The sequence below is a fragment of the Balaenoptera ricei genome, chromosome 8, assembly GCF_028023285.1.
Source record: "Balaenoptera ricei isolate mBalRic1 chromosome 8, mBalRic1.hap2, whole genome shotgun sequence".
Classification (NCBI taxonomy): Eukaryota; Metazoa; Chordata; class Mammalia; order Artiodactyla; family Balaenopteridae; genus Balaenoptera; species Balaenoptera ricei.
The window spans coordinates 17,755,191-17,827,279 of NC_082646.1; the positions used below are offsets into that span (position 1 = coordinate 17,755,191).

The 72,089-nt window shown below is 41.8% G+C and overlaps 2 protein-coding genes across 2 annotated transcripts in view; both read right to left on the reverse strand.

The window, feature by feature from the left end:
* Nucleotides 1–40,736: 40,736 nt before the first annotated feature.
* Nucleotides 40,737–56,290, reverse strand: LOC132369626 (nicotinamide N-methyltransferase). Its single transcript, XM_059929314.1, has 3 exons — nt 56,137–56,290; nt 54,933–55,140; nt 40,737–41,176 (listed from the first exon to the last, which is right to left on the reverse strand). Exons 1-3 carry the CDS (start codon nt 56,288–56,290, stop codon nt 40,744–40,746), a joined length of 795 nt encoding a protein of 264 aa, XP_059785297.1. The 3' UTR covers nt 40,737–40,743.
* A 13,636-nt stretch (nt 56,291–69,926) lies between these two features.
* The window catches only part of LOC132370404 (nicotinamide N-methyltransferase-like), a 9,026-nt gene continuing 6,863 nt past the window's right edge, over nt 69,927–72,089 (reverse strand). Inside the window, exon 2 of the mRNA XM_059930358.1 lies at nt 69,927–70,181. The gene's annotated coding sequence lies outside the window, so the exon portion shown is untranslated. The remainder of the gene's footprint in view (nt 70,182–72,089) is intronic.

A 72,089-nucleotide genomic window follows, 5' to 3' on the forward strand; every position in this document is an offset into this window, starting at 1 on the left:
TGTGGCTCGTGCTTTGAAAATGCCTGTGGTGGAGGGGGGAGAGGGAGAGTTTGGCTAAATGAAGTCATTTCTAAGAGCAGTAGATAAGAGGGCAGGGCTAGAACAAAGCAGCTGAAAACAATTACATATTTAAATTCCCTTCACCCTGTGTGGCAGGAAAATTTTATTTTATCGCTTTCTCCTCTGACATGTCAAAATACATAAGCTTTTGCGTCCTTAGGGCCTCTGTTCTCCAGTGGAAAAAAATAAGAAGCTGGATAGCCAAGAGGGCATTTTGGTACCAAGTGATGGAGAGGTAGGACATTCAGGAAACAGCTCTGTCGTTCATCTTTCCTCCTTCCGTGGAGCTGACTGCATATGTCATCTGTGCCTGTCTCTCTGCTTAGCTACCCGCATGTTCCATGTTGATACTGCTGCCTCAGTGACTTATTCTGCCCAAAGACCATTACAGTTCTGCGGGCTCCAGAAATGGAGCTGTTCTATGGGGCCGGGGGCTGGGGGTTAGGGAGAAAAAAAAGGAAAACCTGAATCTCTGCATGTTTTGCCACTCTCAGAAAAGAGACTGTCCCTAATTACACAAAATGATAGAGAGCGCAGTTGACAAAAACCACTGCAAATGACCGTTATTTCTCTGAATAACCTAAAAGGATAGGTCACCCTAGCTAATACACTAAGAGCGTACTTTTCTGTATATGCAATTTCCATCCCATTCTCTGAATGCTCGGGTGCTGTGCTGGCTGACACCTGCGCTGAGCAGGGAAAGAGCCTTTTTTGTCTTCCTGTGCAAACTTCTAGCAAGGCATTTGTATATGGGCTCCACGATTTGTTCTAGCAAGTAAGTCATGCATCTGTGGTTGGAAGAAGAAAGATAGTTTTGAGTTAGAAAATGAGGGCTATACAGGCATAAACAGAGCCGTATCCACGTAACAAAATCTAACGAGTTAAGAAGGGGGAGGCATGCACCTCCTTGTACGTGGTTTGCACTCCACGTACAAGATGATCTAGAATTGTCAAGTGTTGGTGTTTCAGCCCTCTTCATTCTAATCTACTGGACAAGCAAGTAAGGATTGCGCTGAAAAGCGGGTCACTGATTGATTTCATTATCATCCTCAGTACAGATGCTTCGCCTGGGCCAAGTTTCTGGATGTGCTACTGGATCAGAACTTGGCTAGAATCAAACAAAAATCCAGTCCTGTTTGTCACAGAAAATGCAGTGGTGGTGAGGGGCTTAAACACCTCACTCTTGTCCTCTTTAGGTCAATGGCTCCGTTTCCAGCAACAGCGGCGGTGGTCAGTGTGGGCTGGCTGCCTCGGGCGAGCCCCCTTTGTCCCTGGGGACACAGGGCCCTGGTGAGGGAGCAACCTCCTCTGTCCCTAGAGAAGGTGCCACAGGAACCACTCTAGGGGTGCAGCTGCTGCTCTCCAGGGTTGCACAGCGGGATCTTTGGGGTGATGTTTGTTACCGGCCAACTCTGTTCAACACACGTATTGAGCATCTGTTATGGGCTAGGAATGGGGAGAGATTAGAACAATAAACATGTTTTTAAGATAGTGTTTCTCAAGTGTCACTCAATATTCTCCCCTGTTAAGCAAGTGACACCTGTTAGTGCCTCCAGGGGAGGTGTCCCACTGAGTGGAGGCTAGTAAAAAGCATAATGACCCCTGCCACTAGGAGCGTTAAGTCCCGGATGCCAACCCACTGCATGGTTTGCAGGTGTCAGGGTCGCCAAGAAAGACACGACTCACACAGGCACTGGATGGAATGATGCTTTATTCACCTAGAGAACAGACAGAGCAAGATCAGGTTCAAGAGTGTGGGTCAGTCTCCCATGGCTGGCAGGTCTCATCCCATAGCAGGGAGATGGTCTGCGTGCACCCCTCTTGTCTGCAGGCAAAGGACCCCGTTGCCTCCCACTAGCAAAAGATATAGCAGTGGGATTAGCCCGGTGCCATATAACACACGTGCGTAGGCAGAACAAAGGAGTACACATCAAGCCCCAGAACAGGGAAAGATTCTCCCAAGCGAGGCCATGAGGACTCCTTATCTCCACATAAGGAAATGTTCCAGGCCCAAGGCACACTCTTATGCAGCCATGCGAGGGTGTAGCAAATTACACATGACTGCCTTTCCCATCATTCCCCCACACCAATGAGTGGTAAGTTGGTGGGCAGGATACATTTGAAAAAGATATTAATTTTTTTCGTAATATAAACAACAGAAAGTGAAGTTCAATGTAGGCTTCCTAGCTGGTGAGGACAGAGGCAGTGATACTCGCGGGGAGTGTTTTATCCAAAGCTGGAAGAGATACTATCTAGTGGAGGAATCTAATAAATAAACCAGTGGAAGACAGACTGAAATCAGGGCAGGAAAGTTCTGCCTCAGGAAAAATATACAATTAATTATCAAGAATGCCTTTTACAATGATTTTTAATAGTAAATTTTCCAACAGTAATACCCATCAGGGAAAAGAAAAGAGAGAAAAATCTGTGCACTATAATACAAATATACGTAATTCTGATGAGTTTAAAAGAGTAACCATGAATCCTCTCTTATTTTTTGTATTTATTTATTTTTTCAGATTCCAGACATTCTCTTTATTATGTGTTTGATCCAGAGGAGAAACTATGTGCAGGAAGCGGGGCTGAGTGGGGAGGGGCCCCCTTGTCTGGGAGCCCCCTGATCACCACCCTCTTTGGGAGCCAAGTCTTGCCCTCCCAGCCCCTCAGAGCACCCTGGCTGTAATCCTCTCTAATTTAGTTTTAAAACACATCTGCAGGGCTTCCCTGGTGGCGCAGTGGTTGAGAATCTGCCTGCCAATGCAGGGGACACGGGTTCGAGCCCTGGTCTGGGAAGATCCCACATGCCGCGGAGCAACTGGGCCTGTGAGCCACAACTACTGAGCCTGCGCGTCTGGAGCCTGTGCTCCGCAACAAGAGAGGCCACGATAGTGAGAGGCCTGCGCACCGCGATGAAGAGTGGCCCCCGCTTGCCACAACTAGAGAAAGCCCTCGCACAGAAACGAAGACCCAACACAGCCAAAAAAAAATAATAATAATAATAAGTAAATAAATAAATAAAATTAAAAAACAAAAAAACAAAAAAAACACATCTGCAATCTCAAAGACTTTATCATTAGTGTCAAATTTCTGGGGAACCCTCACTGAAAGAAAAGAACAAAAATGAGAGGAAAGACATAGCCTATCGACAGTATTTGAGTCCACATTTCTAGTTCCCGTGGTGTCTAGCGCATCCTTGAATCCAGAGATTGTTCCTTGATTCTGTGAACTACCTCAGTATCCTTCCAATATATTCCATTTTGGGCTTAAGCTACTTTTCATTGGGTTTCTTTTCTTTCTTTCAAATAAAAAATCCTGAATAACAACACATCTTTATAGATAAGCCTCTTAATTCTGGGCTGGGAGATAAGACACTCTAATTCTAGTTCTCCTTCCAGTTGTAGATCATTACAAGTCACCCAACCTCTCTGTCAAAGTCTACTGGCTGAGGAGAAGTCCACTTGGTTTCTTACAGATCTATAATCCTGTCATCTGGGAAGCTGTATCTACATACTCAGTTAAGAAATTCTGACATTCTAGGATGGACAATTTAGAGGCCTGTTTGCATAAGGACCTAATGTAGGAGCTTATAAATCTACATTATACTGGGAGAAATTATCAAGAGGACTTTGAGACAGATGGTTAGGCCTTAGAGCACCTGGATTAAGACTTTAAACTATTGAGTTTCTGCTCCATGAATATGCTATATGTCTCCATTTGTTTGGGTCTTCTTTAATTTCTCATTCATGTTTTATAGTTTTCAACAGAGATATTTTGCATGCCTTTTACTACATTTATCCCTGAATATTTTATTTCTTTTTGACACTATTGTAAATGAATTAAAATTTTTCTCAATTATTCGCTGCTAGTACATAGAAATATAATTGATTTTATGTGTTGACCTTGTTATCTTGAGACCTTGTTCAACTTAATGTTTTAGGTCTAGCAATTTTTAAATTTTGAATCCTTAGGACTTCCTACATAAACAATCACGTTGTCTGCAAATAGAGAATGCTTCACTTCTTCTTTTCCAATGTTTGTGTCATTTCTTTCTTCTTCTTGATTTTTTGCACTGGTTAGAACCTCTGGTACAACGTCGAATGGAAGTGGTGAGAGCAGCCATCCTTGCCTTGTTCCCAGTCTTAGTGGGAAAGCTCAGAATTCAGCTAATTTGATATTAGCTGTAAGTTTTTCATAGATGCCTTTCATCAGATTGATGAATTTTCTTTCATTCCCAGTTTTCTAGGAATTTTTTTTATCATAAATGAATGTTGAATTTTGCTAATTGCTTTTTCCTCCATCTACTGAGATGATCATAGTGTGTGTCTACTTTATTCTGTTATCATATTAACAGATTACACTGGATTACACTGATTGATTTCAAATGTTAAACTAACATCAGTATTCCTAGACTGAACCCCACTTTGTCATTATGTATTATCTTTTACATTTATTGCCAGATCTGATTTGTTAATATTTTTGAGGATTTTTGTAAGAGGAATTTTAGTCTTTAGTTTTCTTTTCTTGTAATAAGGGCTACATTTTTGTGAATAAGTAATACAGAAGTGCCTGGGCCTGTGGGGAGGTATATTGAGGTTGGTGTACTTTTTGGTGATTCTCAAATTATACCAGTAGACAATTAATCAGCCCCTCTACTCTGAGACACATTTTATTTGCTTAAACATTGCTATAAAAATACAGCTGGTGGGGGCTTCCCTGGTGGCACAGTGGTTGAGAATCTGCCTGCCAATGCAGGGGACACGGGTTCGAGCCCTGGTCTGGGAAGATCCCACATGCCTCGGAGCGATTAGGCCCGTGAGCCACAATTACTGAGCCTGCGCGTCTGGAGCCTGTGCTCCACAACAAGAGAGGCCGCGATAGTGAGAGGCCCGCGCATCGCGATGAAGAGTGGCCCTCACTCGCCGCAACTAGAGAAAGCCCTCGCACAGAAACGAAGACCCAACACAGCCATAAATAAAATTAATTAATTAATTAATAAAAAAAAAAAAACAGGGAAATTTTTAAAAAGTAAAAAAAAATATATATATATATATAGCTGGTGAAGTGTCTTAGGTGATTTCAATGACTCAACCCAACTGACTGCACAGCAGTTTGATAAATCAGGCATACAAATGTCACTAAATTGGCAAAACAAAAGATTCAGCCAGATGGATAGATGGATGGATAGATAGATAAATAGATAGATAAATGACCCCCCCCCCCATTTTATTATCATTTTCTTGCATTTAGATTTCTAAATGTCAAAATGAGGAAATTCAACTTATTGGGATGGGAAGAGAAAGTTTTGGGTCATCTCAGTAATCCTTATGCAGAGAAGTATCTAAACCATTGGCAAATTCTGGCTGGCAGGTCCTTATTAGTGACAATTCTCGATGGGTTTTTTTTGACAGTTCTTGGTTTAGTTTTCATTTGAGGACCTCCTTTTAAAGGCCACTATCCCACATCACTGTCTTAACTGGGAGGAAAAAAGATACTTACATCTGGCTAAGAACTATCAGAAGGATAAAAACAAATTGATGGAAAAGAGACAAGATAAGTGTCTCACATTGTTTTCAGATGTGAAGACAGTGGGCAGAATATGGCACTAATGTTTAAAAACACATATATTGACAAAACTGACACAAAATCTTTGAAGAGGTCTGCCTCCTAAGACAAAAAGCGACCTCGTCCTTACTTAAGAAGAACAATTTTGAAATCAGAAATATGGACAGAGACATATGTACAAGGCTGGGCTTTGAGAATACAGTTATGATAGCAAATTTTCTAACAGTAGCAGAATTGTTAAATAAATAATTGTAGAGCCATATGATAGGATATAATGCAACCACTGAAAGTCATATTCCTGAAGTATATGCAATGTTATAGGAAGCACACATAAGAAAATGTAACCAAATAATCCAGATACACATACATTCAAATATGGTGGCTCAATGAAAAATAATTAATTAAAAGTAGTCGAATGAACAACCCTCAGATACCAGATATATGCATAGAATAAATGCTGGAAGGGAATTACTAAACTGGTAAGGGAGGCTATCTCCGTGTAGTAAGAAGAATATATGTGATTTGTTTTTCTTCTTAGAGTTTTCTGTACTTTTAAATTCCTTTTTAAAACCTATATTATTTTTCTAATAAGAGAAAATATTTTAAAATAGATTTTTTTAGACTTGGTTTGAGACACGTGTCACATGTCATATATACTACAAGAGAATAATTTTCCACTCGGCTTTCGAGATATACTTGTGAAACAGCCAGGGATGTAAGATCAAGGGATAGCTGTGTTTCAGTACAGACAACTTACTTGGTCTCTTAGTATTTCGGTGATAGTTCCCATGAACTAAGTTTGGTTTTTGAAGGAAGGTTCAAGTAGCCACATCCTAACAGCTTGACCACTCTCATTGCTGGCATGTAGGGCTGCCAACTTCCCCACTCCCAGGCCTCTGAACACTACACGTTCCCCAGTAGCTCTGCACTGTTGGTAGCTTTGTAAGCAGGAAGCTGTGCATGAGACCTGTGCCCCTGATAAATACTGGATACTGTTTTGCACACAGGCCAGGCGTACTCTAGACAATCAGCTCATTTTGAAGCCAGTACATACACATGTTTGATCCTGCTATCTAGACAGTATCTATAAACAGTATCTATACAGGGGTGAGAAAAACACTGGGGGCTCCGCAGTGGAAGACCTGGATGTGAGCATCTGCATGACAATGGGCAAATTCCTAACTGCCCAGGGCCTCACCCAGCTCATCTAGGAGTGAGTAAATTAAATGATCTTTTCCATACCTCAGTGGCAGAATTGTTGTGAATTTCAAGTCTCTGTGTGATATTGACAAACAGATTCTAAATTTTATATGGAAAAACAAAAAACCCAGAATAGCCAACACAACACTGAAGAAGAGCACAGTCAGAGGACTGACACTATGTAATTTCACAACTTACTATAAACGTCAGTAATTAACACAGCGTGTATTGGAGAAAGAATAGACAAGTAGGTCAATGAAACAGAATAGACAGCCCAGAAATAGACTCGCACAAATAAAGGCAACTGATCTTTGACAAAGGAACAAAGTAAATGCCATGGAGAATGGATATCTTTTCAACAAACGGCCCTGGGACAAAATGGGTGTCCACATGCAAAAAAAAAAAAAAAAATAGAATCCTAACACAGACCTCACACCCTACACAAAAATTAACTCAAAATGGATCATAGACCTAAATGTAAGATGAAAAGTTATGAAACTACTAGAAAACAACATAGGAGATGGATTTCCCTGGTTGTCCAGTGGTTAAGGCTCCACGCTTCCACTGCAGGGGGCATGGGTTCAATCCCTGGTCAGGGAACTAAGATCCCATATGCTGTGTGGCCTAGCCAAAAAGAAAAAAATAAAGAAAACAACATAGGAGAAAACTTTAGTGACCTTGAGTTTGGCAACAACTTTTTAGGTACAACAACAGAAGCAGGATCCATGAAACAAAAAAAATGGATAATTTGGACTTCATTAAAACTAAAACTTCTGCTCTGTGAAAGACACTGTTAAGAAAATGAAAGCCTCCAACTAGGATAAAGTATTTGCAAAATGCATATCTGATAAAAGACTGTTATCCAAATTATACAAATAATTCTTAAAATACAACAATAAGAAAACAACTCAATTAAAAATGTGCAAAAGATCTGAATAGACATATCACCAAAGAATACACACAAGTGGCAAATGGCATATGAAAAGATGCTCAACATCATATGTTATTAGGAAATGGCAAATTAAAAAGAACAATGAGATATCACTACACACTTATTAAAATGGCAGAAATCCAAAACACTGACAACAAATGCTGGAGCGTAAGTGGAGCAACAGGAACTTTCACTCATTGCTGGTGGGAGTACAACATGGTACAGCCACTTTGGAAGACAGTTTGGCAGTTTTCTACAAAACTAAACATACTTTTACCATATTATCCCACAGTCATGCTTCCTGGTATTTACCGAAAGGAGTTGAAAACATACGTCCACATAAAAACCTGCACACAAATGTTTACAGCAACTTTATTCGTAATTGCCAAAACTTAGAGGCAACCAAGATGTCTTCCAACAGGTGTATAGATAAACAAATTTGTACATTAATAGACAATAGAATATTAGATAATAGAATATTATTATTAATATTATTAGACAATAGAATATTATTATATATAGACAATAGAATATTATTCAGCGATGAAAAGAAATGAGATATCAAGCCACAAAAAGACAGGGAGAGACTTAAATGCGTATTGCTAAGTGAAAGAAGACAATCTGAAAAGGCTACATACTTTGAGATTCCAACTGCATGATATCCTGGTTCAGGCAAAACTACGGAGACAGTACAAAGATCAGTGGTTGCCAGTGATTAGGAGGGAGGGATGAGTAGGTAGAACACAGGAGAATTTTAGGGCAGTGAAACTATTCTGTATGATACCATAATGAACACATGCCATACACTGGTCAATATCCATAGACTGTACAACACAAAAAGTGATCCTTAATGTAAACTTTGGACTTTAGTTAACAATAGTGTATCAATATTAGCTCATCACTTGTAACAAATATATCACAGTAATGCAAGATGTAATAATAAGGAAAACTGTGTGGGATGGGGGACATAGGGTGCTGTATGGGAACTCTCTGTACTTTCTGCTCAATCTTTTGTAATTGTAGAACTGCTCTCAAAAGTAAAGTCTATTAATTTTTAAAAAGTGTATGTGAAAGCCATTTCGAAGTAAAGCACTATATGAGGATATTTTGGCTGCAAGTAACAGAAGACGTAATTAAAAGTAGCTTAAATCAGTGGTGGTTTATATATCTTTTGATTGTCCATTCCTAACGGTAAAAAAAGTATGAGAATGTACTCAATTTATACAATGAATATGTATTTATTTGTATATGAAGTATATACATTACCCATACCAATGTATTCTGCACATTTTATAAATGTATGCAAAGGTGGAAATTTTAACAATATAAGTAAAAGATATAATAAATAATTTTTTTAAATAATTATATTTTATTACTAGTATTTTTAGCAGGAACACTGTGCTTTATTATTTTTGAAACTTGAAAATATTATTTTGAAATTTGTGAAAACTCAATTTGGATGTCTCATTTTAAGTTGTTTTTTTAATAATTTTTTAAAAATTTATTTATTTAATTTATTTATTTTTGGCTGCGTTGGGTCTTCATTGCTTCGGGCAGGCTTTCTCTAGTTGCAGTGAGTGGGGGCTACTCTTCTTTGTGGCGTGCGGGTTTCTCATTGCGGTGGATTCTCTTGTTGTGGACCATGGGCTCTAGGCACGTGGACTTCAGTAGTTGTGGCTCGTGGGCTCTAGAGCACAGGTTCAGTAGCTGTGGCACAAGAGCTTAGTTGCTCTGCGGCATGTGGGATCTTCCCAGACCAGGGCTCAAACCCGTGTCCCCTGCATTGGCAGGTGGATTCTTAACCACTGAGCCACCAGGGAAGCCCAAGTTGTTTGTTTTTATACTAGATTTTGGTGGCTATCAGTATAGAAAAAGATCCCTCACAGATGATCATAGACGTTCATAACTGGCTGTGCTTTCTAAAGCATGATACCCTATGCCAGTCCGAGACCCAAACTGTGGAACTGGGCAATACATTACCAACTTCCCTAATGAAAGCTATTGTTCTTCTAAACCAACTGGAATTTTAGTTTTAATTTTTAAGAAATGGGTTCGAAACCTATTGAAATGCTCCATTAAAGAAGTTTTTTTTTTTTTAAGATGGTTAACTATGTTCTTATTGGTGATAACACACTGACATAATTTTTATCAACAAAATACATAATAATTTAAACACTTCCAAACATCAATTTTAGAAAATTCTCTCCCAAGGTTTTGTAAAAGTTCTATTATTTAGGGTAATACAATCCTTGAATCCACTTAACAGGGTATGTATAAATTATAGTATGTCACAATATGCTGGAAATAAACAAGCAAACAAAGAAAAAATGGGGAAATCACCGTTCTGTTTTGTCTAACTCCCACTCCTGTCTACAGGGTCGGTCTGCAGACACAGCATCTGACAAATGATGGACTGAATATGGACTGAATAAAGCGACTGATTTCAAACTGTCTATTTTAAATAAGTTTTTTAAAATGTGTGTGCCAAAATGTAAATAGAAATAGATGTCCTATTATTTTCTTCCTTCCATTTCGGAGATGACTAGCTCAAATTATAGGGGATTTATTAACTCCAGTAAGGTTAGAGAGATTCCAAGACGGTTAATTCAATGGCCAAAGGATATCACAAAGACTCAAGTTCTTTTCATTTTAAGGCTCTGCCATTCTCTGTATGGTTTTATTTTTTGTCCTTAATCTGTCCTCTCACGTCTGCAGTATAGAAACTCGAAGCATCCCATCCTCATCCCATAATATTCAAAGGCAGGAAGAAAACGGGTTTCTCCTTGTCTACCTCATTTATGAATGAGAAAACCCTACCCAGAAGCCCCTACCCAGATTTCTCCTCATCTCTCATTGGCCAGATTACATCAAATATTCACGCCTAAACCAATCTCCGGCAAGGAGGATGAGATCATAGACTAATCACGATTCACCTTCTGGGTTCAGAAGAAACCACCCAAAGGAAATAACGATTCTGGTATCAAGAAAGAAAGGGATGCTGTTGAGTAGGGAACCAACAATGGCTGCCACAATGATGCAAATATGATATTATTACAAAGGGAATGCACGTGTTAACAAAGGTGAATAGCACTCAGGTATTGAAGGGAGACTCTTGCTGTATCTTCCATGAAATCATGGAATCATTCTTTTCTTTATTTTTTCTTTCCTTCCTTCCTTCCTTCCTTTCTTCCTTTCTTTCTGTGTGTTCATAAAATACATATACCATGTGAGATGTATGGCTATTTCAAGATAAGCATTTTCAAGGAAGACTCTCCAAACCCTGTCAAATTGCATTTAAAAACTCAAAATATTCTCTTGAAATTAAGTACTATGCTTCCTACATGTCACCAAAAAAACAAAACAAAACCCTAGCCTACTCATGAATTCTGCCATATTTGTTTATGTGTTGTTGATAATCTCATTTATTGATTGCTGTTTGCTGCCAAAGAAAAAAATGTTTAACTAGAAAATACTCTTGTCAGATATTACCAAAGGAAACTGCATTTCTTTTCAACAAATGTGGTCCATGTATAGGTGACCTCAAACTGGGGAAAGTCACCCTCAAAAAGTGATCTCTAACATCATTCTGAGATGTCCTGACAAAAACCCAGATCCAAGGAGAGCCAACAGTATGTTTCCTGAATAATATAGAACACAAAATATAAGCTCCTTGAGTACAGGAATCTTTCTTATCTTTTCCAAAACCATATCAGCAGTGCCTAGAATAGTATCTGATACAAAGAAGCGGCTCAATAAATACTTGCTAAATGAATGGATGCATGAATATAAATGGAATGCAATTGTTAATAATATAAGCACGATTAATCCAATCAATTAATATTTCATAATTATTGGAATTGTTCTATCATTATCAGAAAAATGTAGTTAGTTTTTATAAGAAAGGCAGTTGAGTAGTAAGAATGTGTTAGTGTTCATGTAGTACATTTCAAAGGAGAATGACCATACCTGGTGGGCACAAATTTTCCTACCACTCTTCTTCCTGCAGAGTGGGAATGGCTTCAGTGGGCCTTCGTGGCCTGAATGAAATCCCTCAAGACCATGCAAGCTGTAAACTCTGATTAATTTGCCCACGGAGCAGTCTTTTGACCATTGATATGGGTGTCCAGGTATTCAGTACTGTGAATGGGTTCCTTGGAATTTAGTCATTTTCAGTCACTAGAAAAGTATAGCCACCACTGTAAGTTAATAAATCAGTATTCTGTGGTAGATAAGAAAGATTGTATGAATGCCTAAATCTCTCATTTTCAGGGGAGGGCCAGAAAAGTCCTTCCTGAGGTGCCAGTTAAGAAGGGGAAGGGAGCTATCATGCTCAGGGTTCTGGACTTGTTCACCTCTCAGAATCCTCTTGTGTCTGTCTCAGAACTATACTGTGCAGGTGAGATTTCCAGGACAGCTTCTAAGGCAGCATCCTCAAATTGGTGGCTCCGGATACCTGGTCCCATCCCTGAGTGAGCTTCTGGGTGACAGTTCTCCTATGTGGGGCCCTCAGGCCAGATGAAGTCCAGAAGTCCTAAGTAACCCATAGACAGGGCATTGCTATATCTCAAGCATGAAATAACCCATTTCTTCACTTCCCTCCAAAATCATAGACCCTGGCTACAAATATTATGATCTGTAGCTGTATGAGGAAGATAGGGAATTGTTCTAAACTATCTTAAAGTGGTTTGGGAGTAACGATTACCCTGAAGTTTCCACAAATGATGTGAGGAGCAGAACCTGTGAGTGCAGAGGCCAGGTCCTCACTTCCACTAATTATCTAGTTATGGTGGCACCTGCCCACAGAGCTGGCTTTCTCTGCTGCACCCTGTTTATCAGGTACTGGGACTGCAGCACACCTAAATCTTTTACTGCTTCCATGTAGGAGTGGCTCTGGAATGGATATGTGTGATAAATATCTACAACCTCCCAGAACTCTCCTGGGAAGACACCCAAGGCTTCTTCCTGTGTGCACTGCATCCCGAGGGACCATATGAGTGTGAAATTCTGCCTGCGAAGGTGTAGAATGGGAAAGTCTGGGGTAGAGTCTGAGCCATTGTCTTTGAGGGGATTACAATAGCAGCAAGTTGGGAAAAGTGATGAGAAGCCTGGACCATTGCTTTGAAAAGCACTGAGATGTTCACAACTTAACTTCATCAGTTGCCTGAGGCATGGAATATGGATGTGCTTGTCCCACTTATGGATCCAAGTCTGGTTAAACATTCTCAAACACCCTCTGCCTGGCAAGGTTTTGAAACATCCCCAGGCTCTCCCAGTCAATGCTTGTGATGCACTGTGAGGTATCCTGAAGGCAGTTGCTGGTTCCCAGGATCACTCTTTGGATAAAGCCCTCTCCACTGCATGAGGTGATGGGGCTGGTGCTGGCTCTGGTAGGAATACAGTTCCTATTCCACTGAATCCATCTCAGACTGGAGGTCAGTTGAGTTATGAAGAGTGGCATCTGCTTAGGCCAAGTATAGCAGGAATGGTTGACTAATTAAGGCAAGTCTTCATAGATGGGGATAATTAGCAATGAAATACATCAGGAAAAGGAGGGTCCTAGAGAACGTCTCAAATAGTGTTGGTGGTTGGACACTCACTCTTATTGGCCAGCTTCTTGGGAGCCTGATCAACTCCAGATAAATTGATTGAATGTATTTTGTGAATATCTAGAACTAGGACCATACCTGAATTACTTCTTATGACACCATCAACATCCTGTCCTTTGAAAGTCCGCCTGTGCACCTAATGGCATTCCTGGTTAACAACATTGATATTTCCTATTTTCTTCCTGAAAAATTCTGAAATTTCCTTTGACATCTTAGAACAATATTTTAAGAATGTTATCTTTTGCCAATCTTACATTTATTATTGAAGGGTGCTTGAAAACTGACCTTGGGAGAAGGAAGAAGATCAGCAGTAAAGCCACTAGGCATGGACCCAGCAGAGCAGGAAATAATCAGAAAGCACAGCTGAGAAATTCTCCATGAGCAAAGATAAAAATGCACATAGTATCTCAAAGCTAATAACCCAGGAGGGTAGCTGAGAGAACAGCTTCATGCAACCTTAAAAAGTATAAAGTAGTGATGGGGGTGTTGAGTGGAGGAGAGTTACAAGCAAAACCACAAAGTGAAGGTTTGGGCATATAATTGGCTGTACTAATAAAGGGGGGAAGGTGGAGGGGACATTGTAGTTAGACATTTTGATAACCTGGAGAAATGATGCTCTGCGGGCTTCAAGAGAATTGACTAGCAAAGGCAGATGGTTTCTACTATCAATTCATTAAAAGTTAGAAGTGAGTGTAGCTGGCTGCGCTGAGTTTGTACCCGACTTTTGTACCTAATGTAAAAATGCGTTAGGATTGAATTAGAATAGAGAGTAAGCAACACGTGGAGGACTTATGAAAACACAGATTAGGGGCTTCCCTGGTGGCGCAGTGGTTGAGAGTCTGCCTGCCAATGCAGGGGACACGGGTTCGAGCCCTGGTCTGGGAGGATCCCACATGCCGCGGAGCAACCAAGCCCGTGCGCCACAACTACTGAGCCTGCGCGTCTGGAGCCTGTGCTCCGCAGCAAGAGAGGCCGCGATAGTGAGAGGCCTGCGCACCGCGATGAAGAGTGGCCCCCGCTTGCCGCAACTAGAGAAAGCCCTCACACAGAAACAAAGACCCAACACAGCCAAAAATAAATAAATAAATAAATAAATAAATAAGTGAAATTCTTTAAAAAAAAAAAAAAAAAAAACAAAACACAGATTACCACCAGAGTTTCTATTCAGTAGGTCGAGTTGGGGCCTGAGAATTTACATTTCTAACAAGTTCCTAGGTGATGTGATGCTGCTGGTCTGGGACCACTCGTTGAGAATGACTGATTTAGAAGAACAGCAAAAAGACTTACTATAACAACTCTGTTCTTGACTTACACCCTCACATTCCACAAAAGTGAGGGATTTTTCATTTTGCACATGTACAACAGAATTAAAAATCATATTACAAGAAAATGAAAACAGAATGCTTTTTCTAACTATTAGATTATTTCTTTTTATGATTTAAAACATGGAAGAAATTCAAAGTAAAAAATAATGATGGATAGAATTATGTATCTAAAAATGTAGAACTGCGAAGTAAGGGATTTTTTCAAAATTAAAGCAAAAAGAGGTGTAACAGAATAAGAAAAATGTTTGCTGTCAATGTTTCCCATAAATATGGCAGCATATGTAAAGTTTAAAATGTATCGAGTCATTCAAACGAGGTTCCCAGTGGAGACAAAGTCTGGGACACACACAGGCAGTACATACATCAGGAACACCAACATAAACCAGCACTGAAACACTAAACCTCAAAAGTAATTAAGGAAATCCAAATGAAAACAATTATAAGGGACAGTTTAACACATATTAGATAACAGTATAAGGAAGAATGATAACATTTAGTACCTGGGAGACTAGTGGGAGATGGTTGTTGGCAGAAGTGTAAATTGGTTTTTTTTTTTTTTTTTTTTCATTAAGAGCCATAAAAATGATCATACCAGAAAATGTATCCCATATAAGTAATTCATAAGAAGAACAAACCTATAATTATAAAAATATTTATAGCAGAATTATTTATGATAGCTAACAAATGAAATTACCAAAATACTCAATAGTAGGGAAGTAGTAAAACAAAGTTATATTAACCTAATATTCAGTCATTAGAAATGAAAATGCATGAAGATTCTGTAGACCAAGGGCGCTGTATGCTGCATTGAAATGTAAGGGGGAAAAAGTACTGGATTTGGAGTCAGGAGGCCTGAAACTAAGTGACCTTCCGCTAAGGATTCAGACTTTCTAAACTTTGTTAGTTTTTTATCAGCGCAGTTTTCAAACGTTTTGACCACTATCAAAATTAAGAAATTTTACATTCTGATTTACTGTACTCCCCTCCCGACCCCCCCACTGTGATTAAAACACGGTGGTCTATTCTATTCCATGCTATTCTATACTTCATTCCTTTCCACCCCATTTTAAAATGCTGGTCACCGAATTGTTTGAAAACCTACTAATCTATCACAACCAGCAGTTCATAAAACACCAGGCTGATTTATAGGTGTGCTCAAAGTTTACCCCCTCCCTTTCTCCCACCCTTCCCTCCAACATCCCCAGTCTCCCCCAAGCACACACACACAATATATACCCACAGGAAGCTCCAGTAAAGGTCATGGCCAGAATGCAACCATGCATGGCAGTAATTGTAGTAGGCGTGCAACTCTTATACCCCATTAGGTATTGGACATACATGTCAGGAAGCAGAGTGATTTTTAATGCAACGGTACTGGGTAAATTGCTTCTCAGATGGTGTTAACAGCTATCTTGAACCGCTCTTAGGCCATTTCTTCCTTCCCTCTTCTCCCTTCTATAGCTCAAAACCCAGGAACCATATGACATACTTATACAAAGTCACATGGAACAAATGCATCTGTTTCTGCTGGGTTGGTTGCAGTTGGACAGGCCTGACGGGTACTGATCAGACAAGGACCTGGCTGCTCATTCAGCCTCAAGTTGGGGCAAAATCTGTGCTTGTCTAGCCCAGCTCAGAAGCTCCAGTTGGGAGTGCTGAAATTTGTCTATGGGTCTTCTATGACTTAAGCTTTCCAAAACAGTGGTTCTCAAATTTTAATATACTTAAGAATCACCTAGGTATTTGCTATAGTTGCAAATGCTGTGTCCCATTGATGTAGAGTCTGATTCTGAGATGTGGTAGGGGGACTTCCCCAGTGGTCCAGTGGTTAAGACTTTGCGCTTCCACTGCAGGGGGCACAAGTTAGATCCCTGCTCGGGGAACTAAAATCCTGCAGGCCACGAAGGCAAAAAAAAAAAAAAAAAACAATGTGGTAGGGTCCTGGAAATTACATTTTTTTAAAATAAATATATTTATTTTATTTATTTATTTTTGGCTGCGTTGGGTCTTCGTTGCTGCGCACGGGCTTTCTCTAGTTGTGGCGAGCAGGGGCTACTCTTCTTTGCGGTGCGTGGGCTTCTCATTGTGGTGGCTTCTCTTGTTGCGGAGCACAGGCTCTAGGCACGCAGGCTTCAGTAGTTGTGGCACGTGGGCTCAGTAGTTGTGGCTCGCGGGCTCCAGAGCGCAGGCTTAGTAGTTGTGGCGCAAGGGCTTGGTTGCTCTGCGGCACGTGGGATCTTCCCGGACCAGGGCTCGAACCCGTGTTCCCTGCATTGGCAGGCGGATTCTTAACCACTGCGCCACCAGGGAAGTCCCGGAAATTACATTTTTAACAAACACCCCCAGGTGCTTTCTCCATATTTAGAGAAGCCCTTCTGTGGGCCCTATTGCCAAGGTGGAGGGCTGACTGGGATCTGGGTACGGGTGCTCCTGGCCACAGCTTTCCATCAGGCATGCCCAATGAACCTTAGTTTTCTCATCTGTAAAACATAGGGAATATGCCCTATCTGTAGGCTTTTTCCAGCTTTACTCTTGTATGATATGTCTATAAATAATATTAAATGAAAGAACAAATAATTCTTTGTATATTGTTTCCAACTTTGTTTAGCAAACTATAAATATGGTTAAAGACTAGAAGAGATAAAAAATATATAAGTAGTTGCATTATGGTAAAATTGGGGCTATGCTTTTAAAAATAAGTTATTGGAATATTAAATAATTTTGAAAGAAATGGTGAACAACAATGAAGGGATGTCAAGGAGGGTGAGAGCTAAGAAAAAACTTATGAATTTAAAAAATTTTTTATTTTATATTGAAGCATAGTTGATTAACAATGTCATGTTAGTTTCAGGTGTACAGCAAAGTGATTCAGTTATACATATAAATGTATCTATTTTTTTCAAATTCTTTTCCCATTTAGGTTATTACAGAATCTTGAGCAGTGTTCCCTGTGCTATACAGTATAGACTTTTGAATTTGAATGTGGTGATTGTGACATCGTTGGTGACTTTAGACAGAGCAACTTAGCATAGCCATGGGCATGAAAATCATCCTGGGATGAAGGAATATGTGGGTGGGTAGTAAAGGGAAGTGAAAAGAAAAAGGGTGAGCAGTAACTCAAGGGAAAGACAGAGTGAAGACAAGATATCTTTCAAGATGGAAGAGTTCTTTGTAGAGAAACCAAAGTCCCAGGAGACTCTAAAATTCAAAGCACATTGTAAGGAAATAGACTTAGCAAGAAGATGTGTTTTCTCATAGAGGAGGAAGAAGAAAAGATCTACTACGCATTGTTCATCCAAGTGGGGGACATCAGTCAACTTCCGAGCAGTGCCTATATCTTATGCCACAACAGTATATGCCCCCTTTGTATTTCCGTGGTTTCAATTACCCGTGTTCAACCGTGGTCCGAAAATATTACATGGACAGTTCCAGAAATAAACAACTCATAAGTTTTAAATTGAGTGCTGTTTTGAGTTGCATGATAATATCTCTCACTGTCCAGCTCTGTCCCACCCAGGAGGTGAATCCTCCCTTTGTCCAGCGAATTCCACCCATTAGTCACTTAGTAGCTGTCTATTTGTCAGATCCACTGTTATGGTATTGCAGTGCTTGTGTTTAGGTACCTTTATTTTACTTAATAATGGCCCCAAAGTATAAGAGTAGTGATGCTGGTAATTCCAGTATTCTCTCTGTGCCTAATTTATACATAAACTTTATCATAAGTATGTATGTAGAGGAAAAACATAGTATATCTAGGATTTGGTACTATCCACAGTTTCAGGCAGCCACTGGGGGTCTTCGAACATATCCCTTGCAGATAAGAGGGGAGTACTATAATATATTTTTATTCAAGCACATCTGGAGGGGAAAAATCTCCCAGCTAACAATCAAGGTTCCGGTGCTTGGAGTAGAAATGTTTCTTACAGAACTGACATCTGTATAAGGCCAATTCCCAGGAGAGAGTATCACTCCTGACATTATCAACTGGGGCCTAGTGCTACCTTACATTTGTGCTTGGTTTAACTTCTCAGATACTTTCAAATATAGAATTTCATGTCATTGGTATGACTTCCCTAATAGGGCATTAGAGGAATAGGCTAGGCCTTGATACCTACTTCTATCTTCTCTCCTCCCTTGCCCATTATCCTCAAGCCTTAACCTGGGTTCCTGCCAAAGGCACCCATGCACAAAGGTCAATAGCCAACTGGGAAAGAGCACTAGTTTTTACAGTTGGCAGGCCAAGAAGCTAATATTCTAATGCAAAGGTCTGGTAAATGCTGAATGGGGGGCCATGAGCTCACGTCAAAGTGGGGTCTCCTCTCTCCAAACTCATATCCAAATGCAAGAGCTGCACCCTCAGGGCACCTGAGGCTAGAGAGCTGACTGGATTCCCCCAAGGGCTCTGCTTACCAATTTCACTACAAGAAGTGATGGGGAAGGATGTCTGGGTGTGCCAGGACAGGTCCTGACTGGTCCACTCACCCACAGCAAGGGGCTGCACCAAGTATGCGAGCGGACCTTCACCACCTTCATACATAACCCCGCCCTCCAGTGTAACTTATGAGTGATAGATGGCTGACCAATCAAATGTGTGACTCCGCCTTCCCTTGGGAAGGGCTAGCACGGAGGAAGAAAGAGAAGCCAGAGGAGGTGGGTGTGGGGTGGAAGTTCCCACCGTTATGGGCCAAGACTAAAACATGGGACAAAGAGCAGAAACGTTCCCTCTTGAAATCCTCAACATAAAATACACAAGGCGGTTACCAGGATCCCATTATCCTCATTTTACAGATGAAGAAATGAAGGAACAGGGAAGTTCACTGATTGGGTTATTATCATAAAACTGGTGAATATTCGTATTGATCTGCTGATGCTTCTTTCACGGTTAGTGGTGATAAATGCGAGAAGGTGGCCGACATCCTGAATCTCCCCACCCCCTGCCTACCAGCTGCCTACTGGGCTAATCCACGTGACGCCCCATGGACGAGGAATCCTGGCCAATGCACACTGTTACTAGGGAGGGTCTTAACCAGGTGAGCTGGGAGGACACAGGTGAGCCTTTTTGTCTCTCCAACCCCGGGGCTAGACTAGAGGCTGGCCTACTCCGGGCTTCCTTTCCTGGGGCCTCATTCGTGTCCTGACTGAGTCCCCAGTTCTTTACCCTCCGAGCCCAGAGAAGGGAACGTGAAGACACTTCTCTCCTGAAGAAATATGCTGTTTGGGAGCACCTGCCATCCGGTCCCTCTGACTCAGTGTCTTGATTTCCATTTGGATGTCCATCCCTCCCTCACGCAGCTCATGTGCTTGAGGGAAAGCTGACCACACACTGATTCAAGGGATGGACCCTGACTGACTTAAAGCAATCCGTAGGTTCCACCCCTCCCCCACCACCGTGACTGGTTCAGGGATGAACATCTGACATAATTAGGGTCAATCAAAACAAAGACACATTTTCTGAAGGATTCCGGGGGAAAATGGCTTCACTCTTCCTTTGAAACGTCCCGAAGATCCTTCTTTTTCTTTTGGATTTGAACAAGTCCTTAGTGCTCAAAGCTACTTACAGCCATCTTGTGGCCATTTAGGGAAGTACAAGTTGAGGAAGGCAAAGAGGAGGAAAAAAAAACAACTGGATCCTCCGTGTTAACCTGAGTTGCTGGGTAAAGCCTTGACTGAAGCCTGGTGTTTCCAGTCCTTTCAGCATGTGAACCAGTACCTTCCCTTTCATGTTTAAGCCAATTTGAGTTGCATTTTCAGCAATTGCCGATTTATAATTAATATGAACCGCAACACACAAGTCTATAAAGGGATCCTATTCCACTGTTTCCCCTAATCCTGCTAAAGTTTTCCAAGGGCAAGGTGATCGCCAGAGTAGAAAGTCAGATTTTCCTACATCAGTCAGGTGGGAGGGAAGAGAGAACCAAGCTTAAGAAAACAGAAAGATCTTTAATAACATTCTTCCAACACACACATGTCCAAATGAAATAGGATAAGTAAAGGGCCTGGTATATAAACTCATGATCAAAGCTAAATACTATTATTATTGTTAGTAGTAGTATGCTTGTAACACCCCTCACTGAGTGTTCCATCCCCTAATATGGTGGCTCCATTGTGTGTCTTTGCAAATTCCATTTTAAATTAGTTATGGTGCCTGGGGGGAAAGGACAAACCTTCAACTACCTTCATAAGTTAGAAAACATGATCAGTAGACCCCCACTGATACTTTAGTTTCTTCATGAACAGGGACAGTCACAAAAGATACAGAGCTTTGCCACCTAGGATCTTGTGTCATCCAAGAAACTGTTCATTTTCTGAATCTTTGAAAATGAAGCCAATGTGGAAAGCCTTATACTAGGAACCTCCAAATTCCAAAACCAATGAGGATGTCTCTTCAACTTGCTTGGAAACAGAAGTAGCCACCCCAAGCCTGCTGGACAACGGAAGGAGGTGATAGGAATAGATAAACATCCCGGTGATCCTTTGAAACATAGGTCTGGGGCCTCTCCCCTTGTAATCAGTGATTTTTCTTACTCTAATGAAACCCAGATGCTTCCAATAAAGAGAATGGCTGGTGTTGAAGCCATTTGCTAATTCTGCCTAGAGGTAGAGAGAGAGAGAAAAAAAAGCTGTGCTCCACATCATTAATTTTAAATATCCTATTTTGTTTTATTTTTCAGAATGAAATGGTATGGAACAGTGTAATGAGCAATAGAAATATGGAACCAAGAAGCAATTATATCTTCAAAGGAGCAAAATGAGAGCAAATAAAAAGCCTTGCCCAAGTTAGCACACCAACAGGCAGATCAGAACATCATTTTCAGAGTCCAGATGCATGCCTTTTGGTTATGTCTGTAAATTGTCTTCCACAAACGTCGTGTTATATCATTGGAGACTCATTTCTGGGTTACAGTAAAAAATTGGGTTTCTTAAGAGGCCCTAAAACCCCTCAAATTCAGTTTCACTAATCTACAGCTGTTGTGCTAGGCACTGGGGCAGCAAGACAAATAGGGCATAATCTCTACCTTCAATGTGCCTACAGTCTAGTTAAGATGACAGGGCTATACATAAATAATCATAATATAATGTGTGCTGCGTAACACAGAAGAGGGCACATTTATTTCTGTTTGAGAAGATAGAGAAAGCCTTTATTAAAAAGTAAGCAGGAGCTGAAGCCATGCAGTACAAGCAAAACTGGGCCAGCTAGAAGGTGTGGAGGCCAGGGCTTCAGTCGTTCAGTGAGAAAGGTGCCAAGAGCATCCTGGGAGTGGAAGGGAGTCAGAATCCAGCTCCTGCCTGAATCCTGGGGCCAAGCCAAAGGTATCCACCAGTGAAATGGGACTAAGATAGTATAACTAAATTTTTAGAACTTTTCTGTTTGGAGTGACAGGAATGGGGCCTATGTATGGCATCCAAAAATGGTGCTATATATAATGGATCAAATATTGGATCAAGCTGATATACTATACATAATGGGTCAAAATGCTTAAATCTTTATACAAAAACTCAGGTCAGAGCTGTGCATCTCAGAGGATCAGGCTGAGGCTACAATGGAATCATTCAATACGGAAGAGCAAGCGTGGGAAAAAATTCCCATGCACGATCAGCTTTCATACAAAAATTACAAAGCACATAATGACATCAACCGTAATAAGAGCTGGTTGGCAGATCCAACAAGTAGGACAAATCACACCTAAGGAAATTAAAAAAAAAAAAAAGGAGTGACTAGCCCAGGTATTTAAAACAAGTTTGTTTAGAATCCTCAAAGAAATAAGTGAAGAAATAGCATACTTAAAATGACAACAGGTTATTAAATTGGAAAAGTTATATATAAAAATGAACCAAAAACTATTGAAAATTTAAAAATTGAGTCAAAAAATAGTAGTGTGATAATAATAGACTAGATAAGGTAAAAGAGAATCAGTATATTGGAAAGAGAACTAAATGAATGTGGCAGAGACTGACTACATGCTCACCCATTCCATTTCCTCTTCCTGAGCACATAGGAAAACCATATTTCCTGGATGCCCTTGCAGTGAGATCAGGGCCATGTGGTTGGAATGTGAATGAAAGTAAAGTGTGTCATTTTTTGGCCTGGCCACAAAACAACCTGGGTGACCATCTCCTCCCTTGGAGATCATAAGACCACATGTTGATGACAGCATCACAAGAAGAAAGTCATATCTTGGAGGATACCTGTCAAAAGAGACCACCAACCTGCTTCAGATTGTGACATATGCAAGAAATAAACTTTTGTTCTGCCTTCTGAGTCTATTTGGTGTGCAGCATAGCGCAGCCTATCCCGAAAAGACAATAAATCACCCTGAATGCAATGAAACAAGATAAATACATAGAAAAATGAAAATGAAGTTATAGAGGATAGACTGAGAAGGTGCAACATATGTATAATTGGTGCCCCAACTGGTGAGAATAGTTAAAATGGGGGAGAGAAAATACTATAAGATTATAAACTGACAATTTTCCAAAATTAAAGAATGACATTAATCCTTAGACTTGAAAAAGTCATTCATTGTACTGGTTTACTTGCAGTCATAATTTTCACTATAATGATTTTTTAAAAAAATTTGACCAAAGCTTAGAAATACACTGTTATGTATAGCACAGGGAACTCTACTCAGTATTCTTTGATAACTTATATGAGAAAAGAATCGAAAAAAGAATGAATATATGTATAACTGAATCACTTTGCTGTACACCTGAAACTAACACACTATAAATCAAATGTACTCCAATAAAATTAAAATATTAAAAAAAGAAATATACTGTAGTCTTTTTATAACTCTTCATTCATTAATTCTTTCATTCATCCATACAAGAAATATCTTTAAGAACCCATTATCTGTCAGTTTCCTTAGGAACTGGGAGTTAACAATCTAGTGGGAAATCAGAGAAGTGACTGACAATTACTGTAGAGAGCATAGGATAGAGAAGGGAGGGATTGAGGGCATTCTGACATAAAATGACATGATGCATTAAGACAGTTGCTAGTAATCAAACAAGGTTAGAGTGAAGGAAACGTGGGCAAGTAGATAGAGGTAATACTAGAACAGAAGTCAGGAGCCAGATTCTGAACTGATCCATTTGCAAGATAGCTTGAAACCTTAGAAGATGCATGCTCGCTGGATGGTTTTAAGAATGGTAGAAGATTTTCCTAAAATGAAGCCCCTGCTCTGTTCACCGATCTGAAATACTAGCACAGCTCAAAGGAGCCAAGGATTTTGAATGGGACAAAACACTTTGCATACCTCCCCCCAACACATGCATTAGAGAAGAAGCATCTTAGCCAGATAACGCCATGGCTGTGACCCATTCCTCTTATCGCCTTCCTTACTACCTCAAAACATCTCTTTCTGTTGCTCTATTCCCAGGCTTTTATTGTGACAAGTGGGAAAAAGGATGAAAATGCAAAACTGAAGAAGCCCAGAAGATGCAGCAGTTTACGGGGCTACAGAGGGAAGAATATCCAGGAGGCAGGAAAAGGTATCCCCACAGTGGGGTGGCTGGACCATGAGGCATAAGTGACAGCCAGGTGCTTGGGGCAGAAAAGTTCTGGGGAGAGGAGAGAAAATCTGCTGTTGTGAGGAATGGGACTAAAGAAAGAGATTCAAAAGGAGAATTTTTTGGCAGTCTTTCTCTATGTGGTACAATATAACACACAGCTGCTTCAGGACACCTCTGAACACGCCTGTGTTACTTTTCAATGCTTTTGGAGTCAGATTGGTTTTTTTCATGTTAAGGTAATATTGGTGGAGGTTGGTCACTCATTTTATTTGGGTTATGTATTCATACACTGTTTCCTAATCGTGAAAGCCCCGAGGGTCCAGCACCCAAAACAGTCAAAGGAACCTGCGTGGGAGAAAAATGAAGGCACAGGGAACAGCAGATTGGGAGTGGGAAGTGTCTGGAGAAGTAAGAGAACTGTATGGTCCAGGTTAATGGAGATAGATTTCACCCACTTCTTCATTTGGACCAGATCCACTCTCGTTGTACAAATGATCACAAGTCCATAGGCTAAGACCCTGGAGAAATTAGATTAGACCTAGCTAATATAAATTATGATCAAGGGAAAATTCATTAAAGGTGGAAACGTCCCCTGCTGGGGGCAGTACCCACCCTGACCCTATCCTCACATGCCCCCCTTGAAGGAGGGAGAGAGAGGAGTGATGGTCCTTGAGAGGGTCAGTTCCTTGAGAAATGCTGGGGGTGGGGAGGAGGTTGGTTTTTCGCCAAGATGAAGTCATCAGAACGATGGCAGGTGGCAGGGGGCCATGAGGGAAAGGCTGGGCAGAGTTGGCGCTTTATGCATCTTGTGGGGGGGATTGAGACAAAGGCCAGGGCTCCCTTGGGCAGAAGGAGAATCTGCACAGGCAGTGGCCGTCCCTTCGTCCCTTCTCTAGAGATCTTGGCCTTTCTGTTCCTGGAAACATCTGACAACTTGCTCTGAAGTACGTAAATTGCTCTCACTGGAGACATTCCAGAGTCTTCTTCCAACCACACACAGTCTAAGCCGGCTCCCTGACCATTGGAAGGACTCACAGGAAGACTGTGAGCAGCTCAGCGTGTGAGTGGTACAAATGTGTGTTGAGAGCAGAGCGCAGTTATACCAGAATCAGAACATCCAGGCCACAAACAGGACTTTGGACGTTAGTTCCCTCCGAGAGGGAAGGAGTTATGGATGGCCCTGTACCCAACATGATATTTCTTTTTATACTCATTTATTCCCTAAGCCATTTCCTCAAGACCCAGCAGCCTGGTCACACTGTCAGCCAGATAATGGCCAATGACCCAACAACTAGGGCTCTGGCCTGGTCCGAGTACCCCACTCTGATCCTAGAGAGCATGGGAGATGATCGCTGAGGTGTCTGCCCTACAGAGGCTTCTCTCAGGCTAAACATGGCCTCCTAGACCTTGCGTAGTGGAAGCACCATCTTACCACTTCTGACATAACCAGGTACCAGGCTGCTACCTGAAAGACCTTCATACTCCAAAGTCATGCTCCCTCTGGGCCCCAAACTTTGCTGTCTGGGTACCAGCTTTATCATGCTAGTGCTGCCTTGTCCCCAGCAAGGCCCGTGCACTGCCTATGCCACTGCCTTGAGGCAAATAGGTCCAATCTGGACAATTCACTGTCACAGGTAAGTACAGACTTTTCACCCATAAGCAGAAACCGTTCTTTCCAGACAACAGCCTTGGCCACTTGTCTCCTCAAACTGAAACCGAGCAGGACCCTGTAGGGCTCCTGGGCACAGAAGCCTTTCTGTGTCCCCCATTTCTTGATTACAGGAAATAGGCTTCATTCAGCCTCCATGACCTTCCCTGAGTTCCAACAGGCAGGTTCAAACAGTTGTTAATAAGGGAAGGGAGGGGACACGGAGACATGGGAGGAACAGTCAAGAAACAATAGTGCAGCCTTGGGGCAGGGTCCTGGTTCACCCTCAAGGAATATACATAACAATATCTTTGAGCTATTTTGCAGATATTCCCCCACCAGGTGGGAGAAATTAACAGCATGCTGCCCACAAGCAGGTAGACTCCAGACCAGTTGGAACCAGAAGGCTTCGATGCCGACTCCCACTTACCTCCCCACCAACCAATCAGAAGAATGTCCACGAGCTGATCATGCCCTCCTCTTTGAACCATTACTGTAAAACTCCTCACCACCCCCTCCAGGTTGGGACACACAGTTTTGAGGGCATTAGCCCCCTGTGGCCTCCTTTGCCTAGCAAAACAATAAAGCTATTCTTTTCTACTTCACCCAAAACTCTGTCTCTGAGATTTAATTCGGTGTCAGCGTACAGAGGCCGGATTCCACATCAAAATCAATGAGTGAATTCAGTCATCTGGGGGACCACCCATGAGTGCTCCTGCCATCGTCTCTGCTTCCTCCTAAAAGCCACTCCTTCCTCTCCTGATGGGTTGACTGCCACTCTCAGGGGCTGACCAGAAGATTATGCTGAAGGTTGCGTGTTTCCTTTTCAGGCAGTTCTCCACAAGGACTTAAATTCACAGGCAGGATAGCCCAGCAATTAAGCACGTGGGCTCCCAAGTCAGATAGCCTGTGCACAAATCCAGCCTTTACTACTTACTATGTTACCATAGGCAAATGTTACTATCACCACTAAGCCTTAGTTTCCCCATGTGTAAAGTGAGAATAATAATAGTACATAATTCAGAGAATTCTTGTGAGAACTGAATGAGAAAATGCACACCTCATATTAAATTCTCCATGTTCGTTGTTGTCATTATTTCCTATTATATGCTAAATCCTCAAAAAGCTCACAGTGTAGTCACTACACACTTCTGGAAGAAAAGAGGTGAATATCAATTACTAACTTCAATTCAGAATAATAAAGATACAGTCAATTCTCAATATTCACAGATTCCACATTTGTGGATTCGCCTATTCCCTAAAATTTATTTGTGACCCTAAAATCAGGACTTGCAGTGCTTTTGTGATCACTCCTAGACATGCACAGAGTAGTGAAAAATGTGAGTTGTCAACACACATATTCTTAGCTGGGGTTGAGCAAGGCAAACTCTCTCTACCTTCTTGCTTCAGCAATCCTACTGTATGCAGTGTGCTTTTCATGATCTATTAAGTGTTACATTTTTCACGTTTTTGTGCTTTTTGTTGGTGATTTTGAGGCAGGAGCTAGATGGGCTCCAGGCTAGACATTTACAACTGACTTCCTGTTCACACTTCCTGGGGTGAGAAGAAGATGGGCTCCAGGCCGGACATTCATTACCAGCCTCCTGTTTACATTTCCTGAAGCAAGAGACAAACGGGCTTCAGGACTACATATTTATGACCGGACTCCTGTCTATATTTCAAGATCTGCACCTCGATATAAATACCAGCGACAGAAATAGGGTAAATAACCAGACACTGGACATTTTTATGGCAGGGACAGAGTGGGACTAAACCCTGTTAAAAGATCAAGAGGTCATACATTTCCCACCCTTGGGGCAAGGGAAACATTGCAGCTTGGGGATCAAAAAGGAGGGGGCACCACCCCATAATATGTGATGCTAAGGCCGTGTGATGCAAAGGCCTCTGGGCTGTAATCCATCTTGGGGAAAAGTTGCTCAGGCATGTTGAGGAGGGTCCTAGGGCAGGGCAGGTGTGGAAAAAGAAACCAGATAATTGGCCAAAAGTAAACAAAGACCCGGAAGAACCGCCCTGTATAAATGACTTAACCCCCTCTTTACTGCACTCCTCCTCATTAGGGGGGACGCCCACACCCTTCCTCTCCAGGTGTGCATCTCTGCCTTGCTTCTATCTTCAGTAAACAAACTGTTTCTCTGTGTGCTCTCCCACTTGTTGTGTGCTGTGGCTCTAATAATAAACTTTGTACCTGTTTTTACAGTTCTGCCTGCGTGAGAAAGGCATTTTTCACTGGGGGCAAGAGCCAGGGGGTGTAGTGGCTAGGATTCCTGGTTTTCATCCAGGCTACCCAGGTTCAATTCCTGGGCAGGGAATTAAGATCTCGCTTCACACCACCACTCACTGCTGCCTCTCTGAGATCAATTTCGCTGTTTAAAATGGTCCCCAAACGTGGTGTTGAAGCGCTACTGTTCTTTAAGCATAAGAAGGCTATGATATGCCTTAAGTGGAAAATACGTATGTTACACAAGCTTCATTCAAGCACGAGTTGTAGTGCTATTGGCTGTGAGTTCAGTGTTAATGAATCAACAATATTGATTAAATAAGTTATCTTTAAATAGCAACACGTAAAACAAAGTTATGCATTGATGGGTTGATGAAGATGTTGTGACCAGAGGCTCACAGAAAACTAACCCCGTATTTCCCCTGGAAGCCATGGTTGGGTGATCACTAATCCAGTGTTCGAGAAGACTTTATACAATCTACCTACTGCGAGCGACAAGAATCAACTGTGTGTAGAAAGAGCCCAGAGAACCCAGAGGAGGATCTATCAGCTCTGCCAGAGGAAAAGGCTTCTTAGAGGAGAGATTTCTGAGCCCACTTGGCAAAAGAACAGTGAGAGCTTCTGTGGGTCCAAGGGCTGGTGTGAAGAGAGAGGGGGCTCAACACACGCAGAGCTCGGAGGCCTGGAGGCACGTTTGTGAGCGGCTGAGATAGAAGCCCAGAGGCAATCCATCCTCCTTTCATTTGAAAATATTTATTGAGCACCTCCTGAGTGTCAGGCATGCAGGACTGAGGGCTGAGACTTGCGGTGTGGGAGTGGGTAGAGGTGTGGGAGGCAGAGGTAGAGAAAAGCCCTGGGTGCCACACTAAGGGCTGGAATTAATCCCAGGCCTTTAAGGCAGGAGTGTGTATTGACCCAAGGTGGCCAAGAGCAAAAGTCTTGGGTAAAGCTAAATGCTTCCTTTTAGTTACACAGTAGACTAAACAACCCAAGGAAGCTACATTTCCTTCCCTGGAAATACTAGAGGACAGTAGAAGTCTCTACGTTTCTCAAAGCGAGGTTTTGTTATTTGCTTAGGTAACACCATCCAGGATCTGTCATTGTGCTGAGATTTCAGTACAAATGCCATCAGCCTCTCTGACTCAGCCTCTGTTTCCCTCCTTAGTCCACCTCTGGCCACTTCCTTCTCACACCTTCCACACCAGCCACACAGAACTCCTCTTATCCTTCCATGAGCCGTGCTCTCTCTTGTCTCCAGGTTTTGCTGTGTTTTGCCTGGATTATAGTTTCCCTTCCCCTCAGCCCTCTGCCTGTAACACGCTTTGTTTACTCTCTTCACCCTCTAGGTTTCAGATTAAAAGTCACTTTCTCCAGGAAATCATAGCCACGCACATTCCCTATATGACACTTTCCACACTGACTTGTTTTGCTTGATTTATTGTCCATCCTTGCCAAATAGACCATAAGCTCTGAGAAGGCAGGAACCGTGTATGTCTGATTTACTGTCTGTAGCCCTCCTACCTAGTGCCTGGCACTTAGAAGGTGCCTGTGAGACCAAAGGCAAGGAAAGAACAGGTTTACCCCAGGGGACTTTGACATCCAGCTCACTATGAATTACTGGGGTTTTCCACTACGTTGAAGGTTGAATGTTCCATTCTCCACTATGGGGAACGCATGGTCTCCCGAGATCCAGATTTCCTGAAGCCCCATGCACTTCTAATGATTATCAAGTTACTGGAGGCGCTGAGTTTACCCTCCAGCCAGCAGGACCCTCTGTGAACTGTGAAACCATTGATTCTCCTCCAATGCATTACATGCACTTAAATGTCTATAAGTACAGTTGCATTTTCTAGAAGGACACTAATTAACTTTAATTCATGGTTTATACTTATTGCCTGGGAGCAAGAATCTAAAAAGTATACTGTATTGGTGGGGAGATATTCTGCTTCTTTGCTTTGAAGTGGGTCTTGTTGGAGTTCTTTCCACTCACCCTTCAAGATCCAGCCCCCATCCTGTTCTACTATGGTAGGTCATTTGCCCTGATCTCTAGGGGATGTAGGGAGAGAGGAAAACAGGAGACTATTTCAGGTTAGTCTCTGAGAGTGTCAGTGTCTTGATTTAGTGTCTGGTTTTGTAGGTTCAGAAACTTCACTTGTCACTGCATCCATGGCTGGTCTCTTCACTGATTCACAATGATCAGACTCATAAGAGACTGAGCCATAACCAGAAAGCAGACTCTTCTCACTTGGTGGGAGGAGGGTGCATTGTCAGAATTGGGGATATTGGTGGTTGTCATCTAGGCATTCCTGTCCTCATATCCCAGAAGGTCAAAGGACGTGAGATATTCTTGAGGTATGTTTTATTCCAGCTATACCCCGATCAAGCAGAGAGAGCGTGGATTATTATTCCCACTTTTCAAAGAGACTGAGGCTCAGAGGGATTTTACCCAAATGTCATGATTTGCTGAGTCTTTGGTCTTCTTAATTACAAGTTCAGAAAGTTGGATGAAGTCAGGGTCGAGTTTTATGAACTGTGACCCTAGTCATCAGAAATCTAAATGGATAGAACTCATGAGAATTTTTATTGAAAACAGCAGTAACTTAAGTCAGGAGAGCCCTAACTTGCTAATGGGATGGGGCTCACATTTGGACCAAATGCATCTGGAGATTTCAGTCTCAACCATTTCCCTTTGCCTCTGTCTTAGCTCAAGCACACAGCCACAATCCCCACCCCTCCCCACCCCTCCCCACCCCCGACCCCCAGGCAGGAGGACCAGCCTTTGGAATCCCTGTATTAGTCATTCATTGGCTGTGGGCTGACCTGGGGTGCGGAAGGGGGCAGTGGCCTGTAACTTCCCAGATGAGGTGCCTCCTGTCAGCTAAGAGCAACTCCCCTGGGAAGGGGGCAGCTGGGCCCTTAGCAGCCAACACCACAGCAGCAGCAGCGGGGCCTGGATGTGCTGTCCTGGAGAAGGGGATCTGGGTGCCTCACGACGGCATCTGCTACAGTCCCTAATCCTAGGTATCGTCCCTCTCGCTAGGCATCTTGCCCAGGCTCTTCTCTCTGCCTGGAACTCATTTCCCCTCCTTTTGCTCAGATAAATCTTACTTCCCCTTTAAGCTTCATCTTAAGTATCACCTCCTCCAGGAAGCCTTTGCCAACCCTTCAAGACTAGTCAAGGCTCTCCTGTGTTTTCCCATTTACACCACGTTATGCATCCTGCTTACCCCTGCCCACCTCGACTGTAAGCTTAGGAGGCCAGGGACCACCTCTGTCTTGTGTTCTTCTCTATCCAGCATTTTGAACCATTATTCCTGGCACTCAGTAAAGGCTTTTAGTGTAGGGAATTAATAATGCTCTTCTAGAGGATTTAAACTTGAAAAAAAGTCACTAATTGAGCTAGGTATACCACAGTAGAGGCAGGTAGGGGGTAGTGATAGCTACACTATCCCCCCCATTATCATGAACTGCAGGAGAGTTTTCAGAGCCAGAAAAAGTTGTGCTTATGTTGAACAACTGCTGGTCTATTTTGAATTCATAAGCACAGTGAACCTTGTAATGGATATTCCCCCTCTTTGCTTTGGGTTCAAGGAAGCTCAGAGCCCAAGTCCCCAATTAAGTAAAAAGAGTGAATTTTCTAATTCTAAGTACAAGCAGCAAAGTTCCTTTTAAGGAACCTTGAAGGCTTGAGGGAAGTGAAGCCCCAGGGTGGGATCTGCACTTGAAGCAAGTGAAATGAAGAGATGGGTACAGGTGTTTGGGAAGGGAGGCAAGAAGCCAATGAGGAGGGGGCTGGAGACCAGAGATGGGAGGGGAGACAGCAGAACAGCATGGTGAGGGACAATCAGAGAAAGTGAGTCGCTGAGAAATCCCCCATAAGGTTAAAAGCAAGGGTTTCGAATATCTTAGGTTGCTGTAGTCCTAGGGCATGAACCACTTCCATTGTCTTGAACCTTCAGCTACTCATACATTTTAGGGTCAGTGGAATTTCAGAGAATGAAAGGATCAGGAAGAGTCTGGTCAGGGGTCATGTGATAAGAAAGAATCAGCATATGCTTGAAGTGAGGTGATTCACAAACTGAAACTCAGTGCCAGCAGGAGCTCAGATCCAGGAGGAATATAAGTCACTGCCCCTCCAAATTCCCTGACACATTAGAGGAAGCACGGGTTCACTTGAATCTTAAAGTGATTACCACATTAGAGGTAATCACTTGATTACCTCAGATGGCACCTATATTAAAATTCTGTTTTAACAACTATTGTTCTCTAATTCAGAAATCATAAACTGTTGGCCCTCGTAGCCACCTGATTCAACCCCTCACGTCACAGCAGAGACCGAGGCGTGGAAAGATGAAGTTCCTTATCCCGGATCACCATCTCAGTTTCTTCACCTATAAAATAGGAGGTTTGGACTTCAGATTTTGTAAATCTTAACTCACAAGTAAGATCATAAATTCCACTAGGGCAAGGGTCACATCAAATAACTGGGATTTCCGTAACATTTAATGAATAGTGGAAGGTGGTGGAAAGGTGACAGAAATTGACCCTTGAGAAGAAAGGGAGGGGTAAACTAACAGCTTACCCTCCTCCTTCTAGAAATATCTTCCTCCTCTTGCTGCACATGGAGTGCTTAACTCTCCACTCTTAAGGAGACTACCAGTCAATAGGGTGGTAAGCTGAAGATAAGTGAGTTGTTCCTACTATTACTGATGTTTCTGAAGAGCAACCTAACTAGTGTTTACGATTCTTTAACTCCGGGGTTTCCCTGGTGGTGCAGTGGTTGGGAGTCCGCCTGTCAATGCAGGGGACACGGGTTTGAGCCCTGGTCTGGGAGGATCCCACATGCCATGGAGCAACTAAGCCTGTGGGCCACAACTACCAAGCCTGTGCTCTAGAGCCTGTGAGACACAACTACTGAGCCCATGTGCTGCAACTACTGAAGCCCGTGCTCCTAGAGCCCGTGCTCTGCAACGGGAGAGGCCACCGCCATGAGAAGCCTGTGCACCGCAATGAAGAGTAGCCCTCGCTTACCACAACTAGAGAGAAAGCTCGCGAGCAGCAGCAAAAATCCAACGCAGCCAAAAATAAGTAAATAAATAAATAAATAAATTTATTTTAAAAAAAAACTTACTTGAAACTCAACAATAAAAAATAATTTAAAAAAAACAACAACAACAACAACTCTTTAAGTCCTCTTCTGTTTAAATGTTCAAGAGCTTTTCTCTGAGATGAGAGAGACAATAATCTACCAGGGAAGAAAATACTTCCTGGTCCTCAACATTGAAGTTGGAACAAAGGCAATATTAACTCATAACTATTTGTGGAGGGTTTGAAACTCAACCCCAATTCTTCCTCTGAATTCATCAGACACTATTAAATAAACATTAAAGTTTTAAGTATCATGATTTGGCCAGCAACCATAGGAAGACTTCTCCATTTTTTAAAAAACTGGGTTTTGAAAAAGCACAAAAACTTCTTTTTCCTACTTTGAATAAACAGGAAATAGAAGGTAATGGTGAGTTTACCGCATAATCTAATATTTAACATTTCTTATGCTAATCTGACCAAGAGCCTCTGTGTGGTTTATTAAAATTTGCATTTTGTGTATAGACCTAAGAGGGAAAAATTTTAATGTATGTATCTATAAAAATAATTATACGTACTTTTTGTTAAAGAAAAGTAGGCTGAATTCCCCTTCCTTTTTCTCTAGCAACCTGAGAAGTGGAGTGTACAAAAGGCAATGCTGGGGAGAAACTTCTTGTTTTGGAGAATTTAACTCAATTTAAATTCCTTGCTGTATAAATGGGTAATTTCAGGAATGAAGGTCTCCAACAAGAGCTGTGTGCGCCCTCTGCTGGCGATCAGAGGGCTAAGGAAAGCATTTCCAATTCAGTGATTCTGGGCAGAAGTGCTGCCAGCAAGGAAGAGAGAAAGGGAGACTCCAAAAGGTTAAATCACTGCTTCCGCTGGAAAATAGGAACACAGCACAGTGGGGTTTTTCTTTGTGATAATCTTCCTTAAACACCTTATCTGTAGCTCAAAAAGTTTTTTTTGAGCAAAGCTGATCTATAAATGGACAGGTACGGCTTTAAGAAAGGCTTGGTTTGTCTCATTTTGGTGAGCTCTGTCAGAAAGGGCAAAGGTTCCTGACAGGCTTGACCTGAGAATCAAACAATCTCGTATTTATTCTAAGGTTCTGTACAAATGCATTACTTTCTGGTCTCCTTCTCAGGGAAATAAGTCCCATGAGGCCAGAGGCTGTATCACCTTCAGTATAGCATCTTCAGCCCCTGTAACAGGGGTGTAATAAATATCTGCCAAATGAATGACTAGCTGTGAGGAAGACTCTGGATTCAAGGCGCCTGTGCTGCTGACTTAGATACTGAGCACAGGCAAGACAGGTTTCCCTAGTCATGGCTGGAACCTGTCCATGGCAAGGCTGAGAGCTCTTTAAAGAGCTTATGAAGGCCATCCTTACTCAGTTTGTGAAGGGAACCTTCATGAATGTAGCACCACGTGGCTCAGCGGCTGCCCTAGAAGGGGTTAATAATATCCAAGTCATCTAAGAGCTATGAATCACTTCACAGGTTACACTGTGCCTTCACAGGAATCTCAGTTGATCTCAATAGTCCTTCGAAATGATCCTTCCTCCTCTTTTACAGAGGTAGCCCTGAGCCTGACAAAGGTGGACTGCTGCTTTCATGGCAATCAAGTCATAAGACAAAAATCCACACATGGCTTCTGTCCCCCAATCCAGAGCTTTTCCCCACCTCCTCCTAGTCTCCGTGAGATTTAATGGTCCCCTCCCATTCTCCGAGTGGGCTGAGGCTAAAATTAGACGGGGCAGTCACAGCTTTTAAAGACCAGCCTAGTAAGTCATATCACTGACATCTTCTCTTATTACTGGTGACAGCCAGGTGATGGGAATTACAAAGGCTGGGCTGGCTGGGCCGCCTGCACCAACTGGGTGAACAACCCTGTAAATGGCTTTCTCTTCCCTGGTGGTTGTCCAGGACATTACACACCGACTTGCGTCGTCATGCAAGTTTGCTCAGGGCGAGACTGTGGAACACTTCCCCAGAAAGCAGACTGAAAAACACCTGCGCTGGGTCAGCGGTCAAAGAGATTTATACGTTAGGACCGGAGTGACCCCTAGTCAGTGTTTGCTAGTGACTTGGTTGGTCTGTTTGATTTCGGGGAAAGCAAACAAAAGCCCAGCAGCCAAATGTTTGCTTAGGTCCTGGCTTCACTGAGAGAACAAACCCGTGAGGAGGGTGACGGTAAGAGGAGTTGCTTCGTGCCTTTGTACGGGACGTTCCTCATGTTGCCCTTTTATTCCTCAACTGCCAGACAACACCTCTAGGCAGCCAGCAAGACCCAGAGCCAATGCCAGCTTTCCTGACGTCCGCCTTCCAAAGCACCCCGGGCTTACTCATCTCAGAGCCCTTATCACCCTGAATTTTAACTGTTTACATGTCAATTCCCCCCAGTGACTCAGTTCTTTAAGAACAGGGACCATGACCTTCATCTCTGTATGAAAGAAAAACGTTGGCTATTACATTGAGTCCCAGAAGCCCAGAGTACAGTCCAGTGGCTTTTAAAGTTTTTGACACAATCTACAGTAATAAATACATTTTATATCTTGATCCAGGAGGAAATATATGTGTTTATATATATAAAAGTGTATTTATATACCTATGCATATACATGTAGTATTTTTGTTTGTTTGTTTGTTTTCGACTGCATTGGGTCTTCGTTGCTGCACGCAGGCTTCCTTTAGTTGAGGCGAGCGGGGGCTACTCTTTGTTGTGGTGCGCAGGCTTCTCATTGCGGTGGCTTCTCTTGTTGCAGAGCATGGGTTCTAGGTGCGCGGGCTTCAGTAGTTGTGGCACGCGGGCTCAGTAATTGTGGCTCGCGGGCTCTAGAACGCAGGCTCAGTAGTTGTGGCGCACAGGCTTAGTTGCTCCGCGACATCTGGGATCTTCCCGGACCAGGGCTCGAACCCGTGTCCCCAGCAATGGCAGGTGGATTCGTAACCACTGTGGCACCGGGGAAGCCCCTACATGTAGTTTTTAATAAAACTAAAACAAAACTTCACAAAATAAGACTATACGGAGTGCTAATATCTGGGATTTTTTTTCTAGTTCATTCTGTATTATTTTTCCAAATGTTTATTGTGATGCACTAATTTGATTTTAATGAATGAATGTCAACTTGCAGTTTGAGAACTATTAGTGTAGTTGATTTCACCTGCCCCCCCATCCCCACCCCCACCTCCATCTTCTGTCATTATTTATTGAATGCTTCACCCTGGGGGAGGAGTAAGGAGTTCTGACTGCGGGATGCAGCAGGAAAGAGAGGGATGGAGCACAGATGGAGCACGGAGGAAACAGTGTTCTCTGTATTCCCCTTTCAGCCCCTCGGATTTGGGTTTGAGCTCCTATAAGTAAAACGGAGTATTTGAAATTAACTAGAGAAACCTTATAAAACTTCAGGCACAAGTAAGGCTGCTTCAGGGTCTAGATCAGGAATCTGTACACTACAAACTTTGGGCCAAATCAACCTGTTCACCTGTTTTTGTAAATAAAGTTTTATTGGAACAGAGCCACACACATTAATTTGCATATTGTCTAGGGCTGCTTTCCCTATAACTGCAGACTTGAATAGATCAAGATCCTATGACCAGGACTTCCCTGGTGGTCCAGTGGTAAAGAATCTGCCTTCCAATGCAGGGGACTTGGGTTCGATCCCTGGTCAGGGAACTCAGATCCCACATGCCGCGTGGCAACTAAGCCCGTGCGCCACAACTATTGAGCTCTGCGCCTCAATGAGAGAGCCCACGTGTCGCAAACTACAGAGCCCACACGCTCTGGAACCCACGTGCCACAACTAGAAAAGAGGCAACCCGCATGCCACAACTAGAGAGAAGCCCGTGCGCCGCCACAAAAGATCCTGCATGCCACATCTAAGACCCGATGCAGCCAAAAAAATAAAGACAATAAATTTTAAAAATAAATAAATATATTTTTTAAAAAGATCCTATGACCTACAACGTCAAAAATATTTACCATCTGGTCCTTTTGCAGGAAACGTTTGCTGACGCCGGGTGTAGATGAAAAGTGTTTTCTACTTCTCCTGGAGGAAACTGGCATGGCTCTGAGGCATCCAAGGCAGAACCCTGGGCATACCCTGGAGTACCTTTCTCAAGACAGGCCACGTCATTCTTCCCCCAGCATTTGCCGGCTGTGGACGTGGACCACCAGCAGCACAGCCTGAGCAGGAGAAGCTGAACAGCGTGGATTCTGGGTGGGGACCACTGCTGCGGGCTGCAGTACTGCCTTTGGAAGCACCGGGAAGCACTAGGTGTATCACTGTGACTGCAGAGATGAGGACCTGTGAGCCAGCTGACACAGGGCTTCATTTGCATTCTCAGTGCCTGGAGTAGGAAAGGTACTTGGAGGGTGCTAAACAAACGTTTGCTGAATATTTCTTAAATGAGAAAGGAATTGGTGGCATGCAGTGTAGAAACTGAGTTTTATCACAGCCCCTCTGGAAGGCAATGCCAGTAGTAAAGAGCCTGGTTGCCTGCAGCCCAGAACTGCAATCCTCTCTCTTACTTAGAGCTCAAGATATCTTTTCTCAGCTGCTTTGGCAACTAATATCAAAGATAATAATATTATAGCTAACAATAAATAAATATTGCGTGCTTATCAAGTGCCAAGCATTTATTCTAGGTCCTTTATATGTAGCGATTCATTTGTATTCTTTTGATAGGAAATTCTATTTTAATCTCATTTGACAAATAAGGAGGCAGACACAGAGAGGTTATGTAACTTGCCCAAGGAGAAACAGCTAGTAAGCAGCAGAGCCAGATGTTGAAAATGGGATGATCTTTGTAGAAAAAAAAATTGGATGCTGAGATTATCAGAGCTGCTGGCTTGTTCACTGAATCCAGTGAGTTTTCTTTTTTCTTTTTGCTGTCACCTAAGAATTTATTCATTCATTTAACAAATCTTTAGAAGTGTGCCCTGTGTCTTTTCTGTTTTGTCTGCAATTGGTCTAGAGGTGGGCATGTTAGTCTGGTCAGTAAGAGGTAGGAAGCCTGCTGGGGCTTCTGAAACAGATTTCCTCCCATGAAAACTCCACTCGCAGGCACAGGCAGAGTAGAAAGATGGATATGACCGGGATGTCTGATCATGCTGTAGACCCCCCACTTTCTCCTGCAAGTGCCTACCTCTGAGTTTCTTCCTTGTGAGATTAATAAACCCCTATTTTTTAAACCATTTTTTAGTCAGATGTTCTGTCAATCAGACAGTCTCCAGCCCATTATCCTGTTATAGTGCCTTCATAGCTCTGATCGCTATCAGAAAGTATCTCATTCATTGATCGATTAGTTTCCTTATCTTCCTGTCCCCCCACTTCCTCTTCTAGAACATAAACTCCCAGAACAGGGTTCTAACCTCCGCTATTCACTGCTCTGTGCCCAGAGCCTAGACCATGTCTGGCCAAAGGGTTGGGGAATCCAAATATAAACCCAAGAGGCTCACAGTTCAGTGGGGAAACAAAAAGTGTTACCATAAATGTCATCTTAGAGGTGAAATCACAGAAGACTAATCTGCTCAGGGACTGTGCCTTACAAAGTTGTTGTGGGCAATCTGGTCTCAGCTTCTTCCGCTGGCATCCACCCCCCTCCTCCCCCCCACCCAGCCAAAATTGCATAGGTCAAAGTAGAAAACCTATCATCAGTTGAAAGCTTGTTGTAAAAAGAAATTGCTGTTTTTAAAAGAGGTTGAAACCAGGAAATCCTGTTTTAAAAGTAGGCTTATGTTTTTCTTTGCTGTTATGCAAATGTAAGCAAGGGCCATTGCCTTGGGTGGGCTAGGGGGGTAACCAAATGCAGACGTTTTCAGACGCTGTGACCTTCATTCTGGGTGAAGGTAGATGGCACAGTTTTGGGAGAGCCCAGTCTCCACAGACTTTGTAGCTTCCTTCGGGCCTGGGTGACTGGTGCTGGCTCCTGGGGAGCTAAGTGTGCTGCCTTCTGGGAACAGTTATTTGGAGAAAGGATGCACATGTCTGACCCTCCCCACCTGCTTACAGGAACAGAGCTGGACTTGGCCTTCTTGATGCAGCCTGGACTGGCCTGTTAGTGGCCTTCAGGACAGAATCTCTAGAACTCGTAAGCAGGTTAGAATGTTGTGATGTGAGTGTCCTAGGATAACTGAACAATTGGAAATGTCTCGGAAATGGACCAATACTGTGTTATTTACAACCAAGTAAACAAAAATGTACTGGTGTTGGACTCTCGTGCCCTAATGTGACTGTCATTGCATGTCTGGGGAGTGGGGAGGAAGGACTCTCCCTTGTGAGAAGCAGAAATGTCCACTGTCAGTAATCCTAGGAAGAGAGAAATCTTGGGATGAGAAATGAAGACTAGAGAAAGGGGCCTCAGACCGGGGTGAGGAGGAAACTCCTTCTCTCTCTCGGGTAGGGGGAGGCAAACTTTTTTTTACAAAGATCCAATAATAGATATTTTAGGCTTTTCAGGCTATACATACAGTTGCTCTCGTAATTACTCAGTTCTGCCATCACAGCAGGAAAACAACCATAGACAGTACGCAAATGAATGGCCATGACTATGTTCCAATAAAACTTTACAAAATGGGCAGCAGGCTGGATTTGGCTCCTGGGTCGTAGTTTGTCAACTTCTGTTTTAGAGCCTCGGGGTGATGGGCATAGGACCCAGAAAGGGTGGCCGTGCCATATGGAGGTATGCTAACTCCAAGTAGATAAGTAGATGCTTGGCCAAAAGCTATGCCAACAGGCTACCTTCCAGGACCCTCTACGGATGTGGGCTCTGAGATACTTGTTGCTTTCTTTTTTTTTTTTTTTCTTTTTTGGCCACACAGCGTGCCTTTCAGGATCTTAGTTCCCTGACCATGGACTGAATCCAGGCCCTCAGCAGTGAAAGCGTGGAGTCCTCACCACTGGACCACCAGGGACTTCCCAAAGATACTCGTTTCTAATAGCACCTGTAAGACAGGGTCTCTTTTCTCTCTTACTAACTCCTAAATTTCTATTCAGGTATAAAAGTCACAGCCTTGGCTCAGGTGTGTTGAGGGAAGTAAAAGAAAGGCCTACCCCATTCTTGAGACCAAGAGGCAAAAGTGACAGCTGTTCTCTGACCCTGGGTGGTGGTAGCACCAGTAGACCCCAGAGGAGGACATGGTCCCCAGAGAAGACAAGAAGTGAAGAACAGGAGAAGTCTGTTCCTGGGAGAGAAGAAGGCATCAGGGCCCCCCAGGAAATGAGGAGTGAATAACTGCAGACACTTCTCTGTAGGCATGTGTGGGCTTAAGCCATCATAACTGGGATATTCAAGGAAAATGAGGTATTCTTTTGTAATCATAGGCAGTGAAGACTAGACATGCCCATTTGTCATGTTGGAGTCCTTATAACACCAGCACACATGGGGAGCACAGAGTAGGTGGTCAACTAATGGTTCCTAGGCAGACTGACCACTCCAACCCTGGCCTAGATGAACCACTGGGCCCCAGCCATTAGCCTCTACTCAGAACAATGACCATGGCAGTTGGAACCAAGGATTGAAGTCAACTGGGCAAGCCAGAGGAATTGCTTTAATTGGCGACCCCAAGGTATCATACAGATGTGCTCAGCTTCCGCCCCACCAGGGAGAAAAGCCCTTCGTTGTTGGCCATGTCGGAAGAATAACTTTGGGAGATCACTTCAAACTGTTCAATGGTGTAGCCGGCCTCCCTCACGGCAGCCTCCACTGCCTCCCGGCCCAGGCAGAGGCTGGAGAACCTCTGCTCGCCGATCATGTAGTAGCTGCTCTTCAGAGCATCCACGAGCACCAGGAAGCCCCCCGGCTTCAGCAGGCTGCCGAGGTTCCTGAGGGCCGTGCGGTAGGCAGGGAGGTCCGGACAGGCGGCGTCCAGGCACAACGTGCTGAGCAGGCAGTCGGCCGGGGGCAGTGGGACAGCCCCCAGCGGCCAGCTCTGAGTCACGTCACACTTCAGGACCTGCTTGAGCGCCCGCCTCAACTTCTCCTCCTTCTCTGGCCCCTTGACTCTGAAACACACAAACCGACAAAGATCGCTGGCTACCCCACTCATGGGAACCCCAGATCTCTTAGGTCAGGAATGAAAATGGCAGTGTTGTCCCAAACATTATAACCTTAGGGCCATCCCTGTTGTAAAAACAGAGAAAGAAGAAATGAGGGACCATTCTGGTATCTGAATGTGACCATATTACCTTGCGCTGGGTTAAATCTTTTTTACAAAGTAAATAATAATATGGAAATGATAATAAAAATACCTAGTTGCCTGCTTCTACAGTGGACTGCCCCATGAAATTATTCTTCTTCTACTGCTTAGAATAGTGCCTAGATCATTTATTATTGTTATTATTATTATTATTACCCTTGTTCCCTCTGCCAAACTGTAAGGTAGTGACTGTTTGGCCACATATATCAAGCAATAATGGGTTTAAATGCAGAAATGGTATCTTTGTAGTAGCTGCTGATCAATAGGAGGTCATCCATAGACATTCGTAGAAACTGTTGATCATGTCACACAACTGTGACCAGGGCCGTTCTAGAAAGATGAAAACTCCTTGTTTCCATTCTCAGGCTCCAAAAGATATTGCAGGTAGGGAGTATGTTTCCTGATGGAGATAGTTTTCTTGGTAGCCTTGCTAGGAATCCTAACATTTTCTGCCAAATCAATGGGGTTTCTTGAGAGAAAATTCGTTAATGACAGAAGGAGAAAAGGCAAGGGCAGGAGATGGAATCCAGTGCCTCAGATCCTTTTGGAATTTATTAGTGGAGGAATAAAGGAACAAACTAACCAATGAACGAAATTAAATAAACACATAGAGTGAACAAGAGAAACTGCAGAAAGGGAACAGACAAAGGAAAAGAAGTAGCAGAAAATCAGAGAGGTAAGACAAAGAGAGGAATTGCTGAGTGTATAAAGTGCCCAGAAGGCCACTGAGCCCAAATTGTATGAGTGATGATTGAGTATCCAACACTTTGAGGAAGTTAATCAACAAAGCACCAGGGGTGCAAATCCAGGCTTATGTGCAAGGAACACACAGTCACTGGCTCCAGAAGAAAACAGCCACTCAGGCAACAATGCCTGATAGAACAGAGGATGGCCCAACATCAGAGCAAGTGAGAGAGATTTATACTGGGACCATTTCCGTTCATGAGGAAAAGTTGATGGTTTAAAGAAAACTTGGAGATTTACCTCCAGGTAGAATGATTTGAGATAATAGCAATTAGCTGTGGACATCCTATTTAAATATTTAGTTAAAATCTTAAGCCTAGTGTGTATAATCAGTTATTTACAAACATCCTTTAATTGTGTTATAATTTTCCATTTAAGAAGCTTAATAAGCATATGAAAAGATGCTCAATATCGCTGACATCAGAGAAATGAAAATCAAACCATGAGATACCACTTCGAACCAACTAGGATGATTATAATAAAAATGACAGATAATAACTAAGTGTTGGCAAGGACGTGGAGAAACTGGAACCTACATACACTGCTGGTGAGATGGTAAAATGGTCCAGCTACTTTGGAAAACAGTCTGGAAGTTCCCAAAAAAAACAAACAAACAAAAAAAAAGGTTTAACATAGAGATTTAACATGACCCAGGAATTCTGTTTTTTTTTTTTAACATCTTTATTGGTGTATAATTGCTTTACACTGGTGTGTTAGTTTCTGCTTTATAACAAAGTGAATCAGCTATACATACACATATATCCCCGTATCTCCTCCCTCTTGCGTCTCCCTCCCACCCTCCCTATCTCACCCCTCTTGGTGGACACAAAGCACCGAGCTGATCTCCCTGTGCTATGTGGCTGCTTCCCACTAGCTATCTATTTTACATTTGGTAGTGTATATATGTCCATGCCACTCTCTCACTTCATCCCAGCTTCCCCTTCCCCCTCCCCGTGTCCTCAAGACTATTCTCTACATCTGTGTCTTTATTCCTGTCCTGCCCCTAGGTTCTTCATAACCATTTTTTTTCTTAGATTCCATATATATGTGTTAGCATACGGTATTTGTTTTTCTCTTTCTGACTTACTTCACTCTGTATGGCAGACTCTATGACTCAGGAATTCTAATCATAGGATTATACCCAAGAGAAATGAAAACATGTGTCCACACAAAAACTTGTCCATGAGTATTTATAGCAGCATTATTCATAATAGCCAAAAGATGGGAACAACCCAAATGTCCATGAAATTATGAATAGATAAATAAAATGTGGTCTAGCCATACAATGGAATATTGTTCAGTAATAAAAAGGAACGAACAACTGACACAGGCTACAACATGGAAGAACCTTGAAAACATGATGCTCAGTGACAGAAGCCAGGCACAAAAGGCCGCATATTGTATGATTCCATTTATATGAAATATCTAGAAAAGACAAATCTGTAGAGACCGAAAGCAGACCAGTGGTTGCTAGGGGCTGAGAGGACTGGGGGAAAGGAGAATGACCGCTGGTGGGTATAGGGTTTCTTTGGGGAGTTATGAAATGTTCTAAAATCGTGCTGAGGATCACGCAATTCTGTGAACATACTAAAAGCTACTGAATGGCACACTTTACATGCGTGAATCGTATGTTATGTGAACTTTATCTCAATAAAGGTGTTCTATTAAAAGAGAGAGATGGAGGGAGGGAGGGAAGGAGAGAGGGAGAGAGAGAGGAGAGAGAGAGAGAGAGAGGAGAGAGAGAGAGAGAGAGAGAGAGAGAGAGAGAGAGAGAGAGAGAGAGAGAGAGAGAGAGAGAGAGAGAGAGGAGGTTCCTGGTGGCGCAGTGGTTAAGAATCCGCCTGCCAATGCAGGGAACACGGGTTCGAGCCCTGGTCCGGGAAGATCCCACATGCCGCGAAGAAACTAAGCCTGTGCGCCACAACTACTGAGCCTGCGCTCTAGAGTCTGTGAGCCACAACTACTGAAGTCCGCGCGCCTAGAGCCTGTGCTCCGCAACAAGAGAAGCCACTGCAATGAGAAGCCCATGCACCACAACAAAGAGTAGCCCCTGCTCGCCGCAATTAGAGAAAGCCCACACACAGCAACAAAGACCCAGTGCAACCAATAAATAAATAAAATTTTTTTTTAAAAAAAAGAGAGAGAGAGAGAGAGAAAAAAAAGCTTTGCAAGATATTACTTTCAGGGATAAACTGGGAGATACAGGAATGATAATTGCCTTTGACTGGGTCTACCTGTTCCTCTTATTGGGGTAGAAATGGTAGTAGGGTGACAAATTTGCCCCAGTGGTCTGGACTTTTCTGGTTTTTGCACTGAAAATCCCATGTCCTGGGAACCCGTCTCAGTCCTGGACAAACCGGGAGGGTTAGTCGTTCTAAAAATAGGGAAATCAGTTACAAAGCTTCCACCCCGCCTGACAGAACGTGCATAATTTGACAGATCATTTTAAGAATAAAAAATAATAACTCAACATTATGAAAGTCTGTGTGAAACATGGCTTTGAAGAGGTAAATTAATCTAGAATAGAAAAAATTCAAATAACCTATCTTCACCTATGGATAACTTAAGTGTATACAAAAAGCTAAACAAGTGACAACGTAGTGTTCTTTTGAATGTGTCCAAATATGATGCTGTCTCTTGGGAACATTACAGTAATGTGTATTTAAGTGATTACGTCAGAGGCAGGTTGGACCTCTGGGCCCTACTGTGTATGAAGCTATTTTAAAAACACAAGTTGCCACAGAACTAGTACTTGCCAGTCAGATGATGATGGAAATTGTTCCCAAACTGTGAGACACACTGTGAAGTCTGGAAAGCTGGCAGAGAAGGTGCCAATTTGAGAGGGAAATTTGTTAGAAACACCCACTGTCGTGGATACCTGCTTGTCCTCGGGTGCACTACAAGCATTGGTGAACTCAGTTGCCAAGGCAGCTATGTAAAGATTACACCTCAGGGCTCCTCGGGGCCTGTGATACACCTGCAATGAAATGGCCTCGCCTGGAGACACAGGCAATTACCACTCAGCCTCATGTTTAGCTCAAGGGGTAGGGAATAAATACACACCAGAAAAACGTTATGCAGTTTTACAGAAAGCTAACCACCGTGTGGCCGTTTCTCTAGCTCTAAAGATCTAGCCTTTCAAAGGAATCAATATGTAAAAAAAAAAAAAAAAAAAGAGCCACATCCCCTGTAAATATGCTGTCTATAAAAGCCTGAAGGAACTGGGGAGGGAGAGGGGGAGGAAAGGATAGAGTGAGACTCCTGGGAAGAACACTTTGTAAGATTGTCTTTCCAGACCCCAGGTAGTTATCCTGAGATTTAAAGCAGGATCTTCCTGCCCTGACGCTGCAAGGCGGGTGGTGAATCAGAATCCCCTGGACAAGCTTTTTTCCATTACACTTACCTCCCCAAGCCCCATCCCCAGAGGTTCCAGCAGGCCCACCTGAGGGAAAACCATCAAGACGTGTAAAGGAAATGAAAAGCTGAATAAGCTTGGATGTCAACGTGAGAATTGTAAGAGCGAAAGGACTCATCACTGGTGAACCTTCGATACAGGCCACAGCTGAGTGACACTAGGAGGCAGCGTCTGGAAAGCAAAATGCATGCAGTCACTTCTTTTATAAATATTTTTTGACCTTCTATTGTGTGCCAGGAAGAGCACCGGGCAGTGGAGACCTAAGGTGGGACGAATGAGAAACAAATCCTATCCTCATGGAGATTACAGTCCGGTGGGGGAGGAAGACGTAATCCAATGATCATCCACAAAACTGAAACATTAAAGCTGTGATGATTGCCAGGCAGGAGGGGCACACGGCACTAAGAGAAGAATACTGGGAGCTTGACTCAGTGTAGAAGCATGAGGGAAAGCTCCTCCGGAAAGGAGTCAGGTGAGCAGAGAAACAGACGATAAATAAGTAGGAGTGAACTGGACCAAAGAGAGGAGGGAGGGAGGAGGATACTCCAGTAAGAGGAAATAGCAAGAGCAAAGGCCCTTTGGTGGGAAGAAACATGGAGAGGAGAAAGCCAGTGTGGCTGAACCTCAGGAGACGAAGCAGCGCATGGCTGAATGGGAGGCAAAAAGGTAAGCGCCCACCAGTTGACATGGAAGCTGCTAGTCTGGGGACCGCAAGGCAGGTGCCAGACTAGACAGGGCTTCGTGGACCATGTTAAGAATTTTGCTTTTTATCCTAAAAGCCGTGGGGAGATATTAAGGGGGTGCTAAGGAAAGGAGTGATATGATCAGATTTATACTTTGAGGCAATCAATTTGGGACAAGAATGGAGGTGGGAGGCCAGTTAGGAAGGAGAGGATGGTAGCTTGGACCAAGAAAACAGCTTGCATGGAAAATACTGGAAGAAATATACTGGTTTAAGAGGAACTCAGGAAGTGAAGTGGACAGAACTTGTTGCTGGTCATGAAACATGACTGACAGGGAGATGACAGGACTGACTTCCAGGTTTCTGGCTTCTCCAATTAATTATATGATGGTGCCATTCAAGGAGATAAGAATACCGGAAATAAAGCAGATTTGGGGAAGATCATAGCTCTATTCTGGGCACGTTAAGTTTGAGATGCTTTGACACACAGGAATAGAAATGTTTACCATTTGAAGAAATGGACAGTTGAAGGTTTTTCAACCTGTCCTGTTAATTTCCCCCAAGAGATAATGCAGTGAGAGCCCGTGTTCAAGAGAAAGACATCCTTGTAAAAGGCAGAAGTTTTTCCTATGCATCCCTGAGGCAATCATCATGACCACCAAGATCGCGGGTTTGAGAAGGAATATCAATCTTTTACAAGACTTGGGAATACAGAGATGCTTTGGGATAGAAGCAGTTCACTAGTTCACAAAACAAATTTGGCACAGGTATGTCTATTTGGGGCCCTAGACAAACATCTTTTTCAATAGATACGAACATCTTTGTATGGAAAGCATTTATTTCAGAGAACCGCCACCTCTACAGGTGCTCAAGCTTTCTCCTGTCAGGTACACGGAGGTAAGTGGAGGAGCTGCCGTCTGTAGAGGCAACCAGGAGGGGCTCCAACCTCCCCAGACCCCTCCCTGCTGGCCCAAGGGCCGAGGGCTGAGGAGAACCTGCAGAGCACACCTCTAACTCATCCCCACCAGCATGTCCTGACATACCTGTCGGGGAGCTCCGTTCCAGACACCAGTGCTTCTCAAACTGTAAAATGCATACAGTCCCCTGCAGATCTTGTTAAAATGCAGATTCTGAAGGTAGGCCTGAGAATCTGCATTCCTAATAAGTTCCCAGATGATATGGAAGCTGCTCGTCTGTGGACCACAAGGCAATGTGTTCCAGGTTCCAGGTGCCAGAGGTAAATTAATGCTGCTTCTAGGATTTCTTAAGGTAACGCTCATTTTCCTTGGTTCGTGCTTGAGTAGTTAGTTATATCTTAGTATTTGACTTGCTGACTTGATGAATATGTATAGTGTGAGACAAGAATTTGGTACCAGTGTCTTACAACTTTTCAGATAATTGTAAAAATGAATGGTATCTAAATGTCTGAGTCACACTCCAGAGGAACAGGAGGAAAAGGAGACAGCTCAAATTGTCTCTTGCAGCAGTCAACATAAGAAATAGCTTCAGATAAAGAAGAAATAATCTCAGGGGAAATAGGTTGTGGGTTGATAGAGGAACTTGAAGATGCAAGAAAGACATTAGTTGAATGGGATCACAATCATTCTCAAAACAGTTGAAGCCACAAGATCTAGCAGAAGGATAAGGGTGAGAATGCAGAATTTTACTGCCCAAAATACAGTTCCTTAGTCTGACAGAGTGATTGGGAAGGGACAGTGTCTCAGGAACAATTGCTACGAGCTGATGATTCTGGCTTGAGATAAGTAATGCTTTCAGTATCCTGCTAGATGTTAAGGGTTCATTTCTTTTTTTTTTTTTTTAATTTATTTATTTTTGGCTGTGTTGGGTCTTCGTTTCTGTGCGAGGGCTTTCTTTAGTTGTGGCAAGCGGGGGCCACTCTTCATCGCGGTGCGCGGGGCTCTCACTATCGCGGCCTCTCTTGTTGGGAGCACAGGCTCCAGACGCACAGGCTCAGTAGTTGTGGCTCACGGGCCTAGAGGCTCCGTGGCATGTGGGATCTTCCCAGACCAGGGCTCGAACCCGTGTGCCCTGCATTGGCAGGCAGATTCTCAGCCACTGCACCACCGGGGAAGCCCAAGGGTTCATTTCTGAATAAGATGCAAAGGCTTGTGATAGCTAGAGAAATTGAGAACAAAGTTCTAAAAGCCTCTTGAAGCATGATTTGGACCTTGGAAAGATGTGCTGTCTGACAACGACTAAGAACTTTTTGATAAACTTTCCCTGATATTCTATAAGTCCTGGGAAATTCCTTATTTAATAATTTTGAATATTGTCTAAATCCTCATCACTGCAGTTTTCTTCTAGTTAATGTCAATTTCATTCTGTGAAATCACATAGTCCATTTAAAAAGTTTGAAATTACTGTTATCTTGAAGAACATATCTGAAGTTTGAAGGCTCTAGCCAGCATAAAATTCTAAGTAAGGGGTTTACAGGTTAAAATGGCATGTGAAAATAGCCTCTCTTGATTTCTTACTTAATGCGGGGGAAAAACATGGAGCAATGTTTAAGCAATACTAAACAATTTTACAATGTTGCTCATGAGTAAGGGCACCAAAAATACCTTCCCAATATTCATGGGCGTAGAAAATATGTCATCTTTGTGTTCTTCTTGAAAAAGGTCCAAAGACCTATTCAGTTGACTATGACATGAATCGGAATTTAAAACTCAACAACTAAAAAAATCATATAAAATGAGCATAAAATACATCCACATAATTGCAAATATGATTACAAACTGAGAGCATATGATGTTGAAAGAAAATATAAAAATAATACTTTAAATTACAATATTTGGATTTAAAATCTCAAAGTTTAACAATAAACACTGGGAAGGAAGATGCCAGAAGGACTTTGGGTGTCAAAAATTGTTAAATCCCTCATATTACGAGGAAGAAAAGAATTATTGATTCTTACCTGATATTGATAAGCTGAGAGAATTTGTCTCCAGCAGAAATGCATTATACAAAAACACTAAAAGAAGTCCTCCAGGTGAAGGGAAATGATGTCAGATAGAAGCCTAGATCTGCAGAAAGGAGTGAAGAATACTAGACAGGACAGATTTGTGGATAAACACAGGAGACTTTATATATATTTATTGAAAATACTACTGACTGATGTGAATATACTTAAAACTACAAAACTGTACACTTAAAGAATTAAGGTGATAAATTTTATGATGTGTGTTTTCTTAACCAAAATTAAAAATAAAACAATAAAGAAAATAAAAGCACTGACTGCTTAAAGCAAAAATTATAACAGTGTATTATAGTGTTATAGTTTATACAGAATAAATATATGACAACAAGTGTATAAGGGGCAGGAGAGTGGGTTAAAGGAATTACACTGTTGTAATATCTTACATTGTTCATGAGACGTTGCAAATATATTATGTAATTTCTAGAAAAGTCATGCGCACGCGTGCACATACACACACACAAAACACAAAAGAGGTCAATAGAGGAGAAAAAAGTCAATAGAGGAGATAAAGGCATACTAAAAATGTGTATAATTATACTATATAAATGGAAAAACAAAAATTATTTCATTCACCAACAAGAAGCAGGACAAAGGTACAAATGAACACCAGACAGATGGGACAAATAGAAAATATATACCAAGATGGTAGATTTAGACTCAGCCATACAATATCACTAATTACATTAAATGTAAATTGAGTAAACAATCCAGTTAAAATGTAGAAATTGTCAGGTTGGATTGAAAAGCAAGACCTACTACATGTTATTTGAAAAAAAGTCATTTTAAATATAAAAACACGGACAGGTTGAAAACAAAAGGGTAGAAAAAGCTATACCATGTATGTTATTTATCTATTGTTACATAATAAATTACCCCCAAACTTAGCAATTTAAAATGACAAACATTCATCTCACAGTTTCTGCAGGTCAGATACTTGGGTACAGATTAGCTGAGTGTCTCTGGTGCAAGGTCCCTCATGAGACTGTAGTGTTGGCCACTCTCAGAATTGTCCAGTGTCATCTGAAGGCCCACCTGGGGGTAAATTTGCTTCCAAACTCACTCCTTAGGACAAGTGAGTGACTGTAAGAGAGAGCACCCAATAGGGAAGCTGTAGTCTCTTTGTATCCTAATCTCAGAATTGATGTCCCATCACTCTACAGCACCATATTTGTTAGAATCCAGTCATTAAATCCAATGGACACTCATGGGGAGAGAATTAAGCAAGAGCGTGAATACCTGAAGTGAAGATTAGTGGGGACCATCTTAGAGGTCCCTACCACCTTATGCCATCACCAAGAATAAGAAGGCTGGTGTGGCTATATTAATATCAAAGTCGACCTCAAAACAAAGTGTATTACTGGATGTAAAGGGAGATATAATGATAAAATAGTCAATTCATCAAGAAGACATAACAACCCTAAAAGTATATGCCGCTAATAACAAAGCTTCAAAATGCATGAAGAAAATGTTGGCAGAACTATGAGGAGTTAGGGATGAATCCACAATCATAATTTGAGATTTTTAACATCTCTCTCTCCCAGTAATTGATAGAATAAGTAAACAAAAAATCATGTAGAGAATTTGAACAATATTATCAATCTACCTGACTGAATTAATATTTATAGAAACGACACCAACAACTGGACAATATACATTCTTTTCAATGTAGAACACATAGAATGTTCACCAAATAGATCATATGCTGGGTCACAAAATAAACCTCTGACTACAATGAAATTTAATTAGAAACCAGTAACAATATCTAGAAAAAAAAATCCCAACAATTTTGGAAATTAAGCAACACAATTACAAATAATTTATGGTCAAAGAAGAAATCACAAAGAAAATTAGAATATATGCTGAATTGGATAATAACAAAAATATGACACATCAAAAGTCATGGGATGCAGCTAAAAGAGTGCTGAAGGAAAGTGTGAGAATAAATGACCTAAGCTTCTATCTCAAGAAGCTAGAAAAAGAAGAGCATATTAAAACTAAAGTAAGTGGAAGACAGAAAATAAGAAAAGTAAGAGCAGAAATCAATGGAATACACAATGGACAACTGAGAAAATCAACAAAGCCAAAAGCTGGTTCTTTGAAAAGATTAATAAAATGTATCAATCTCTAACAAGATCAATCAAGATTAAAAGAAAAAGACAAATTGCCAATTTTAAGAATGAAAGAGGGACAATCACCAAAGATCCTACAGACATTAAAAGAGTAATATAGGGATATTGTAAAAAAAAACTTTATGACAATAAAGTTGACAACCAAGATGTAAAGGACAAATTCCTTGAAAAATAGTACTTATCAAAACAGACAAAAGAAGAAATAGACAATCCAAACAGTCATTAAAGGAATAATTCTTCTTAATAAAAAACCTCCTCACCCAGGAAGAAACCTTCAGGTTCAGATAGCTTCACTGGTGAATTCTATCAATCATGTAAGGAAGAAATAATACAAACGCCTTCAAAAAATAGGGGAGGAAGAAACACTTCCAAATTATTATATGAATTAGCATCATGCTGATATCAAAATCTGCCAAGCATATAACAAGAAAATAAATTTATAGCTCAATATCCCTCATAAATATAGATGCAAAAATCCTTAGCAAAATATTGGCAAATCACATCCAGAGATACATAAAAAGATTACTACTTCATGACCAAGGGGTTTATGCCAGTTTGGTTTAAATACCAAAAATCATCCAACATAATTCATGTTCTCAGAATATGCAGAAACATCACATGACCATCTCAGTAAATGCAAAAAAAATTTTTGACGAATTTTAACATTTGATTAAAACCCCCCAAGAAACTAGAAATACAAGGGAACTTAGTCTGATAAAGAATTTCTATGAAAAACCTATAAATAATGTCATTCTTAATGATGAATCATTGAACATTTTTTCCTAAGATATGGAAAAAGGTACAAATGTCTGTTCTTATCATTTTTGTTCAACATTGTTTTGGTGGTCCTAGTCAATGTAATAGGGCATAAAAAATAAATAAAGGCATAAAGTTGAAATAGAAGAAGTAAAAGTATTTTTATTTGTAGATGATATAAGAATGTACATAGAAAATACTATGGAATCTACCAAAAATGATTAAAATTAATTAGTGCAATATTTTGTAATAAACTATAATGGAAAAGAATAGAAAAAAGAATATAGATATATACATATATATGTTAAATGAATCACTTTGCTGTACACCTGAAACCAACAGAAGTATTGTAAATCAACTATATTTCAATATAAAAAATAAAATAAAAAATGAAATTAGTGAAGTCAGCAAGATCTAATATACAAAAAATAAATTGTACATCTATATACTAGCAAATGAAACTAATAAAATGAAATAGAAATGAAATTTAAAAGATACAATCAACAGTAGCATTAAAAAACATGAAACACAGGGACATTTTAACAAAATATATGCAAAATACGAGAACTGAGAGAAACTGAAGTCCTAACTAAATGTAGAGATAAACCATGTTCATGGACTGGAGATGCAATATATCCATTCTCCTAAATTGATTTGTAAATTCAAAGAAATTACAATAAAATCTCAGTAAACTTTTTTTGAAGAAATTTACAAGTTTATTCTAAAAGTAATGGCACTAAATTTACCAAAATAATCTTGCAAAGAACAAAGTTGAAGGACTCAAACTATCTGATTTCAATACTTACTATCCCTGGTAAAGGGAATAAAAGACCAACAAAACCCAGTGGAAGTTTAGTGACTCCACATGATACCAAAAAGTTTAATTGGGAACACAAGATAAAACTTCTAGTTTATTCATACTTCTGTATCATAAGGAATTGTACCACCAATGAGTCATATTGATAACTTACATTTGACAATCCACATTTACTACCATTAAGACAATGTAGCAACAGTATGTAAGAAAATGAATATACAGTTTAGAATACTCCTAATAAGCTAAAGTCAGCAGACCTTTAAAAGAAAATGGGAGGGTTAAAGAAATAGAAGCAGACTTAAGAGAAATTTTCAGAAGAGAACTTGACTCAGGAATAAACAAAAGTTGGTAAATAGATGGAAATCAAATATAAGTGCAAGTATAGAAAAATGAATTGACCATCAATCACTCCAGAAGAACATGGAGGTAGGCATACTCCTGAGGGATGTGTTGAGACCACATGATTTTATATTTATACTTGGGATTCAGGAATGTTACCTCAATCCCCCTGTTTTGAGTTCAGAAACATGGGAGTCATCCTTGATACCTCCCTTTCCTCATTCCCACTAACCAATCGCTACCAACTCTTAAATCATTCTCTCTCAAAAATTCACCTTAAAATCTTCTATCTCTCTCCATCACCTAGTCCAAGCCACCAACATCTCTTCCTTCTGCATCTCTTGTTCTCTAAACCTCCAATCCATTCTCTACACAATAGCAGAGAGATCTTTGTAAATGTAAATTGGGTCACATCACACTCCTAGTTATACCTCTGATGTCTTCTTGTTACACTTGAAGTCCACAAGCATTAACTTGGCCTTGAAGGCCCTAAATGATTTGGCATGTGCCTGCCTTCCCTGATGTGAGCTCTAGGAGACAAGGGATCTCCTCTGATAAACGCTAGAACACCAAAGTGGTCTTTTTGTGCCATTTACAAAGGAGTCTCTGGGGTCTTGGCAATATTCATAGCAGCAAAGCCATGATGCTCCAGGCACTGATGGTCGGCTGGGCTGTAGAATGGGAGGCACATCAGGACAAGGGAATAACAAAGTGAAGTGCTCGACTCTTCACCTCTGGCTGGTAGTCTATTGCCAATTTCTTGCGTGGGGAGAAATTAGTAATTTAAACAAACTTTGTTTGCATAAATTTACTTATAGATAGGGTACTATAAGATTTTGATCGTTAGTTGTCGATATGTAAAGCCCTAATTTTATGAATGGTGAGTAACAAATTCTTTTCGAATAATTCCTTTATGCTGCTAATCTCAGTTTAAAAACCTAGTCAGCGGAACTTCCCTGGCGGTCCAGTGGTTGGGACTTTGCCTTCCAATGCAGGGGGTGCGGGTTCGATCCCTGGATGGGGAGCTAGGATCCCGCATGCCTCGCGGCCAAGAAACCAAAACATAAAAAACAGAGGCAATGTTGTAACGGATTTGGTGAAGACTTTGAAAATGGTCCACATCAAGAATTAAAAAAACAAAACAAAATAAAACAAAAAACCTAGTCAGCTTTTTGTTGTATCTGGTGGTGTCAGCATTAGCCACTTTCACAGCAGAGATCTATGCATTTGGATGGCTAGCAACGAGTGTCACTAGGGCAGCAAGCCCCGACCTGAAACCTTCTAGCGAGGAGCTGGTTTGGCCTCTTACTTGACGTTTTCCTAAAACAAGGTCCTACAGTATCTGGCCTGCACAATGCATCCATACACAGGCCTGGAAAGGTTTTGTGACCACTCATCTTGGCTCAGTAACCAACTCTTCAGTTTTTTCAGCTATGTCTTCTGCTGTTCTGGTGCACATACACACACACAGGCGCACACGCGTGCACAACACGCGTGTGCTTCACTCTCGTTCTCTCTCTCTAGCTCTCTCTTCCTCCATTTGGATTTCTCTTTGGTCCCTCCCTCTCTCTCTGTTTCCTTTGCTTTTCAACTTGGACTCTAAGGATAATTTTTGGTTCTGAAAAATGAACTGGCACCCAGGTACCCTAAGAAAGCCAGGAAGAGGACCCGAGTTTCTCTACCTGTTCCCTTCAAGCTCACACACATAGGTCACCACTGGGGACCAGTCGAAGGCCCCGGGCTCCTTCTTCAGCCACTTCTCCAGCTCCTGCAGGTTCCGATCAGTATAGTCAGTGGCGATGATCTCCTTGAAGGATTCACAAGCAGAGAGGAGCTGATAGATGGTGGGGCCAGAGCCAATGTCGATCAGGAGGTCTCCCTTCACACCATCTGGTTTAGAGGAGAGAATGAGGAAGGGGGTCAGGCAACACAGGGTGGCAGATAGAGCTGATTTGCACTCTGTTTGCCAGGACTATGCTGGGGAGCCCCAAGGAGAGCCCCAAAGACAGACCATCTCTCTAGTCAGGCCTCTTCCCTCAATGTCTCTTTTTAAAATATTTTTTACTTTCCATTCCCCATTCAAGGGTGGAGCATGTGGCTGGTATATTTTTAGGTCTAGGAGGAAGGAAAAAAAGATCTGCATCTGGTGTACAGACCCCTGATCCAGAAAGACTGCTACACAGATAATGTAAAAACTATTAAGGAATGCTTTGAGAGAAAGTTAAAATTTTTTAAAAATTGAGTTTTTATAATGTCTTTCTCCAAAAAGCATCCAGTTCTTCAAAAAGCATCCTCCCTTCATGGGAGGTCTTTATCTCATGCACATTCACAACATTCCTTTGAGTTAGGAATAGAATAATTACTAGAATCTCCATTTCTTTTTTTTTTTTTTAAGATTTTCTTTTTGATGTGGACCAGTTTTAAAGTCTTTATTGAATTCATTACAATATTTTGCTTCTGTTTTATGTTTTGGTTTTTTGGCCATGAGCATGTGGGATCCTATCTCCCCAATCAGGGATTGAACCCGCACCCCCTGCTTTGGAAGGCAAAGTCTTAAACCACTGGACCACCAGGAAAGTCCCTAGAATCTCCATTTCTTAAGTGAAATGTCTGGCTAGTGACCTAGCAAACCAATGTAGAATCAAGGACAGAACTCCAGTTTTTGGATTACCCTCTTGCAGGGCCAAAGGAGATAATGGATATAAAAGCACTCTGTAAACTGTAAAATATCCACCCCAATGTTAGTTTTTATCCTAGTTAAATGAATGGGTGATGCCAAAAGGGCTGTCAAATAACTATGATTAGACACAAAAGAGTCATGCCCTGAGACTCTCTCTATATGACTCACATTTGGAGGGGAGACACACAGACAACAGGTAAACTTACCTAGGCAAAATATCTTGAAAAGATTTTTCAGAAGATGCCTAAGAATCTGTTTTTCTGCAGAGTGTCTGGACCCAAAGTTATAATATTTTTCTAGATAAGCCTGAGGGTTAAAATGGCTCAGATAAGTGTCCTTGGAGGTGAAGCCAGATTCCATTGTGTCTCACTCCTGTGCCAACGGTCCACTGCCCTCCTTCTCTCCCCTCCAGAAGCCAGGGAGGCACCCTGCAGAAACTGTCTTCCTGAGTCTCTGGCTATCAATATTTCTTCCACCAGTTCAGCCCATCCCTTAGAGGTAGATGTTTAGTTAAACACTAACTGAGAGAAATATACCAAAAATGTTTTGGCAGTTCTAGGAAGTGATGAAATTCCTGGGGAAGGGAACCTAAAAGAAGGGGGAAGGGGAAGGGGGAGGGCTGTGAGCTGTATGCAACGCTGGGCCAAGGGGTGAAGTTCAGCTGCAAGGGATTAGAGACAAGATGACTCGCCTGGGCTCACCAGGGAAGTTATTTAACTCATAGAAGAACCTCTAGGTTCAGACAGACGGGTCACCTTCCCGTGGCACCATCATTCTTCTTGCAGTGATTCTCCCAGGAAAGAGAGTCACAAATAATGGTTTAAATTTAAACAACTTAAGAAGAAAAAAGAAAAGAAAAAGAAAAAAGGGAAAGATGAGGAGAGGAAATGTGCTCAGGGTTAAAGTATGTTGGCTAAAGAAGGAATCTCAGATGAAGTCTGGAAAGAGAGTAAAAGAGCAGTTTTTTTAAAACTAGATCAATTAACTCTCTCCTTGTACTCCACACACCCCTTCATCCCCTCTCTGTTGTCTGCAGCTTCACCATCCCCCCCAGTGCCATTTCTCAGCAACTGGCAAGCACCTCCTCCCCAACCCCCCACTCTTTCATGTCAATCCATATCCTGACAGTCCTTTCAAAGTGAACTTTAAGCCCCGTACTTCCTTTAAGAATTCCTTAAATTCCCGATTCTGAACTCATACTGCCCTTAGAATTAGTTCAACTAGCCAAGCACTTGATTTTGTGGTGTCATGTATTTGTTCCTGGTTTTGTCTGTGTCAATTTTACTTCCCAAACTAAATTTTACATGTATGATGCACTAAAAAAAACACCTCCTTTAGATCAAGGACCATGGCTCAGTTCTCTTTATAACCCCTACTGCAAATCACTGGGGGGGGGGGGGTCTACCTAACAGGTGTTCAAAACACTGAGCGATTAGTTGACTGTTGTCATATTGTACCAAATGCAATTGCAGCGAATGCACGGTATTCCATGGGTGATGACTTAGTAAGAGCCCATTTGGTTACAAGGCAAAGAGACTCACACAAAGAAGCTCAGGGAATTAAAAGGGAATTATTAATAGGAGACTATAATGGAAATAAATTGCAGGGTATCTAACTGGGTCTCATGGACCAAAAAAATCATTAGGCAGCTAATCTCTCTCTCTTTCTTCCCCTTCATTTTCTTCATCATCTTCTTCTTCTTCCTCCTCCTCTTCTTTCCTTCTTCTTCTGCTTCTTCCCCTTCTTCTCCTTCTTCTTCTTCTTCTTCCTCTTCCTCTTCCTCTTCTTCTTCTTCTTCTTCTTCTTCTTCTTCCTCTTCTTCTTCCTCTTCTTCTTCTTCCTCTTCTTCTTCTTCTTCTTCTTCTTCTTCTTCTTCTTCTTCTTCTTCTTCTTCTTCTTCTTCTTCTTCTCCTTCTTCTCCTTCTTCTCCTTCTTCTCCTCCTTCTTCTTCTTCTCCTTCTTCTTCTTCTTCTTCTTCTTCTTCCTCCTCCTCTTCTCTCTCTCTCCCCCACTCCCTTCTGTGGAAACTGGCTTCTTCTTTTGATCATCCACTATACACATGGCTCCATTCTGGCCATTCCATATGGTGGCCCTGCCCCTGAGCTTAGAGAACCTTCTGACTCATCTCCTCACAGCTGGCTGACGATGTCTGCATGGTGGTGGGGGGAGTAAAGGATCTTTTCGCCGCCCATTGCAGCAACTGAGATGGGACAGACAAATTGTCTCAGGTTATTGCAACTGCTGGATCTTCAAAAGTCAAATCACAGACTTGAAGGATGTAGAATCAAAACAAGGTGTCTTTGGGAGTGGTTCTGAGGGGCTGTTGCACCACTGGTACTTCCTGCTTCTCCTGACTGCCCTGGGGATGGAATACAGCAGGAAGCATCCAGAACTCAGCCAAAAGACAGAAATTGCCATCCTGATTTGCTACCAACAACTTGTATGAAAATGGCAGTTAGAAAAACTAACTTTTGAGATTCTTAAACCTCAGTTTGGGTGTGTAAAATGGGGATAATAAGGGAGGAAAAAATTCTCCTCTACCCCCTTAGGGTCTCTTTCTGGACCTAAGAATTAAATGGACATAAGACAGGTTAACAGGAGAAAAGAATATACATTTAATTAATTTTTTTACATGTACAAAGGTGTCTTCACAAGAGAATGAAGACCTGAAGATGTGACCAGAGCAGGGAGCTTTTAGAACTTTTAGACAAAGAAATAATAAATTTGTGAAAAATTGACAAGACAAAGCCGTTTGGGGTGGGATACTAAATGGTAAAGAAGTAACTAAGAAGGTAAATGTTGGTTCAACAAACTTTGTTTGTACAGATTTCTCAGCCCCAAATTCCCTGTCTCTGGTGATTGAAATGTCTTCTTTCCTCCTGGTATAGGGAGGGTATCTTTCATATGGGAGTTTTATCTCCTGCTTTCAGGAAGAAAAAGAAGGGTCAGAGTATCCTTGTACCTGCTGTTTCTTTTTTTAAAAAATAAATTTATTTATTTTATTTATGGCTGTGTTGGGTTTTTGTTGCTGTGTGCGGGCTTTCTCTAGTTGTGGCGAGCTGGGGCTACTCTTCGTTGCGGTGCGTGGGCTTCTCATTGCGGTGGCTTCTCTTGTTGCGGAGCATGGGCTCTAGGCGTGCGGGCTTCAGTAGTTGTGGCACAAGGGCTCAGTAGTTGTGGCTAACGGCTCTCGAGCGCAGGCTCAGTATTTGTGGAGCACGGCTTAGTTGCTTCGTGGCATGTGGGATCTTCCCAGACCAGGGCTTAAACCTGTGTCCCCTGCATTGGCAGGCAGATTCTTAACCACTGCGCCACCAGGGAAGTCCTGTACCTGCTGTTTCTTAAGTGCCTTTAATTCAAAATAATGAATATGCCAAAGTGGTATATTTTAGGGTGATATATTTTGGTTTCCTTCAATAGTATCTGTCCTATTCACAGTTCCCTGTTCAAGGTATTGAGAAATTTAAATCATAGCTTCCCTTACATTGAATCCTTACATTGGGAAATGTACCCTATGCCCACTGATGGATCAATTTACCAGGGAGCTTTAAAAATAATGGTTCTATAGGGGCTTCCCTGGTGGCGCAGTGGTTGAGAATCTGCCTGCCAGTGCAGGGGACACGGGTTCGAGCCCTGGTCTGGGAAGATCCCACATGCCATGGAGCAACTGGGCCCGTGAGCCACAATTACTGAGCCTGCGTGTCTGGAGCTTGTGCTCCGCAACAGGAGAGGCCGCGATAATGAGAGGCCCGCGTGCCGCGATGAAGAGTGGCCCCCGCTCGCCGCAGCTAGAGGAAGCCCTCGCACAGAAACAAAGATCCAACATAGCCAAAAATAAATAAATAAATAAATAAATAAACCCAAAGTTAAAAAATAAATAAATAATAATGGTTCTATAGCTTATATGTGGCCTTGATACTTTCCTCTTCACCTCATAATTCATTTTTCCCATCCTTTTCAGAAGCCACCAAGGTTGATAGTCAGAATCAGATTTCACTATAGACTGAAATCTGTTTCCTCATAATGGCTCTCTACCCACTCTTACATGAATGTTTGTTATAATTATGAATGTTTGAATGCACGTATACAGGAAGAAACAACGATCAAGAAGGAAAGAGGAAGAGAAGAAAGAAGGGAGAGTGAAAGGGTGGGAAGGAAGGAGAAATGACAGAAAGAAAGAAAATATGCCATTCCTATCTAATCTGGGAGCTTGGTCCACTGGTAGCTTCTCTTCGCATGTGGTCAGCTGATAAAGTATTTGGTTCATTATCTCAGGTCATGACCTCATGAGAAAATAGTTCTATAATATTTCGTGCACAAAAAAATCAAAGTAGTGGGGCACTCTTTCCCAAAATACCATACCCTAGACTCCAGAGGCTAGATCAACTCTCTTCCTAGAATATACTATACAAACCCAAAACATAAACATTGTTTACATTTTTTTTTAGAAAAAAGATTCTACATATTGACATATCAGTTTCCAGTAATAGGTCTGACTATCTCTCAAGACATACCCTCTTTCTGAAAACCACTAAAAGTATTATTGTAGATACAGATATATCATATTTTTATACATTTTATTATATATATGTGTGTGTGTGTGTATATATATATATATAACAGTAGAGAAGTTTAACCAACTACAAGATATAATTTTTTAAATTAATTAATTAATTAATTAATTTTTGGCTGTGTTGGGTCTTTGTTGCTATGTGAGGGCTTTCTTTAGTTTCAGCAAGTGGGCGGCTACTCTTCGTTGCAGTGTGCAGTCTTCTCATTGCGGTGGCTTCTCTTGTTGCAGAGCACGGGCTCTAGGCACACGGGCTTCCGTAGTTGTGGCTCGCAGGCTCTAGAGCGCAGGCTCAGTAGTTGTGGTGCATGGGCTTAGTTGCTCTGCGGCATGTGGGATCTTCCCGGACCAGGGCTCGAACCCGTGTCCCCTGCATTGGCAGGTGGATTCTTAATCACAGTGCCACCAGGGAAACCCCCAAGATATAACTGAAGAGAGAATTTGTAAATTGAAAGATAGGCTAAAAGATATTATCCAAAATGTATACAAGAGAGAGAAAGAGAAATGGAAAATATGAAAAAGAAAGAGTATGAAGTGAAAAGGTCTAACACATTAAATTAGAGTCCCTGATGGAAAAGAGATATACAATGAATCAGAGTAACATTTGAAGAGGTAAAAACAGAGAATTTTCCAGAACTGATGAAAGCACTATATCAGAGTTTAGTCAAGAGACAGAAATTTGAACTGGAAAAATTTAATATAAGTTTAATATAAAGAATTATTAACTAAGTTTAAAAATGGTTAACTACTAAGAGGGTAAAAAAGAACTCTAATGTATACCTTAGAGTTACAGAAGTGGCAAATGTAAAAAGCCACTGGGGATGAAGGGAACCAGGGACAAAGTTGGAAATTTAGAGTACAGGCCATAGAACTGAGAGTCACAGCTCTGATGAGAAAGCACAGCTGCTGCACGGATGGTGTCCAGCTCAGGAATCCAAGAAATGCCACTATACGGATCAGACAGGAACTGGGCCTCTAGCTCAGTGAAGACAGTCATTGCTAGAGACTGTTCTCTGGATCACAAGCCCACAACCAGACCTCAGGAAATAAACCCCAGGAAATAGCAAGTCTCTTCCTCCTTCTCAAGCCTTGTGTGTCTCTCCAGCATCCCCCGCTGGCAGAACATAACAAAGAGGCAGTTGGCAAAGGACAACTGTGTTTGCAGAATCTAGCTCTCACATCACAAAATACAGAAGGGTGGGATGGAGCTGTGAAGCAATGAATTTATAACAGGCACAGCTATCAATACACAGAAACAATCATAGGTAACATTTATGGAGCAACTTATTTTGTGCAGCTACTGTTCTACGTACTTTACAAATATTAACTCATTTAATCCTTGTAACAGTTCTATGAAAAACTGCATTTAGAAGTCCAGTAACTCCCAAGCAAGATATGTAAAAGTAACCTGCTGCTAGACATTTTATTGCTGTAACTGCAGAACACCAAAGACTATAAGAAGATGTTGAAAACATCCAGAGAAAAAAACACAGATTATCGTCAGAGTGACAGTTACACTAAGAACTGATGTTGCAGGGCAAAAAAGGGAAGCCAGAAGACAGGAGAACAATCTTGTCGATAGGCTGAAAAGAGTCCCTGTCAGATTAGAATTCTATAACAAGAAAAAAATCTTTCAAGAATTTGAAAAAAATAAAGACATTTTGAGACAAAAAAGAAAGTTTGATTCCATATACACATATATATGGAATCTAAAAAAAAAAAGAAAAAAATGGTGAGAAGAACCTAGGGGCAAGACGGGAATAAAGATGCAGACCTACTAGAGAATGGACTTGAGGATATGGGGAGGAGGAAGGGTAAGCTGGGACAAAGTGAGAGAGTGGCATGGACATATATACACTACAAAATGTAAAATAGATAACTAGTGGGAAGCAGTCGCATAGCACAGGGAGATCAGCTTGGTGCTTTGTGACCACCTAGAGCAGTGGGATAGGGAGGGGGGGGGAGGGAGGGAGATGCAAGAGGGAAGAGATATGGGGACATATGTATATGTATAACTGATTCACTTTGTTATAAAGCAGAAACTAACACACCATTGTAAAGCTATTATACTCCAATAAAGATGTTAAAAAAAAGAAATCTCAAAAAAAAAGTTTGCCACAAGTAGGTCCTCTCTAATGGAAATCCTAATAATATCTTTCAGACAGAAGGAATGTGAACCCAGATGGAAGGTCTGAGACGCAAGTAAGAATGAACTGGTGGGTAATTGGTGGGTAAATCTAACAAACATATTAAAAATAATGTCATATGTGGTTATAAATAAGCAATGAAAAAGAGAACCTCATGGCAGATGCTACAGACCTTTAAAAGATAACAACAAGATACTATGAATAACTTTATGCCAATATTTTAAAAATTTAGATTTACAAATTCCTAAGTAAATGCAAAGCACATACAATACCTGAACGGACCTATAACCAACATAGACTTAAAACTGAAAAATTTTCCCACACAAAACCTTCAGAGTAGATGGCTTCACAGGTGAGTTCTACCATATATTCAAGGAATCAATCATTGTAATATTACACAAACTCAGAGGAAAGAAAAAGAGAAAAACACTCCTCAACTCATTTGATAAGTTTAGCCAAATCATAATACCAAGGTTATTTATGAGAAAGAAAGATTACAAGCTAAACTCACTCATGAACACAAGTACAAAAATCCTAAACAAATTATTGTCTAGTCAATAAAATAGCAAACACTTTTAGGATGCTTACTATGTTCTAGGCATTGGTTTAAACATTCTGGACATATTACTAAACTTTACAATAGTTCTGTGATTTAGGTACTTTTTAAAAAAATATTTATTTGTTTTTATTTTTGGCTGTGCGGGCTCTCTAGTTGCGGCATGAGGGCTTAGTTGCCCCGTGGCATGTGGAATCTTAGTTCCCTGACCAGGGATCAGACCTGCGTCCTCTGCATTGGAAGGCAGATTCTTAACCACTGGACCACCAGGGAAGTTCCTAAGTACTATTATTATTCTCATTTCAACATATGAGAAAATGGAGACACAGAGAGGTTAAGTAACTTGCCCAGGTCACTCCCACATTGTGGTATGGCTGGGTTTCAGACCTAAGCAGTCTAACTCATACATCCATTCTTTTAGTAGTTACACTGTAACTGAGGTGGGCTTATCACCCAAACACAAGGCGATTTAACATTCAAATATTAATTAGTGTAAATCATTACATTTACACATCAAAGGAAAAATAGATCTGGTCAATAGACATAGAGAGGGAAAAAAGCTCAAATTCAACATCCATTCACAATAAAAACAGCTCTTGGCAAACTGGGAATAAAACGCAACTTCCTTAATGTGATAAGGATTATCTACAAAAACTTCAACAAACAACATACTTAATAATGACACATTTAAAATCTTTCCCTTTGACTTGAGAACCGAGAAAAGAATGCTACCAATTACTAATTTTATTCAGCATTCTACTAGGGGATCTTGGACAGCACAGTAGATAAGAAAAATAAATAAAATGTACAAGGATTGGAAAGGAAAAAGATAAAACTATTATTATGAACATATAATGATGATATATATAGAAAATGAAAAATACTCTACAAATGAATTACTAGAATTAATACAAGAGCTTAGCAAAGTTTCTGGATACAAAATCAATATAAAAAAAGTTAGGTTTGTTTCTCACCACCAGCAGTTATAAAATGAAATTTAAAACAGTCTTCATTCACAATAGCATTAAAAAATGCAAACTACCTGGGAATAAGTCCAACAAAGTATGTACAAGACATTAATGGAAAAAATTATAAAATTTTATTAAGAGACATTAAAGAAGACCTAAATAAATGGAGAAATATACCAGTTCATGTATTGGAGGACTCAACATTGTAAAGGTGTCATTTCTCTCCAAATTGATTTACAGACTCAGTAAATCCCAATTAAAATCCCAATAGGTTTTTGTTCGAACTTGACAAGCCAGCTCTAAAATTTATATGACAGCGCCAAGGGCCAAGAGTAGCTACTCCTGAAGAAGAAAAATAAAGTAGGAGGACTTGCTCTATCAGATGTAATACTTACTATAAAGCTATAGTAATTAAGACCGAGTGGTATTGGGAAAAGAATTGACAAATAGACCAATGAGACAGAGTAGAGAACCCATAAAGAGACCTACACCTCTATGAACATTTGCTATACAACAGAGGTGACATCCCAGGTCAATGGCAAAAAAGATAGTCTTTTCAATAAATAGTGCTGGCATAATTGAGTATCCATAGGGGAGAAAATGGAATTAGAAAATTGCCTCTCTTGGCAATATAGTACAGAGAAATTAATTCAGGTGGATTCAAAAACTATATATGAAGACTATGTATATATTCTATATTAGAAGATAATATAGAAGAATATCTTCATGACCTTGGGAGTAGAGAAGGATTTCTTAAACTGGGTAAAAAACGATTCACAGTAAGTGAAAGATTTGTAAATTTGAGTATGTTACAATTAAGAATGTCTGTCCAACCAAGGCACATTAAGAGAGTAAAGGGACAAGTCAGAGAGGGAAATGATACTAACTACAATATATAAAAGTGACAAAGGACTAGGATCCGGAATTTATAAAGAACTTCTGTGAATCAAAATATAAAATAAAGAACAACACAGAAGATTTGAACAGATCTTTTATAAGAAAGGAAATCCAAATGGCCAATAAACCTATGAAAAGATGTTTAATCTCATCAGTAAAATGCAAATTAAACCACAGCAAGATACTATTACACAGCCATCAAATGGCAAAAATAACATCTGACCAGCACCAAAGACCCTGACCAACAGATATTCTCTAGTGAGCATATAAATTGGCATACCATTCTGGAAAACAGTAGAATAGTATTAACAAGTAAAGTTGAGTTTGTGCATACTCCATGCCCAGCAATTGCATGCCCAGGGACATACGTAGAGAAAAATCTGCACATACACAGAATGTTTTTAGCAGCACTGTCTGAAATAGCCCCCAACTAGAAACAACCTAAATGTCCAGCAGCATAGAATAAATAAATAAATTGAAGTGTACAGCAATGAAAATGGACCAATTACAGCTATAAGCATCAATAAGGATGTGTTTCCAAATGATACAGAGTGAAAGAAGCAAGTCATAAAGAAGACCTAAGTTTTTACTCCATTATATAAAGTTCAAAACATGCAACAGTAAACAATATCATTTAGTGATGCCTAAACGTGTGGTGAACTGTAAAGAAAAACAGTGAAATGATTACTTTAGATGTCAAGATAATGGTTGTCTCTGGAGGGAAAGAAAGGGGCTGTGCTCAGGTGGAAGAAGATTCTGTAGTGTTCTGTTTCTTGACTTGGGGGTGGTCACCTGGTGTTCATTTTATACTAATCGTTACACCGTATGTAAATATTTTATGAACATTTTTCTATGTATGCTGTATCTCACGATTTTAAAACACATCCTGCACATCTAGATGCAGAGTCACTTTCAAAACAAGCACAGATTTAGAGATCAAGAGTACTTGATCATATAGGTTTTCCCAAGTTTCCTCTGTGAGGCAGGCCTCAGCGAGTCTCTTTTTACTCAATTTAATCCAATGTGGTTAAATCACTCAAGGGCACTAAAGGATAAACGACTATCGCAACAAATAGGGCAAGAATGGCGGGGAACATTGCAGAAACTGCCACTCAAGTTTCCCCCCAAGCTTGTCTTCCCAATTCTGGAAGAAGCCCTTCTGTGCTTCAGACATCAAGGCTTACTTTAGATCAGAGGCCCAGGATGCTCCAGAGATGATTCAGACCCCAGTCAGCAGCGATCTCTCCTTTTACACTTCATGGCTTCTGCTTATATCCAAGAAAGCGGTGGAAGCCCAGGTATGCCGCAGCAATTAGGAGCCTGCTCCCATCACCTCCACCTGCTGCCGTGGGGGACAGGTCTCGCTTATGTGGCAGAGAAGCACGTCTACTGAGCCTCTTCCTGGTTCTTTGCTAAACCAGACCTGAGGCCGGGTGTGAGCTCCCTGGTCAGAATCCCAGGCAGAGCCGAATGAAGCAACTCCTGCCGTCAGAGGAACCGGCAACTTGGGAGCCTTTCATGCGCTTGGTAATTAATAAGAAATAAACAAAATTACAAGCAGAATGATAATTCATCAAATTTAATTTGGTCCCACAGGGCCTGCTTGAGATTCTAATGAATACATACGGTGAGGCCAGGGATGGTTAATGGGATACTCAATTACAGGGACGCAGGGAGGTTATTCTTTTTCTATTTATTTACTTATTTATTTATTTATTTTGGCTGCACCAGGTCTTAGTCGTGGCACACGGGATCTTCATTGCGGTGTGCAGGATCTTTAGTTGTGGCATGTGGGATCTTTAGTTGAGGCATGAGGGATCTTTAGTTGAGGCATGAGGGATCTTCAGTTGTGGCATGCAAACTCTTTAGTTGCAGCATGCATGCGGGATCTTAGTTCCCGGACCAGGGATCGAACCTGGGCCCCCTGCATTGGGAGCGTGGAGTCTTACCCACTGGACCACCAGGGAAGCCCCGGGAGGTTTTTCTTTTTTTAAAATAATTTATTTATTAATTTATTTAGTTTTGGCTGCGTTGGGTCTTTACTGCTGTGTGCAAGCTTTCTCTAGTTGCAGTGAGCGGGGGCTGCTCTTCGTTGCGGTGTGCGAGCTTCTCACTGTGGTGGCCTCTCTTGTTGTGGAGCACGGGCTCTAGGCATGCAGGCTTCAGTAGTTGTGGCACGTGGGCTCAGTAGTTGTGGCTCGTAGGCTCTAGAGCACAGGCTCAGTAGCTGTGGCACACAGGCTTAGTTGCTCAGCGGCATGTGGGATCTTCCCAGACCAGGGCTCGAACCCGTGTCCCCTGCATTGGCAGGCAGATTCTCAACCACTGCGCCACTAGGGAAGCCCCCGGGAGGTTTTTCTTAAAGCCCACCACCTCTCGACTTCCCTCTTTTGTTGAGAGTCCTCCTACCTGTGGGGAAGAAAGGAGGCTGTTCCCTCAGACCACGAGAGGGACAGTGTGAGTGTAGAGAGCTGCATTTCGTTTCCTGTGGCTCTAACAGCGCATCCTCCCACAGAGCTTTGAGTTGAAAACCCACAGCCACAGACACTGATTCGGTTAGAAACTCTGGTTACCCGGTTATCTCCCTGGTTATCTATACTCATGAGTGTCCAAATTTTAAACTGGCCACTGAATCCATTGCCCAGCTTGCAGAAGGCTTTGCGAAGGATGTCAAGGAGGGGAAGGAGAGGAAGATGTGAGTGGCGAGCTGCTTGGCTACAGGAAGGAGAGTGAGGGGAGACAAAAGATATTGGAGACGGGGCAGGGAGGGCTGCTCAGAAAAGAACAAGATTCCTGAGCCTCAGCCTCAGCCAACTTCCTCATCCAGCCAAGAGGCATCCAGCCCCTACCCATCCCCATTACACGGCTTGTGAACTGCAGGGAGATGGCATTCGGGGCTTCTGGCAGAGCCCAGGACCAGTGGCTTTGCTGTATCAGGGGGCCAGCTTGCTGGAGATCAGCGTGCGCCCAGCAGATGTCATGCCGATCGAAGTGCAGTGAGGCTGGAAATCAGGGTGGAGCTCCCACGACACCCACCTGGCAAAAGCTGACAACTTTAGTGGCTTCTGCGCTCTTTGGATTCTTTTGCTTTGTTTCCTTTCCTCCTCGGCGTGATGCTCCTTTGGCACATGCTTCCTTATGATACTTACTAAGACCTGATTAGGGCTATCTTCTCTGTTCCACTGATCTTTTTCTTGTTTCCTACTAATTACTGTAATGTTATAATATATATATATTTAGGACACCCGTCCTGTCACTAATAATGCTATACAAATATGAGCACAATGTATTTCATTCTTTTCTCCCTCTGTTTATTACATATGTAAAAAGCAAATCGTTTCATGTTCTGAGTAAGAGCTCTTTGGACTAAGATTGGATCTTATAATTCTGTTCCTCTTTATTGTTTAGTTTTTTAAAAAGCAAGAGGTCGGGATATTAAAAGAGAATGCTTGTGAAATTGGAAAAAAGCACAGTGAAGGCTGAACGTGGGCTTTTTAAAAACTTGAAGAGATGTGTAGTAACCTCATGGAAATCAGATTTCGTAAAGGAAACCAAGCCTCAGAAGTCAAAAGCCATGACTGTCAGTCTTCAATCTCTTGTCAGAAAGCTTTTGAAAGGAAGAATCTGTGTAGTGCAAATGAATTCACACATTCAATTCTATTTTCTTTTTTCCCTCCCATTTTCCACTCTCATTCTCCCCATAGGCAACCATTCCCAGGTGTTTAATGTATATTCTTTATGTGTATTTTTGTAAAATATGTACTGTTGTTCCATATGCATTTTTTTGATTTTTATTTTATATTGGAGCATAGCTGATTAACAATGTTGTGTTAGTTTCAGGTGTACAGCAAAGTGATTCAGTTATACATACACATGTATACACATGTCTTTGTTGGTTATCTATTTTAAATGTAGCATTGTGTACATGTCAATCCCAAATCCCAATCTATCCCTCCCCCTTCCCCTGCCCCACTGGTAACCATCAGTTCGTTCTCTAAGTCTGTGAGTCTGTTTCTGTTTTGTAAATAAGTTCATTCGTATCTTTTTTTTTTAGATTCCACGTGCAAGTTTTATCATATGATATTTGTCTTTCTCTGCCTGATTTACTTCACTTAGCATGATAATCTCTAGGTCCATCCATGTTGCTGCAAGTGGCATTATTTCATTCTTTTTAATGGCTGAGTAATATTCTGTTGTTTATATGTACCACATCTTCTTTATCCATTCATCTGTCGATGGACATTTAGGTTGTTTCCATGTCTTGGCTATTGTAAACAGTGTCATATGCATCTACTTTTATTTACACCATTTCCACTATGTTTTGAAAGCCCATTCTCATTGCTATGTGCCCGTGGGGTCCATTACTTCTGACCACTGCACTCTCCATGACTTGCATCCCCTTCGCTTATTATCTATTCCCCCAGTGATGGACACCCAAATTGCCCCCAACTCCCGAGCACAACATTCTGTAGATATCTATGTCTCCTCTATATAGACCCGTGTGAGCCTTTTCACAGGATATATCCCCAGGAGTAGGAATGCTGAGCCACAAGATAGCCACATATTTAATTTTACTAAGAACCACCCGATTGCCCCCAGCAAGGCTCCACCAGTCTACCTCCCTACCAGCAGTGCGTGGGAGTTCCTGGGTTACCATATGCACACGCACACCTTCAAGCCCTAGCACACTTCTTGGAATGATCTACTTTACCAATTTTTGCCAGTCTCATGAGAACAAGTGAAGTGGTACATACACCTTTTTTAACTTTGCCTCTCTCTGGTGAGCTTGAGCACATCTAAATATGCGTATCAGTGAGTAAGCTAAGTGATATAACAAACCCCAAATCTCAGTGGCTTAACAAAACAAATGTTTATTTTTGGTTCACATCACATTTCAGTGTAGTGGGGGTCAAGGGCGGAGTACTGCTCCAGATGGGCAGGCTTCTACTGTGTAGCTCCGTCATTTCCTAGGGCCTCAGGGTCCTCTGCTGGATTCTCTGCCTCCAGCCAGCAGGGGAGGGAAGAGAGAGCCCTCGGAGAATGGCACGGGAGGTTTGTAGTGCCACGCACAGATGCAGTCACATTCCTTGGGCCAGAGAAATGCCTGGTGCCCCTGTGTGCCAAAGAAAAGAGGATATGGAAATTGGTGAAGAATTAGACAATCTCTGCCCCAAGATGTTTGTGACTTTTGGGATTTCCCTTTCTATAAATTTCCTCATCATATCCTTGTTCCTTTTTTGTTTTTCAGGCTTCCTCCTGTCATTGTTATTCATTTGTACATTCATTGTGTATTCTAGAAGGTATCGATTCCCTGTTGGGATTTTTAAAAAAATATTTATTTATTTTCTTTCTTTCTTTTTTTGGCTGCGTTGGGTCTTCATTGCAGCACACGGATTTCTCTCTAGTTGCAGCACGCGGGCTTCTCTCTAGTTATGGCGTGCAGGTTTTCTCTCCCTAGTTGTGGAGCGAGGGCTCCAGGGTGCATGGTTTGTGGTACACGGGCTCTCTCGTTGAGGCGCACAAGCTCAGTAGTTGTGGCGTGCAGGCTTAGTTGCCCCACGGCATGTGGGATATTAGTTCCCTGACCAGGGATCGAACCCAGGACCTCTGCATTGGAAGGTGGATTCTTTACCACTGGACCACCAGGGACGTCCCTCCCCATTGATGTTTGTTTGTTTGTTTGTTTGAAAGGAGTTTTTTATTTTTAAAATAAATTTATTTTTTTATTTTTTTATTTTTGGCTGCATTGGGTCTTCGTTGCTTTGTGTGGGCTTTCTCTAGTTGTGGTGAGAGGGGGCTACTCTTGGTTGCAGTGCTCGGGCTTCTCACTGCAGTGGCTTCTCTTGCTGTGGAGCATGGGCTCTAGGTGCATGGGTTTCAGTAGTTGTGGCACGTGGGCTCAGTAGTTGTGGCTCACAGGCTTAGTTGCTCTGTGACATGTGGGATCTTCCCGGACCAGGGCTCGAACCCATGTCTCCTGCATTGGCAGGAGGATTCTTAACCACTGTGCCACCAGGGAAGCCCCCCCCACATTGGTTTTATCATTGCAAGTAATTCTACCAATCTGTCTGCCTGATCACTTTGGCTATGGGGGTCTTTCACCAATCAGGAAACTAATTTTTATGTGAACTAGTCAATCAATTTTTAGTCTTACATTTTTTATTTTTAAGATTGTGTTTGTTGTTTGTTTACAGTCTTAACTTCTGGATTCCTCTTGAAAGCACTCTGTCACTACTTCCTTTGTCAGTTTCCCCATCAGTCCCCAATTTGCAAGGAGGTCACTTGTTAAGGACAGGGATGTGGAAGGTCCCCAGAGGGAAAGGCTCACCCAGAGGCTAATTACCCAGCCCCCAAGTCTCCCTTCCAGCATCCATTTCCCCCTAATCCTGTAGGCTCTGGCCTAGAAAAACTCAGTCCTCCAAAGCTCCTATGCAAATGTACAGAACTGCTCAGGAAACCATTTCAACTGGCAGGAGAGGTGGGCAAGAGCCAGATCACAGAGCCTGAGCCTGATAAGATGGTTGCAGCATTAAAGGGTATTAGGGTGGAACTTTCTCAGACACATTAGAGTTTCTTTGAACCTCTCTCCCATGTTGTTTCTTCAATCTCTTGCTTACACTTTTCCCTTGCCTGAAAAGCCCTCTCTACCTTTGCTTGGTTAAACCTTCTTATCCTTAAGCCTTAACCTGGGCATTACTTCCAGGAAGCCTTCTCTGACCTCGCTCCACCCCACGCCCACATCTAGGTGAATGCACTTCTGAGCCTTGCACAACTCTCACTGAACTTACCACACTACATTGCAATGGCCATTTGCCTACCTGATCGTGAACTTTTGGGAAGAATCTGAATCCAATTCCCCTTTGTACTCCTAGCACTAGCTCGGGACCTTAACACATGCATAACAGCTGTTGGATGGATCTGATGGGCTTACTATGCCCTGTCCACGGTACTTGGCCTTCCTGCCCCAGCTTCATGGGCTTTGGGGAGGTTTTCATTACAGCAGAGAGGCCCCAGAAGGACG

What these genes read in the sequence shown, in the direction of transcription:
- LOC132369626 (XM_059929314.1), bottom strand. Translation starts at nt 56,290, where the DNA reads ATGGAATCTGGCTTCACCTCCAAGGACACTTATCTGAGCCATTTTAAC. An exon ending in TTTCAAGATATTTTGCCTAG is followed by an intron (nt 55,141 to 56,136) that starts GTAAGTTTACCT and finishes CCTCTAAACCAG; the next exon opens with ATGGTGTGAAGGGAGACCTC. An exon ending in TGTGAGCTTGAAGGGAACAG is followed by an intron (nt 41,177 to 54,932) that starts GTAGAGAAACTC and finishes TGTGTGTTTCAG; the next exon opens with AGTCAAGGGGCCAGAGAAGG.